Source organism: Malania oleifera, chromosome 13, assembly GCF_029873635.1.
Source record: "Malania oleifera isolate guangnan ecotype guangnan chromosome 13, ASM2987363v1, whole genome shotgun sequence".
NCBI lineage: Eukaryota > Viridiplantae > Streptophyta > Magnoliopsida > Santalales > Ximeniaceae > Malania > Malania oleifera.
In genome coordinates this window covers 84,093,566-84,162,301 of record NC_080429.1, presented here as the reverse complement: position 1 = coordinate 84,162,301, position 68,736 = coordinate 84,093,566, and the positions used below count along the sequence as shown (strand labels likewise).

At 37.5% G+C, this 68,736-nt stretch overlaps 1 protein-coding gene across 1 annotated transcript; it reads left to right on the top strand.

The window, feature by feature from the left end:
* The first annotated feature begins 9,374 nt into the window (after nucleotides 1-9,374).
* LOC131146078 (uncharacterized protein At4g14342-like) lies at nucleotides 9,375-42,399 on the top strand. The gene is made up of 4 exons (XM_058095370.1): nucleotides 9,375-9,819; nucleotides 10,231-10,316; nucleotides 10,403-10,526; nucleotides 42,151-42,399. The coding sequence occupies exons 1-4, from the start codon at nucleotides 9,814-9,816 to the stop codon at nucleotides 42,196-42,198; spliced, it is 264 nt and encodes an 87-aa protein (XP_057951353.1). The 5' UTR covers nucleotides 9,375-9,813; the 3' UTR covers nucleotides 42,199-42,399.
* Nucleotides 42,400-68,736: the final 26,337 nt, after the last annotated feature.

Below are 68,736 nucleotides of genomic sequence, written 5' to 3'. Positions count from 1 at the left end.
GCCTCAAATCTTCGATCCGGTGACTGGAGGGGAGCCAAAATCGAAGAAAGAAGGGAGAGAGTGACGTAGGGAGAGAGAGGAGGGAGAGAGAGAGAGAGAAGCCGGAAATTATGATAAAAATTCGAGCTTTTCCTACTTATAGGGTCAGATTCGTCGACGAGACACGTCACCTCGTTGATAAGTCCTTCATTAAATTTGTCAACGAAACCCTGTATTCGTCAACGAAATTCAGAGCTGCCAAAAACCTCGCTCGGTATTTTCTCGTCGACGAAGCCTTGTATTCGTCGACAAAATCCTTTAGATCTTCGTCGACGAAATCCTTTAGACCTTCGTCGACAAAACCCTATGTTCATCGATGAAGCTCGGCAACATCCTTGAAATTATTATATTCTCCAAAATGCAATGTCGAAGCTTATGGCCTCCTTCTGCTTCTGTTTCAATTTCTCTCCCTCATTATTATTAAAATGCTATTATTCTTCGGGTCACTACATTCTCCCCTCCTTATAAAATTTCGTCCTCGAAATTTACTATCTGTATTCCCTTCTATCATTCCATAAGGCAAAATGGTCTACTTATTTTATTACCTGCCCTCACTTATGGTGGAGGAATACCGTGGTACATGGGTAGTTTTGGGAGATTACAACCATAAAAGAAAATTTCTCCCAAAACAAAATACTACCTACCCTACACTCTACATTACAATTACATTGGACTCAACAAAATAAAATTACTATCTAAGCATATACATTAATACTATATTTTATCAAATATATAGGGATATTTTCGTCTGATTTTATCTTCAAGCTCCCATGAGGCTTCTTCTATAGCCTGATTTCTCCATAAAACTTTCACTAGTGGTATCCTTTTGCTGTGTAATTCTTGTTCCTTCCTATATAAAATCTGTATTGAAGCTTCTTCGTATGCTAAAGCCTTACTGACTTCCAATTCTGCATGACTAATGATATGGGAAGGATCTGGGACGTATTTCCTTAACATAGAAACATGAAATACGTCATGAACTCGAAATAGAGATGGCGATAAAGGTAGCCGGTAGGCTACTGAACCAATCTTCTCAAGTATCTCAAAGGGGCCAATAAACTTAGGGCTCAACTTACCCTTCTTCCCAAATCTCAATATCCCCTTCAATGGAGTTATCTTTAGAAAAACATGATCACCCACTTCTCAAGTATCGCCTGGGTTTGGAAATGTGGGTTCGCAACGAGGACGTTACGTTCTATAAGTGGGGGAGAATGTGATACCCCATGGATGAAAAGACTTAAAAAGATTAGATGTTACTATCCATATCAACAAGGTACACCTTTCTTTTTGGGAGTTTTGCCATAAGAACTCCACGGTTAAGCGTCCTTGGAGCAATATTGGGATGGGTGACCTCTTGGGAAGTTTTCTTAGGAAGTGTGTGAGTGAGGACAAAATACACTGAAAAGGACACGTGTTGGTTAGTGGGCCCAATCATTAGTCCGATAAGGTCCGCCCCCTATTGTCTGGTCCAGGTGGAGGAGGAGAGACGTAGTGCTCCCTGGCAGACCCAGGTTGGGGCGTTACAACATCAGGAGAATTAGTTTCACGTTTTGACTTTTACAAAGTCGCTGACCCAGAGTTTCAAATTGTCGGCTCTGATACCACTTGTTAGGACCGGAGGAGCTTATGGGTGGGATTGATACACATGGGTGAGCACTAATTTGACCCAAAAGCTTAAGCCTATTGGGTCTTAGGCTACACCATGTATATAAGCACCCATCGTCCACTCAATTTTTCCAATATGGGACAAACTTCATAAGTGGAATTCTCAACAAAAAATAATCTCCAAACACATTCCCTTCTGCTTGCTCAAGTCATGTAGCTCGTTATATCATTTTTTTCATGTGTTTACTTAACCTTTTTTCTCGTGAAGGTCGCATTATCTATTTTTTTACTTGATTTTATTTGTTTAACTTATTACATACTTTCTCCTTGATAAAAGAGAAGATTGCTAATGGATTGTAGAACTATATTGGGGACTTCGTGAATTTCACTCAAGTTGCATTTACAAAGGGCATGTCTATTTATCATAATTACCTTTTAGCCCATAACTGCTAAATAAGTATCATTTAAATAGAAAATCTGAGAGGATTACTTTGAAAGTTGACTTGATGAAGGCTTCCAATTCTGTTTATTGAGAGGAAACATTATCTAATAGTTAGCTATTAATGACAAAAGAATAAAAAAGAAAATGCCAATCGAGAATCATATAAGCAAACTCAAAAAGCTCCAATTGTCCAAAAATGGCACAAAGTATTAAAATGAAACTTCAAAAAATTTATTAAGACATTATTGATATTATGAAATTGTCACAATAAGACTATCAAAAAAAAGTTTTGTGATTTTAGAATTAATATAATTTACAAATTGTTTCTTGTTTGGCTATAACTATATTCACAATTATGTATCTTCATGTTTGCGGGGCAATATTACAATGTACAGGGTTTGAAATTTACATTCGAATCATGAAAAAAGAAAAAGAAAAAAAAGAACGAGCAGATAATGAGAAATGTAGTCCAAATTTAATGAACCTCAAAATTTATGAGGAATTGTTTAAGAAAAGGAAATGAAATGAAAAATATGAAAGAAATTTATTTTTATTATATTTTTTCTCGAGATCAAAAAAGACATTCTCATGCTAGAAGGCTCACCACTTCTGCAAGTTTAGGGGGAGAGTCATCACGCTGTTTGCAATCTTACCCCTATTTTTATGTAAATAGGTTATTTCTTTGGACCCAAACTTGTGACCAATCAATTACCGAAGAGCAACCTTACCCTTGATACAAAGGACACACTTTTTTCTCTAGATCAAAATACTATTAAAAAATCATTTTTGTTCTAATATGATTTTAAAAAATTGAAATGTCACATGTTAATAATGTGTAAAATTATTTTTTTTTTCTCATTGTTTTGTTACACATTTTATATTCTTTCTCATATTCCTTAATAACTAAGCATAAAAAGAAAGGTGAATTTCTTTATATTTTTCTTTTATTTTCTTAGTACTTTTCAAGTTCCAAACGACCCTTAATGAACTAAAAAATAAAGATTAAAAAATATATATATATTATTTTATTTTAGTTTAAGTAAACTAAAAAAAATACTTTTAGAATAATTAAATTGACATTGGCAATCTCAAAAGACAAATGAGCAAACTTGGAAAATTCTTAGAATCAAAACTCTAGACTATCCTCTTATATCTCATAAAATTAGTTACGAATCTTATATTTGTCTTCTTCTTTTTTTAAATAATTGGCATTACAATAGTCCTTTTTTTCTCTCTCTCTCTCTCTCTCTCTCTCTCTCTTATTATGGAGTTCAAATTCCTCATGATCATGGTATTCTAAAGTATAATACTTAGGATAAATCATTCATGGTGTGAATTGGAAATGACTAATAAGAAAATCCAACTTTGTTAGTGACTTAATTAACCATGTAAATTTCTAGCCTAATTAATTCCATGCTTCTTGATACTGTGAGATGGACTCCATCAAAATCAGGTCGCCTCTTCATTGCTTTTGCTTATGAGTAATACAGAGAGAAATTGTATAAAGATAATTAGAATCATAATGCCTCGTTTAAAAATGCTATCGTTAGGCATTCCTTCTTTTCTTGGTTGGCCATGCCCAAGCCTACTCTTGACAAATTGAAAGCTTGGGGGAAATTAAAGAATGATACTTGTTGTTAACTTAGGTGTATTCCCAAGAGAGGGATGAATTGGAGATTAAAAATTTCTTCCTAAGTTCAACTAATTCAGCAGGCAGTATTTCACAAACCTAGGGTCTTTCTATGTATTCACAATTTCAATCAAATATTTAAACAATAAATATAAACATACAGGTGTAGAAAGTAAATTGCGGAAGATAAAATCAACACCAGATATGTTATCGGGGTTCGGCTAACTGTGTCTACGTCCCCGCCTCTAGCTCGCAAGTCCAAGGATTCCACTATGCTCACTTAACGGGTGGAGCAGCACTGGTTACAAACAGGTCAATTAACGGGGCTGACCTCAACCTACACCTTACCAGGATAGTGCACAGAACTTTCCTAACCAGGTCTAAGTCAATCCAGGACTATTCAACAGGGTTAGTTTCCCTTTTCAGGCTCACACCTAAAATACAACAAATATATGAAAATTTACGTACACGGAAATACTTCTTACACAAGCGAATATGTACCACTAAGCACAGTATAATCAATCAATCAATGCACAACAATAATATAAGAACAGTAAGCTCGATGATGTGTATCTTTGTGTATGCAACACTCAACAAGATGTGATAACAAGTATGCTCAAGAGTGTTCAAATCAAGTTATATCTTTAAAACAAGATATACCAAAACTCAATAACAAATCAAAGTTTCAAAGATGCTAATCAAATATTTAAACTAATTCAAAATATTTTCCTTCAATGAAATAAACACAAGAGTAGTTTGAAAATACTATAGTTTGGAAAAATATTTGCACAACAGAATCAAAATTATAGAAATCTTGCAATGACAATGCAAAGATCCTTAAGCTTGTTAGTTTTTCCCAACACAAGACTTACAATATTTAAACCTGTGGGATAAACTTAACTAAACTCCCCAAAATCAATATCAATAATCAACCAAGGCAAAGGGAGTATTAGTAATATCTAATAAGCACTAGCACAATCAATAAGCTCTCACAATGTTAAGATGTATCAAGGGAATGAAGATATGAGAGTATTTGGGTAAAATAAGATTTTGAAATAGAGAGGATTTTCGCTAATGTTTTTCTTAATCTTTTTGCTAATCCACTCAAATGAGGTCCTATATATAGACAAAGGCCAAAATATAACCGTTTATGACATGTAGGGTACTATTAAGAATGTTTTAAAACACATTAGAAAAATTAACCTTGTTTAAAGCATTTTAACCTCGGTAAATAATTTGCAACTTGAGAGGTTTCAAGTGGCTGAACTTTAGTTTGGTCGCCCGAATAAACTAAGCTCAAAAATCCATTTTAATGGTTCGGGTGCCTGAGTTCAAGCTTGGTTGGCTGAATAAAAGTTAGAATCTTTCTGTCTGCAGTTCAGGTGCCCGGGTATAAGTTCGATTACCTGAATACAAATCTTCAGTCACTTGAGGCCTATTTTGAACTAAAACGTTCGGGCGCCCAGGTTGGTGAAAAGTGCTCGGATAGGGGTTCGGTTGACTGAGGAAGATGTGTACAATATGGTTTGGCTTGCCAAACAAAAGTCAACAAGTTGACCTGTCCATGGTTCGGTCACCCGAGGCGTTTTGAACGCCACAGGTTCGATCGCCTGTTCTCTCACAAATTTGGCGTTTATGTTCATTTTTACTTCAATTAATATTCCTGATATGTTAAGTGATTTTGGGGACATCTTATGTGCTAGTGCTGGGACCTAAGATCTTTTTAAGGTCTTTTGAGGATACCAAAAAAATCCGGCGTCGGTTGACTGATCTCTAAGGTCTTTCTATGGTCTGTGTATGATCATTTGCTGAGCTTTTCCTACATGCATGACATGCAAAAATTATTACAGACCCATTTAATTAAACTAAAATTATTACAGACCCAATGATAAAAAATACAATAATAAATATGTTGGGTCTTCACTTCTCTTTAGGTTGCCACATGCCATTATATGAACTTGTCAATAAGAACCTGCACACAAACTTGGCAATCATTAAATACAAAAAGTATTTGTCATAATTAAAACCAGGATATAACCAATAAGGTCAACATTTGTAGATTACGCAAAAATAGGTCAGAGTCTATAAATCATGTTTTATTTGACTGCTACATTACATAAGATATGCTTCTTAAAAGTAGCTTTAATTTGAATATTGCTGGCATGGTGCTACTAGATAAGATTTGAATTTTATTAGATTGAAGAAACTTGGAAGTGCAAGAAAAGAGATTGTAAAGCAGGTTTGGTCTACTTCAATTCACCATGTTTGAAAGCTTAGAATTTCCTCTGTATATGCTAGAAATTCTTTTGATCAAAATTCCATCTTTACTCAAATTGAAAGTAAGGTCAAATTTGCTTTGCTTAAGTAGTTTTTCGATTGCATTTTGTCTATGTTGTAATTTAAAAATTTGTACTTTGTTTTCCTATTTGGTTTTAATAGTAATTAATTCTTACAAAAAAAAAGGTGCAAAATAGCTATGTTTGTTTGTTTGTCCATCTCTCTATCTATCTCTCCCCCACTGTGTGTGCCTGTGTGTGTGTGCGCACACTAAAATATGATGAGAAGCGTGAGCAAATGTTTGGTTGATTTTATTGTGAAAGCAATTTTGTCTCTAATTGGAGGTTGTTTTTGGAGGATGTCACCTTAAAAAAGAATTTCAAAATTTAGGAAGAAGGGTAAGGTACAACCTTGTTATGTTGGACCATTTAATTTGTCAAACAAGTCAGAGAAGTAACATATAAGTTGATGTTTCCATCTAAGTTACCCTACGTTTATGATGTTTTCCATGTCTCGATGCTTCTAAAGTATGAATTAGATCCAAGTCATGTACTTGAATGATCAAATATTCCTTTCAGAGCGGACATTAGTTATAAAGAAAATCCCATTCAAACTTTTAAACTGAATGAGAAGGTCTTAAGAAAAAAAAGGTTATCCCTTTGGTTAAGGTATTATTGTAATACCATGGCATAGAAAAAGCAACTTGGGAATTAGAAATCAGCATGACTAAAAGATATCCTCATTTATTTGCAACCTAAGGTCGGATGAAATTTCGAGGATGAAATTTCTTAAGTGGGAGAGAATGTGGTAACCATACCCTTTAGGCCTAAATAAATTTACATGGTTGTTACTTTGTTTTTGTATTGAACAAGTTCATCCTAACCACGCTGTGCATCAATTAAGTTATATTAATTGATATTGAAAATTTCATTCAAATTTATTAGTAGCAAGAGGAGCTTAGGTGAAACGAAAAAGAAAGCCCACCTCAAATATAGACAACATAAGGGTTGGGTAGAAACAAAAAAGAAAAACAAAGTAGGGGTATGTTGAAACCAAGTGTGACCTTTGAAAAACTATAGACAAATAAAAGCTACCTAGCAACATTGTAGACCAACAACAAACACCTAGTAGCATTGCAAACCAACACAAAACGACAACATTGTAGACTAAAAGTACACCTAGCACACACTTGACAACATTTCAATAGTTATTGTCTATTATGTTTCCAACATAAGTGCTACCAAAATTACAATGTACACCTTACCAATTGTTGTAAACCTTAGTTCTAAGGAGAGAGAGAGAGAGATAGAAAGACAAAGGAGGAGGAAAAATATTTGTAAAAATTCAAGTCATATCAGGAAAATTTAGGGAAAAAACTAGAGAAAACATAGAAAATTTAGAGGAACCTCAAAATAATTTGTAGAAGTTGATGTTTAAGGTAGGTGTTCTTAGTTCCATTTATTCGTTTGGGGATTTTGAGTAAAAATGGAGTTTGATAAGGAAAAAGTTAGAAACTTCCACGAAATTGAATCCTAACAAGGTAAGGTTTGTGCTAGTTATTCTCTAAATTACTTGATAAGACAGCTCATATGTTCTTTTGGGTTTCAAAAGTTGCATAGTTTTAGTTGGAAATTTACATGTGATGGATGTGGCTCTTGTAGGAAAGATATTTTGTTTACTATAGCATAGCTTGTATGTGCATATATTGAATTGTTATTATATGAAAATAGTTGGCCTTGTATGTGTTGTTTGTGATTGTGACATTGGGAAATTTGACCAAGTAAGGATTCTGTCTCCCTTAGGTGAAGGAACCTAAACCTCCAAAGGGTATTTTAGCTTTAAGCAATGGTTGGCGAAGTTGGAAATTAACACTTGTTAGAGTTAAAAAATTTACACCTATTTAGGATTGCGCTACTATGCTGAAATGATGTTGATGTGCATGTTATTTGAATGTCTTGTGATGGTAAATCTAGATGAAGAGAATTCGTAGAATAAAGAGTGTGTTTATGCACTAGATGATTATACATGCATATAAAATCATATATGTGTTGAGCTCGTGCATGGTTGCTTGCCCTGTATTTTTTTATTATTATTATTTTTAACAATTTTAGATTCAATTGGACCCATAGAAAGTTTCACATTTTGATGTGTACTATAGGTTTGCTAGAAGACACAAAGCCTATGTTTAACGGTGAACATATTTAGTATAAGGAGTGTGAAAAATACTATATTTAGTACAAGTTAATGTAAAGAGCTTTTTAATGAAAGTGAAACATTTATTTTTTTGGGTTGCATAATGAAACGTATATATGTATCTTGTGTTTTGATGAATACTCTTTCTTAGTTGGCTAGTTCTTTGCTTTTCAAATGATGGTTTTGCCAATATATATCATAAATTTGATGCCTTCATTAGGCTTTGAATAGAGTCATGATCAGTCATGTGTCAAAAATAGGGATGTGATAAAGTGGCATCATATCAGTCGATTTTCATTAGGAGTATTATTTGAAACATAAATGCATCTTTATGAACAAGTTTCTATTCTTTTAACACTTCACTGTCTTACGTTAGGGTTTTAAAAATATAAAAGTTTTATTATTTACTTGCAATCATGTATACACCTGGCAATGTATGGAAAAAAGGGCAAATATATAATACGGGTGCATATATAAGGAAACCAATTTATGAAAATACATTAATTGGTATGATTATACAAAGAAACTTCAATTGTATATTTGGTATGCAAAAATGGAATGGAATGAAAAGGAATGAAATAAAACTTTTCACTTGATATCATCATATCCCCTATTCAAATTTTCATTCCATTTCGCAAACTAAGATGCTGTAAGGTAACATTCTCCTTTTACTCTTTGTCTAACAAACCCTAAGAACCTTTTGCCTTTCATTGTCAGAGGTTATGGAAGAACTAAATTATTCAAATAGTTTGGTGGCTTGACTCAATAAAGACTTGTTAGTTTTTCATTTGCAAATGAATAAGTTTGACCAAATATATTTATGGTTAATCTGAACTTGAGATTTGTTAAAAAAATTAAAAAATAAGCTTGAGTATGGTAAAGTTGTAAAGTGTTAACTCAAAATACTCCTATTTTTTTGTGGAATTGTATAAAAATTAAGATTGAATCAACCAATCGAATTAGGTTTGATAAGAATTGGCCACTCGAATAATACTAGGAAATAGGATTTGAGTATAATCAGAATCAACCTAGTTGATCCACCGTACATTAAAATCTACTCCAAGTGATATAGAAATCGAATTTGAGCAGAACCAAGATCAACTTGGCCGGAACCAATCAACTCGACCTAGCTTGTGTGAACTTGATGAACCAACTAAGTTAACATTGCTACCACAATAGAGATGATTTGAACTCAAGTCCCATCATTTCCTGAGACTTGGCATCACTACACCAAATATTTTTTCCTTTTAGTACTTCTAATATTGCACACGCACATACACACACTCCGATATATACTGTCCATTTGCCGAAAACCCACATTTGATTGGATCAACCCAATAATTCCATTGGATTAGCCACTTGTCTAGGTTTTAAAACTATGTTTTTATGTATAAAGGATTCTATGGGGAACAAAATTAAACTGAGGAAAATTTAATTCTCATTGTTAGTAAATGCGGCGGATTATTTTATCCGAACCAACGTTAAAATGTGAATTAGCAGTGAAGGGTGAATTTTTTCTTTCGATTTTCCACCAAATCTGTCGCAGATTCAATCAACCGATCCGTTTCGGCCCAGTCTACTCTTTGTGCTTTCTTTGCGATTTCGTGTTTCTTAGAAGACAAACAGCATGCAGGTAATATATAGCTTAGAGAAGAAGATTGAACTCCCTTTGCTTATTCTACAGAGTTCCCCAACTTTCTATTTTTCTCTATGTTCAATCCAAACTGCCAATCATCTGTTTGGTTGCTGAGAAAAAAGAAACAAAAAATTGACGCGATACTCCGTGAAACTGCTGTTTGGAGGTTTTTTCCTTCCACTCATTTACTAAAACGAACAGGGCAAATACACAAATTCACACACACACACACACAGAGTTTTGGTGGATTGGTTGTGCTTGATTTAAGGAAAATTTGGAATCTTGAATTTATTTGAACTGTAATTAAATTTTGTTTGGGTGCTTGTAGTTAAATCGTAAGAGTTCAATTACCTCTAGGTTGTGAGCGTGTAATGCTGAATTTTGATAGCTGTTTCTATATTTGTGCAGGCCAGCGACAGGTTTAATATAAATTCTCAGCTTGAGCATCTCCAGGCTAAATATGTTGGAACTGGCCATGCGGACTTGAACAGATTGCAAGTTCTTTTCATCTTTAGGCATCTTTGTTGATAAATTGTTTGTTGCGCTGTTATTCTTATGTATTGTTTTTTTGGGTGTACAGCGAGTGGGCAGTTAACATCCAACGCGACAGCTGTGCATCATATGTTGGGCACTACCCCATACTAGCATATTTTGCTATTGCGGAAAATGAATCAATTGGAAGAGAACGGTACAATTTTATGCAGGTTTGTTTCTGTTTAGATAATCATCATGGACAACATTTGCCTTCATTGAATTATCTGATTATTAGTTTTTTGATAAACAAAAGATTAGAGTGAGAGAGAGGAGAATTGAGCTATCTGAAAGTACTTTATACCTTCTCTGGATCACTAGTATGCTAGATTTGGTAAGCTAGAGCAGTTTGACAGTGTTTGGGCTTTGTTTTCTTCTTTTTAGGCATGGCTAGGTTTCATTTGGTCATCGAGGTGCAAAAAGATGGTTAATAATCTTAATTTGGTGAGGGGTCATCTCCATTTTTCATCTCCTTCACAAGTCAACCTGTAAACTATTAAGGCTTTCCAAAAAGTCTAGCATTAACCAACCTCATAATATTGCATGCCTAAAAATTTGGGATATCTACCTTTAAAGAACATTAGCACACCATGTGATGGAGAACCACCAATGGAGGATTTTAGATGTTCATATTGTATCAAGTTTTTTTATTTTAGTTTGAGAAAGTCTTGTTATTTTAGAAGTTTAGTCAATTTAGGTTTCTTTTGTGTATTTAAGTTCTCTAGGGTTATTTTGTAATTTCTCATTTTATTGGAGTCTTTATGTAAATATGTGTTCTAGTTAGTAGTGGGTATAAGTGCTGAACATGTAAGTTATTGTACAGTTATTGTTTTGAATCAGTTGCAGTTTCCCTTTCTGTCTCTCTCTCTCTTCCGCAGGTTATGCTGTTCTTCTTCGTCTTATTCTCTCTCATCTCTATTCTGCTCTGTTCTTCCCACTGCTGCTGCTGCTGCTGCTTCTCTTCTTCTCCTTCCTCTCTCCTTCTTATCTTATTCTTCTTCTAATTCTCACAATTCTATCTATCTCTACACACACACACACATATATATATATATATATATATATATATTCTAACATCCGTCCTGCATCAAATTGGTATTAGAGCCTAATTCAATTCAGTTCCACACTTCCCTGTTGCTGTTTTTCCATCAGATTTGAAACTCCTACAACAATCTGCATCAAGGTTCATCCAAAAACTCAAAACACATCCACCATACGACTGCATTCTCTAACAGGCTCCATTGCTGCAATAACAAGTCAGAAATCACAGGAAAATCTCAGAAAACAGAAGAATTCATCAGCTTGCAACTTTTCCAGGAAATTATAGTGGTGCCACTGGGTTTTGAAACCCTAATTTCCATCAACCAAGCCACAACACCTCCCTTACCACCAAAATCAGACACCCCCAAAACCTCTTCCCCTTTCCCTTCCCCTGCAATATCATCTCCATCCGACAAGGGAGTAGCCCCCACGCACCACGTGAAAACTTTCCAGCTGACTCCCCCCTAAATCCCCCATTTCCTGAAATTTTCTTCCTGCACAGCCACCCTCACTGGAATACCCACCCTCTGATCTGGTTCCACCTAGAAGCTCATCACTGGAGGAGCCCTGAAGGCGGCTCACGTGCCACACGCACATGGGGAAGTTTCCAAACTTTACCTGTTTTGCTTAGATTCGTGAGAAATTGCTTCCAGCTTTGAGAATTTCTGTGAATATTGAAGTATCAAGCTTGGTTTGCATTCCTAAGGTGGAACACAGCCTACTCTTGGGCTGAGCAAATTCCAGAGTTTTGACATTCTGCCAACATCCAAATTGAGGCCTAGTTGCCGTGTTTTGAGATTGTACTGCGACAAATTATTTTCCTCCATGAGATTTTTGATATTGATTTGAAGAAATTAATCTTGGATTGCTTAGTACATATTTTTGGAGGGTAAAATCAGTGTGCTATCATATTTCTTGAAGCATCAGTGAGAAGTTGAAGTGAGATATTTGAAATCTCGAAACTACAAAGTCAGATCAAGGAGATTTTGGTAACATTATATGGACTTACGCTACTTGGACTTCATAGAAATTGATTTAATGTTGCTTATCTATTTGGTACTTGTTCAAGTTTGCTTAAGTCCATTTTTACTTTTTGGTTGAAAAAAAAAAAAAAGAAAAAAAAATGAGTAAATTCCATATATGTGGTTCCTACATAGTTGGGAATTCTCAACAATTACTGGACCAACGAAATTTTGGGTTTTTTTCCTAAGATTTTGATGTACAGCGTGACATTTTATTCCGGACATGATATCTTGCAAGCAAGTGCTTATTTTGATATGAAAAGCTACAAATTGGACTGCCAGTGTTCCATCCGCGCTTTGGAGCACTTTGGAGCATTGATTTGTCACTGCCAGCAATAAAAATCAGATTCCATTGTTGCATTTTGTGAGTATTCTGTGTCAACTTTTTAAATTTTTGCATGATACTCAAGATTAAAGGTGAATTGAAGATAGTTCTTGAGAAATTGACAGGCAGGTTTGTGGTTTTTTATGAGTAGATTGAGAATTGTTGGCAAATTGTGTTTTAGGGCTTTTGGTTGTACGTAGTTGCACTATGTGCATGTGTGTGTGTAAACCAGCAGCATAGTGGACGATGTTGAGTAGTCTGCAATGGTAGAGTTGTTGTCTGGTAGGGTACAAAACATGGAGAAAACCTTGGAGATTATTTCTAATGCTTTGAATAGGCTAAAAACCAAGCTTGCAGCCCGAGTAAAAGGCCCATGATATTCCTATATATTAAAGTGGTATAGCTGGTGTTGCTTATCATCCTTTTGAGTTGCATGAAGACCAAAATGACAATTTCAATAAAGAAATTAAACTAGTAATTAAAGATTCTAATGGTGATGGCTCTCTTGATGACTTTGATGATTGGTGTTCTCTTTGGAGTACTATTTTTGATGGTATGACATGAATGAGGCTCTGAAGTTGTGTTTGGTTGAATCAAAATTGAAGGGAACTGCTTGGATTTGGTGGATTAAATAACAGGAGATCTTCAAAAGGAGGAGATTTAGTGAGTTTAGAACATGCGTTGTGATGAAGCGAACGATGTAGGAGCAACTCTTTGATTTGAAGCAAGAAGAAAAGACAGGCAAATGACACTAGTAGGTTCTACCGTTTGGTTGCTTGGGCCGATGTAAATTGGAAAGAGGATGTGATGATGGCTTTGCATAGGAAGGGTCAAAGAAGTTATTGCCTCCCAGCTTTCTGCATGTTGTCTTATTACAGTTGTGGATGCAGCACACATTGTCACTTAGATCAAGGAGGATACACAGTGCAATTCTCCTTGATTACATTGACTCTGGGAAGCATGGATAGGGGTGAAGGTATCAGTGTTGGACATGTATCCAACACAGACATGCCTCGGATATTGCTGGATATGTGTCGGACACGTATCATCAGCCTTTTTTATTTTTTATTTTTATTTTCGGATATGGTAGGATACATCTGGTACGTGGGCGAATATGCTGGCGACATGTTTGGCTTGCGTTTTTAGGGCCCTTAACGCCCCGCCCCCCCCCCCCCCCCCCCAAAAAAAAAGGCAAAAAGGAGAGAACATGAACACAAACAATCAATCGGCCCTAGCTTTCTCTGGCAATGAACAACTTCCTCCCAGCCTTGGAACCTCCTTCCCTAGCCTTCGTCATTGACTTGCTGGACATTGTACAGCCTTGGAACCTCCCTCCAAGCCTCCATCACTACACACCTCTACTTAATCACAACCTTCAAAATTTGAGCAACTTTTTGCAAGACAGCGACTTTGCCGAAGGGAAACTTGAAGTTGATTGATGAATAATGCCTCTGTGCTTGCCTTGAAGCCTCCTTACTCTTCAGTCTTCTTGCAAGTTGCAATGCGAGTCCCTCCCCCTTCCCCATCTCCATGCCTATTTAAAATGCCTCATTGATGATTGAGGGTTGTTGAAGCCGTAATTCCCTACTCCCTCTCTTTTTGGATTTCTTTTTGTTGGATGTTATTGTTGGTCAATTTCTTGTGAGTTGTGTAGCTGCGTGGTGCACTGATGAGTGATGATTGATGTTGATTTGAGACTTTGAATGACTGAATGTTTGATGGTTAAATTGGTGGATGTTGATTGATGAACAAAAAAAGGAATTGGAAAATGGTTCTGAATTCTGTGGCTTCTACCTCTATACTTTGCCTAGTGTCTATTTTGATTATTTGATGGTTAAAAAAAAAAATGTCAAATTGCAACTTACATAGGTTTTGTTTTCATTTCTTTAATTGGTGCCTTGGTGGATGATGATATTCATCATAATATTATATTAGTTATGACTTATGAGTTTTGTGACTTAACCTCTCCACGGTCCCTTTGTTCTTTGAGGGAATAGAATGAGCTGCATTCTTCCCCTTTGGTTGGGAAAAAAAGACAACCAATACCAACACCCATTTAATATTGCCCATTACAAATTAAATTTCCAGCAATGAAAAAATCACTTAGGAACTTGCATAGAAGTTTGTTTTCATTACTTTAATTTCTTATTTGATTGTGATTTTAGTGTGCTAATTAGTGAATGTTTTGTGATAGTAATGGATTCAGAGAGTACTTCATCATCTACTTGTATTACTAGTAAATTTGTTACTGGTGCATTAGATGATAATGCCCCTCTTTGGGCTTTGGTTACTAAATTGAGGAAATTGGGCAAGGGAGGTGGAAACTCCAATTTTCAATGCAACTATTGCCAACAATCTTAAAAGGACTCATATTTTGGAGTAAAAACTCATTTATTGAAATTTCAAGGGTAGGAATAAAGGCATGTCCTCAGGTGTCTGTGGACTATCTTGCTGAGATGCAGAGATTGGAAAGTGAAGTAGAAAATAGGAAAAAGCCTAAGCAAGTGTCATTGCCTTGTCCAGCCCCAGCACTGCTTCCTAGCCAATCTAATTCCTCAGATTCATCTTTATTTTAGAGGAAAAAAGGGCTTAGAAATTCTCAATTAGAGAAGGCATTTCAAATGGAGGTGAGGATCATTTGAAATGCTTGATTGCAAGGATGTTTTATTCTGGTGGTCTACCCTTCTACTTCGCTAGAAATTCATATTATGTGGAAGCATTCAGCTATGCCGCCGACGTTAGTATTGTTGCTTTTGTTCCTTCGGGATATAATGCTTTGAGAACAACTATTTTACAAAAAAGAGAAGGCACACATTGAGAGGAAGTTGCAATCAATTAGGGGGACTAGAGAAGAAAAAGGGCTGTGCATTGTGTCTGATGGGTGGATTGATTCTCAAAAAGGCAATTGATTAATTTTATGGCTATAACAAGAAGGGATCCAGTTTTCTTGAAGACCATTTGGATCTGAAGAAAACAATGACAAACATTACATTGCCTAGTTGATGTTGGATGTTGTTAGAGATGTTGGGTCAGAAAATGTGGTCCAAATTATTACTGATAATGTAGTTGTGGTGAAGGCTGTGGGGTCAATTGTAGAGTCTAATTATTCACATATTTTTTGGATTCCATATGTGATGTATACACTTAATCTCACTTTGAAAAATACATGTGCAACAAAAAATACCAGGAAAAATGAAATTGCTTATTGGGAGTTTAGTTGGATCACTGATGTGGAGGAGGATGCTTCATCCATTTCCACTTTCATCACAATCACTCCATGACATTAGCAATTTTTAATGAGTATGTGGCAATCAAATTGCTTGCGATAGCTGATACCACGTTTGCTTTGGTAGTAATTATGCTCAAAATGATGAAGTTGATAAGGAAAAGCTCCCAAGCAATGGTCATTAGCAATGAGTGTGGTTCTTATAGAGAAGATGGTATTGGGAAAGCTATGCATGTGAAGGAAAACATTTTAAATGACGTTTGGTGGGAAAAATGTTGATTATATTTTATCTTTCACTAATCCTATCTATGATATGCTTCGAGCAGCTGGTATTGATAAACTTGTTATGCACTTGGTAGTTCATGTTCGATGTTCTTTTTTTCTTCAACCTTGTGGGAAGAGAGTAAAGGTCGTAGTACCAAACAGTTTTTCATGTTGCCATCATCATCTAACCCACTAGGGATTTTTGTTTCAACTTCAATTACTTAGATGCTATCATCATCATCATGTTTTTTTTTTTTGGCAATAGCCATGATTTGGTTAGGACATTGTGCAGCTCGATGCCCAAAACGTTGACATTTGTAGCACTTGATTGATGGCTGGACCTTAGAAGTTGTTTCTGAATGCTTAGGAGTCGTCCAAAGGGTAGCCTACCAACTGTCACGGTTTGACTATTTTCACACCTTTGTGAAGGGCCGTGCGGCGCTAACTAAAGCACTCTTGCTTAACTAGCTAGCCTATCGTTTACCAACATTCATCCACGAAACACTTTCATTAGCATTCATTCAAATAGCAGTGGAAACAGTAATCAATTCATGAAAGCCGTGGCAAGCAAGCAGTAAACATTGAAGCAAACGTAATTCATTAACAATACCTCCGTTGACATTGTGTGTTTAGTGAGGGAGGCAAGTAGGCTAAACACGTTGACAATTGCTAGTGAGTTTTAGTTGACTTTTCTTGAGCTAGTACTCTTCTCAAACCAAAGAGTCAATGCTAGGAAGCACTAGTACTGATAGGGATACATATATGACATGATATGGATACGGAGAAATGTCAATTTTGTAAAAACAAGGGATGCGGTCAGGATACTTTAATTAATATAAATATATATTTAGGCATGCTTTTCCTTTTAAGTAGAAAATATTGAAGTAATAGGCATCATTCATGCTCAATTATGAATTGCATAATCATGATTCATTTACAACTCATATTAAAGAACTGAAAGAAACATTCATCATTGATCAACTATCAAAAGTGGTCTAAGCCTCGAACGCTTCCAAGCAAAGTATTAAAATATTTGTCCAACGACAAATTTAATTAACAAAATTAGAGTCATAAGACTTCCATCAACTATGCATAGTCACTTTCACCATCACCATCTCTGAAAAACATGGCCTCCATGTCTAGTTCATCAAGGGAAATACTCGCAATCTCAAGCACCTCAGCACCTCCAATTGGCTTATCTCAAGTATCTCCTCTAATATCCCCCAACTTGTTTGGCCCTTTCTTGTATTTTTTCAGTTTTTCTTGATAAAAACTGAAGATTAATATGCACATTTATGAAATCTTCAGCATGTTTTGCCGCCATCTTGTTCCTTTTCATGAGTGGATAAATGAATAGGTACTCCAATTCCTCTCATAACAAGAGGATGAGCAAGGTTGTCCTAGAAGCTTGAAGGCTATTGATTGAAGCATGCGTGTTGATGCACCATGGACATACCAATATACCACCAATAGTTCCATAGTGTATTTATCTTGCATGGATTCAAGGCTACAAAACACATTCATAAAACCTGAAAATGTGGCAAATACAATATTTTTTTTCTTCCTACTTTTGGGGATAGGAAAAAATCTTTGAATACATTTGTTCATTTCCTCAGAAATTTCACTATCTACATGTGGAGCAACACAATTTGTACCCTTTGTAAGCCATTGTTGGCTATAAAACTTGTTTACATGGGTTTGTTAGGAGAGAGAGTAATAAGCATAACATTATGGAACTTGGAAAAAAGAAAAAAAAATTATATCAGATTCAAAGAATGAACCAAGCATTGAGTGGTGTACAATTTTTTGTCCATCGAGCAACTAATATGTTATACACCACCTCATAAAAGGATGATCAATCCCCTGCTACCAAGCCTTGATGCTGATATACTACCTTCGACACTTTTTCTATCATGGTGTCCCACATTTCATATGCCAATTGCTCAAAATATATCATAGATAGGGTTGATGAAAGATAAAATGTAATCAAATTTAACCCACCAAACATCATTTAAAGTGATTTCCTTCACACACATAGCGTCCAAATATTGTCTTCTCTATAAGAATCCTACTCATCACTAATGACCATAGCTTGGAGGTTTCTCCTTATCAGCTTCATCCTTTTGAGCATAACTACTACCAAAGCAAACTTGGTATTAGTTATTACAAAAAAATTGAGTGGCACATGCTCATTAAGAATTGCTAATCTCATGAAGTGATTTGTGATGGAAGTATGAATGAATGATGTATCCTTTGCCACATTAGTGATCCAACTACACTCCCGATAAACAACTTCCTTTTGCTTGGTAATTTTTGCTGTACATGTATTTTTTAGAGCAAAATTAAGTTTATGCATCACACATGGAGTCTGAAAAATATGTGGATAATTAAACTTCACAATTGATCCTACAACCTTAATCACAGGTGCATTATTAGTAATAATTTGGACCACATCTGACCCAACATCTCTAACATTCAACATCAACTAGGCAATGTAATGCTTGTCCTTGTATTCTTAGTTCCATCAATAACCTTCAAGAAAACCGGATCCCCTCTTGTTATATAAAATTAATCAACAACCTTTTTTGTGGATCACCACCCATCATACACAATGCCCGCTCATTTTCCTTTCCAACTCCCCCCTAATTGATTGCAACTTCCTTTTAATGTGTGCCTTCGCTTTTTGTAAAAGAGTTGTTCTCAAAGCATTATATCCTAGAGGAACAAAACCAACAATACTATTATTGGCGGCATAACTGAATGCTTCCACATAATATGAATTTCTAGGAAAGTGGAAGGATAGACCACCGGAATAAACATCCTTGCAATCAAGCACTTCAAATGATCCCTTGTCTCCATTTGAAGTGCCTTCTCCAATGGAGAATTTCTTGGTGCTTCTTTACTCTTAAACAAGGGCGAGTTCGAGTAATTAGATTGGCTAGGAAATGGTGGGGGAGTTGGACAAGGCAATGGCACTTCCTTAGGTTTTTTACTTTTTTTGCTTCACTTTCCAATCTCTACATCTTAGCAAGATACTCCATAGACACCTTAGGACATGTCTGTATTCCTACCCCTGAACCTTTCAATAGATGAATTTTTACTCTAGAATATGAGTTCTTGTAAGATTGTTGGCTAGTTGCACTGAAAATTAGAGTTTCCACCTCCCTAGCCCAATTTCCCTAATTTAGTAACATAAGCCCAAAGAGGGGTGTTATCATCCAATGCACTAGTTGCAAATTTACTGATGATAAAAGTAGACGATGAAGAACTCTCTGAAGCCATTATGATCATAAAATATTCACTAATTTAGTACGCTATAATCACAATCAAATAAGAAATTAAAGAAATGAAAACGAACTCCTATGTAAATTCCTAAATCATAAGTAATAACGTATTATGGTGAATATCATCATCCCCTGAAAGAAATGAAAACAGACTCCTATGTAGGTTGCAATTTTGACATTTTGTATTTAAGTTTAATCATCAAATTATCAAAATAGGCAGAGTAGAGTGGCAGAAGCTGCAAAAGTTAGAACCATGTTCCAATTTTGCTCATTACACATCACCCACCAATTTAGCCATCAAACATTTAGTCATTCAAAGTCCCAAATTGATGTCAGCGCACCACGTAACTACACATGTCACAAGCAATTGACCAACAATAACATCCAAGCAGAAATAAAGAAAGAGAGGGAGTAGGGACTCATGACTTCAAGCCTTCAATCCTCGATGAGATATTGAAAAGTAAGGTGTACTCCCAAGAGAAGGGGGGGGGGGGTGAATTGGGTTTTTAAAACTTTCTTTTTAAATTCTTGTTTTACAAGTTCTTTTAGTTTAGTATTAACCCCTTTTTCAATTTAATTTGCAATCACAACAATCAGCTTCACAAGTACAATTAATTTGTAACAACCAACACTCAAACCAATCAATGAAGTAAACTTGATATTGCAATATGAAATAGAAAATCCAACCAATATATTAATAAGTTTTGGTATTAATCAATCAACGTACTCCCTTGTGGTTTCCGCAATATATTGATCAATCAACATACTCCCTTATGGTTTCCGCAATTCCCAAAGGCAAATTAATATCTAGCAAATTAAGTACACAACCATGCAGTTTATAAGTGCTGAAATTTAAAAAGAATAGGGAAGAGAGTGACACCGAGTTTTTACAAGGTTCAGATATACCCGCCTACGTCCTTGCCTTAGGCAACACACCTAAGGATTCCATTATACTACTCCCTTAAGGGCGGAGCCAACCTTTACAACACTTCTTCAATAGGATAGAGCTCTCCTCTCCTAGCGATACCCCACACTCGGTACAATGATTCAACAACCTGAACATTTAAAAAGAAATAAGAAATAAGAACAAATTCTTGTGTACAAAGACACTCTTAAAATAAAGCTGATTAGTACAAGTTAGAGCACTAATATACTTCAAATCAAATATCAATTAAAAATAAATTTGAAGCTCAAGAAGTTAATCACCGGAGGTTCTTTCTTAGATTTGAGAAACTCAGTAAATACTCAAAGAACTGTAGGCTTTGTTCAGCAAAATCTTAGTAGAAAACTTCAGCAAGAGTTTGAGCAAGAGAGAGCTTTTGAAGAGATTACAATATCAATGCTTGAATGCTGATTGTATTGCTTGGTATATAAAAATCCTTGGGTTTAGGGAGTATTTATAGAGTTTAGAAAGTAATTTCGTGTTTCCCACGTCACTTGGAGTGTTTTCCAAGTTTTTACAACATTTAGAATTCAAAAACTTAATTTTGGAAATTTCCCGTAACTGTTTAAAATTTGAAATTTCCATAGGTCAGTCGATTGGGCCTATTCTGTTTCAGCAAAAAAATTGGAATAAGTCGACTGGGCTTTTTGGGCCAGTCAGCTGAGCTGTCAATTTTCCACAATTTTTTATTTTCTAAACTTTGATCATTTAATTTTTGAAAAACTCAAATGTAACTTGAAAATCATTTTCCGGGGTTTTCAAAAATTGGTCTCTAAGTCTATAATGAAACCTAAAGAGCTTCATATATCCATATGGATATTGAATGAAGTACTTACATTAGACTTCTTAAACTTAAACACTCTAAGTACTAAGTCTTCATGCTTTTCCATTTCTTTTGAGTCCATCTTGACTTCATGTTTCAAGCTTCATTAGATTTGTCTATCTTTGAAACCAAGCTTCAATATTCATTTGAGCTTTCATCCAAGCTTCAATATCCATTAAGCTTTCATTTGATTGTCTTTGAAATATAAGCTTTCTCTTTTAATAAGGCTTGTGAGCATTTTGTGTACTTGATCTTGAACTTATATGCTTGTTTCCTGAAACATTATCACTTTCACCAACACATGTTAAATTCCCTTGATTTGTTATCATCAAAATAAGATTCGTAAGCCTTGTTAGGCCAACATATATTTTAAATGGGTAAGGAGATGTGGAACAGGAAGGGAAGGAGGAGAGAGGGACTAACATTGCAACTTGCAAGAAGAATGTAGAGTGAAGAGGCTTCAAGGTTGGCACTGTTTGTCATTAGACTTCAAGTTTCCCTTTGCCAAACTCGCCGTATCGCCCAAAGAAGTTATTCAAACTTTAAAGGGTGTGATGAAGCCAAGATGTCCAGCAATGGAGGCTGGGAGGGAGGTTCGAAGGCTGTACGGTGTTCGGTGAATGAAGGCTGGGGAAGGAGGTTGAAGGCTGGGAGGGTGGTTTTCATCATGAGAGAGAGCTAGGGTTCAGTTGTTCAATCGTTTGTGTTCGTGTTCTCTCCTCTGCCTCTTTTTTTTTTTGGTTAAGGGCACTAAAATGCAGCATTTCATGCCATACATTTCCCATACGTATCCCTCCCGCATGTATCCAAATGTGTCCTGCCATATACAAATGTATCCCAAAAAAATAAAAATAAAAAAATGGCTGCCAATATGTCTTAGACATGTATCCAGCTGTATTCAATGTGTCGGATACATGTCTGGCACTGACACCTTCACCCTTTTGGAGTATCCGTGTTTCCTAGTCCTTCAATTAAGTGACTTATGTGCGATGGTATGCTAAGGGTTGTTTTGCAAAAAATGTTTCTTGTTTAGTTAATTAGTGCAGTTTTGTGCATTTCCCACACGCAAGGATGACTCAAGTTGATTGCCTATAACTTTTTTGCAGGACTGCATTTGGTTGATTAGAGGACCCAACCATTTAAGACAATTCTTTGCGGGAGGTATCCCCATGACAGGGATAAATTATGAGCTTCTCTTTTTTAATGAAGGAATATTGACCCAAATGATAAAATTTTTGGTAAGTGGACAATATTATTGAATTAATAGAAATAGGGAAAAAAAATAGCTGCAAGTTTTCCTTTAGGGACAAGCAAAAACCCCTTTACTTTTAGCCCTGAACTTGGATAGAACCTTGAAGGACTCTAAAGTCTTTACAATAGTAATTTGCCTTGAAGAATTGATAGTGCCAGAATTGATAGGGGTGTAATTGGTTCAGTTTGGTTTTGTTTTGACACTGAGGAGTTGGTAAGGACCAAACTGAACTAATCAATTTTTGAAGTTGAGAACAAATGCTGAACCCAAAATTAATGGGTTTTTTGAAAAACAGACTGTTGGTTTACTGCTTTGGATCTGATGTATCAATTTTTAGAATTTTTAAGAATTTGGGAAAAGATTCACTACTTGGCCTCTTCATGGTGTGTTGGGTTTGGGTGTTATAAGGGTGTTAGCTGTACGGAAGTTCAGCGTGGAGGATCTTTTGAATTGATTTTTCCTCCTCTTTCTTTGTAGTTTTTATTTTTATTTTTTTCCTTCTGGTTTGTTCCAGAATTTTGATGGGAGTTGTCTTATTCTCTCCTTTGTACATTCTTCTCTTACGAATGAAATCTCTTCTTTTGCTATCAAAAGAAAAAAAAAAAAACCTGATAGTAGAAAAGCCCAAGCACCCAATATGATTGGGAACCCAAGTCCATCGTTAGAGTAGCATAACTAGTGCTAGTTTTTTTTTTTAGTGTAGGGTGGTTTTCGTTTTTTTGTTCAAGGATATTTTTGTCCTCAGGGATACGTATTTAGGAGTATGATTGGCTTGGAATTCCTGCCCTCTTTTGGATGACCTTATTCCCTCCTCTTTGCTCCTTTAGGATTTCTTTTCTCCTAGACCTGGTTGTAATGATACTTAGCTGACCAGATTACTCAGGTTTATAGCATGGTATCAGAGCAACCAAAACATTCAAATCCCAGAATTTTGGCTGCTAATTGGGTCCTCTCTCCAAGAAGTGATCTGTGCTGGAGAATCCATCACTTCTATGAATGAAATGTATTCTAGAATCCATAGGATCACCAAAGAAGGACCTATATCCTCCTTTCAAGCGTTTATTCAGCTGTGGTTGATGCTATCTCTTGCTGTGGGAAAGGCAGTACTGATGGTGGAGGATGGGGTTCTGGTTGAGGTTGATGAAGGTATTGTTGATTCTATAAGAGATGCTGGTCATGGTGGTACTCCTATCTGCAGTTATTTGCAGGAAGGAAAATCAACTGTTGTGTTGCTGGATTTCATGGAAAGCCTACTTCTGCCAACAAATCCTTTTCTGGTGGCAATCTTAAAATGGATTCTTCTAGCACCCTTAGCCCTTCTAATTTTGGGTGCATTGGGAGGGTTGAGTAAATCATCCACTGTGTTGAGATAGGAGTATAACAATTTGGTCCATATGGTCCAAGAACCTCAAACTCAGCCATCCACTGTGTTAAGTGCAGCTGTTGGCCATTCAGGGTGGGTCTTTTTTGCCTCTTTGTCCTCTCATCCTTGGATTATTACGTCATCCTTCATAGCAGGTGGACCTTATTTATTTCTGTCATTTTAGTACTGAATACTCTAAAATTTCACTTGCTGATGGCTCAATTACTTGCATGTCTGGTTCTGGAGATATTCTTTCTTTTCCACCTATTCCTAATTTGTATTGCATGCCCCCAAATTTCATTCCAAATTTTAATTTATGAGCCATTTGACAGTCTTTTAACTGTCCAGTAAACTTATCCTTCTGTTTGTCTTATCCAAAACCTCTTGATGAAGAAGAAGATTGGAGGAGGGATTAGGAAGGATGGCCTTTGTTGTTTTTAATGGGGGTGTTGGCAGTTTGAGTTTCTCTTAAATGGTTTCTTCATCTCTTCGCATTGTGTTTCTTTGGATCATGACTGCTCATCTTTAGACATCCATTTTTGTTGAAGCTGTACAAGTCTTTCTATTATTTTTGTTTGTTTCTCCTTTATAGTGTCAAGCATGTTAATTAGGGAAACACAGCAGTCCGCTATTCCAGTCTCCATATTCTCTTGGGAGTGAGTCTCACATTGAGTTTATTTTTTCTTGTTCATTCAGATATTTGTGGTCTGTGTAAGGTCATGAATTGATCTGGTTTCCAGTATTTCATTTTTTTATGGACTATTTCTCTCGGATGTCTTGGTTTTCTTTGTTAAAAGATAGGTTTTTTGATGTAAAAAAATCAATTTAGCATTGCATTAAAGTATTTCGCCTGATTATGCACTTGAATTTATTCAAAATCAGATTCATATATTTTGCAAAGACAAAGGAATTATTCACCAAACAACATGCATTTGTACTGAATAGTGTGGGATGATTGAGAGGGAGAATGGGCATTTATTTGACATGGCAGTCCTCATTGCTTTTAATACGCATGTTCCTAAAACCCTCTGGACCAATGCTGCCCTTGTAGCCTATCTTTTAAGGATGCCATCTAGTGTCCTTCGAGGGAAAGTTTCCTTCTTCATTGTGCACCCTAATGCTCCTATATTTCTTGTACACCTTGCATTTTTAGGTGCATCTGTTTTGTGCATGTTTAACATGTCAGTCTAGACAAGTTATCTCCTCATGTTTTCAGTGTTTCTTGGATATTCTAGAACTCAAAAAGGCTCTAGATGTTATGATCGTCAAACTTGTAAGCATGATGTTAGTACTGATGTGATTTTTATTTTTGGGGTGGAAACACCTTGTTTTTCTAGTGGAGTCACTGTGCAAATGTTCTGGGGACACTGTTGAAGGTAGACATGCATTGAAAAAATTGACTTCTCTGCTGCCCTTGAATCTCCTCTTCAATATTCCACTGTGTCAGATTTCTATTATGGAGATCCACCTCAATTAGATTTGGATCTGCCATTGTTCATTGAAAAGGAATCAGAAATTGTACTCAAAAGTCCTTGGTCACTTATTCTATTGCAAATTTTGTGTATGTGCTTCGTCTTCCATATATTGAGCATTCTTTTGCTTTGCCTTGTCTCTTTCGTCATTCTTCTCATCTTAATGTTTTTAATATCTCGAGTGGATGAATGCTGTGGATGTAGAAATGGAAGCCTTGATTTCTCAATGGACATGAGAAATGGTGGTGGATCTTGGTCCTGGTAAGGATTGGGTTATATGTCGTTGGGTTTATACCATTAATTATCAGCTGATAGGTCCATTGAAAGATTAAAGCTTGGTTGGTGGCCAAAGAGGACACCCGGTTTTAAGGTTTGGATTACTTTTAGACTTTTTCTTTTGATAGCTCAGATGAGTTGCATTCGACTTTTGATTTCCTTAGCTTTTAATTTTGATTGGCATCTATACTAGTTAGATGCTAAAAATGCTATGAGGATTTGGAGGAAGTGGGGCGCATGGAATCACCTTGAGGGTATGTTGCTCAAGGGGAGAGTGGGAAGGTTTTTAAGTCACATAAGGCCATTTATGGGCTTAAGCAATCTTAGGCATGTTATTTTAAATTTAGCATCATAATTTCTACCCCTTTTGGCTTATACAATGTTGTTTTGATAACTTTGTGTTTGTTAGGAGGAAGTGGACGAGCATTTTGATTCCTGTTGTTTATGTTGATACCCATTGTCATAGACAATGACTCTCAAGGCATGGTGGAGGTGAAGTGTTGGCTTCAAAAGCTGTTCTAAATCAAGGATTTGGGCATCCTTTGTTATTTCCTCGACATTTAGGCTGTTCAGGGTAGCAAAGGACTCCGAATGTGAGTCGTGAGGTTATCCAAAAATGATGGATGGTTTTAGAAACATTTATTGATACAGGAAGTCGGCTGGAATATTATTTAATTGATTGGACCAGACCAGACATATCCTTTTCTGTTGGGGTGGTTGATAAATTTATGGAAAATCCCAAGCATACACATTGGGATCCTGTGTATAGGATCCTTCACTTAAAAGCTCTTTTGGTCAAGAGTTGGTGTACAAATTTAATAGAAGATTTGACATTGTGGTTTATTCTAATGCTGAGTTTAAGAGCTTTGATCACTAAGGCCATGTTTAGACTTGCTTTCAAAGAGGAGGGGTGAAATGTATACGCCCCTAACTCAAGGCATTGTGTTAGAGTGGCATAAGTTTTTTCCAAAAAGGGTTTTATTTGTTCTCTGGTATGGTATTTGTCCTCATGAATGTGTATGTAGGAGTATTGAGAATCTTGACCTCTCTTTGCCAACTCTTTCCCTCCTGCTTTTTTCTCTCCTCACAGACCTGGTTGTATTGATAGTTAGCTAACTGATCAGCTTAGTTTTACTTATGAAACTCATGAGCATGAGCATGTGAAAGAAGGGGAAGGACCCCTCCCTTTGAGGACAAGTTGGGGAGAGCCCTCCTTGTATAAAGTCCCGCTCCCGACTCCCTCCCTTCTTTTGTCAAACTTCTTTATTTCCTTCTTCTTAGATTAATGAAAATTTTAACCATAAACTTAAAATAGAAATAAAAGACATCAAACACAACAATAATAAAAATATAAAATAAATTATGAAGAGTTAATTGGTGCAAGTAATTGAGAACCATTTTGGGATTCTAGATCTGATATGCCATAGAGTTGAGTTAATGTGTGTTTGGAGTCATTTTTGCTCCTTGAGCGAAGGCTTGCGTTGAGTTGGTTCTGATTGAAGTCCGTATGGTTTCTTTTTGCGAAGGAAAAAACGAAAAAGAAAAAAGAACGGAAGAAGAAGAAAAAGAATTCTTGAGTTTCTGCAATGATAATTTCAGTCAAAATAGATAGGATACTTATCTCCTTTGAGTGGGCTCCTGTCTTTGGTTGCAAGCTCTTAGAATATTGGAGAAATCTGGGAACAGAGAATCTCATTGCTTATTGCGAGCAAATGAAGTTAAATGGATTCAACAACTTTGATTTTTGGACACAAAAGTCCATTTATCCTTGGGTAAAAATGTCAAGAAATCCAGGAGGATCTTTGATCATACGCTTTGTGTCAAAGTTTAGATGTATGATTGCAATCGAGATGCTTTTGTATTCAGGGGGTAGATTTTCATCGAGGATTCCAAAGGGTAAGGAGGCTGGGTTGGTGCATCTTCTGCAAATTGCTGAAAGACAATGAACGTAAAATACAACAAAATATGCAGAACTTGGGATTTTCCTTGTAGAAAATTGTGGATGAATAGGTATGGTGAAGCGTGAGGGAGAGAGAGTCATGTGTATAATGGGCTTCCAAGTAAGCCTAGTCATGCAGAGATGGTGAAGAATGGAGCTTTTGATGATTGGAAATGGGGTAATTTCGGCGGCACTAGTCAGGAAATTTAGCAAGGTAAGTTGCCAAGTTTGGCAAGCATGAAATTGGGGGGGAGTGATTCTTGGGCAATATCTAGGTCAAAATCTGCTTCAAATTTAAACAAAATCCTCCCAAGGCCAATGGATTGAGATATGGGCCAAAGCTAATTGAATTTGGAAGCAGCTCACATTTTGGGCCTGGAGGTCCAACACTGCAGCTTGCATTTCGAATAGGCTCCAGGGAGGAAAAATAAGCTGGTTTAGTTTGGGTGGAAGAAAAACCCAATACAGCATAGAACCCATAATTGTTTGAGGGGCTTCTTTCGACTGAAGGGGGCTTGGGTCTACAGCCTTTGGGGAAGACTAGCATAGCCCTAGATAAGTTGTCAGAGGTGCAGGAGAAATTGAGTAAGGAGGATGATTTAGCAAAGATGGTTCCTTGCAATGTTTTGAGCACTCTGGAACCTAAGTTGGAATCACATAGAGCCTTTCAAGATAAAAAGGGAAAATTTTTGCTATTCCTTTGTTTTTCATCATACCAGAGGCGGCAGAATTAAGGTTGTAGATGAATCTACGAAGAGTGCAAAGAGTGAAGATCTTACAAAGAAGGCTGGGTACAGAATATTTTGGAAGTTACACTGTATCCAAGTAGGATATGGCAGGGAGTTCGAGTGAAGAAGACAGAATCTAATAAGCGAAGCTGCAGCCATTGGGTGGAACCAAAAACTCAGAAGATGGATCCTATTTCAGACATCAATACTGAAGTGGAAGATTGGTATGAAGAAGAAAAACAATCTGTTAGTGGAACAGATTCAGGAATATGAGGATATGTGCCTGTTCGCTTCTTAGTTTTAGGATGTGGAAAATTTTACTGTTGTTGAGTAACTTAAAAATTGTTTGGATGAGAATTGAATTGAAACTTTAACGCAAGAGGCACTTCTTGAGGATAGATTAATTTGTTAAGATTTTTTTCAAGTTTTCTGTAGGTTCAAGAAATCTTTTCGACGAGGGAGGAGCTTTGGTTGGTGAAAATTTCCTGGATAATTCATTTTGTGTTGCCATTCTACTCATTCTTTGACTGATCCTAAATCAAGGGCAGCAACTGATACTTGTAATGAGTTTATTAATTCTGTCCTGCCTATGCCTCTGGTTGACCTTAATGCAACGAATTACGTTTCTTGCCAAAGAGAATTAGGTTCTGTAGGAGGGACTTTAACCCTTGATCCATTGCGAGGTGAGAGGGACAGCCAGGACCCATAGGAGCTTCTAGATTGGATTGGTTGCTCTATCATTAATCCCTTAGGCCAGTTTTTTAAGCTGCTGTTTCTCCGAGAACCTTTGAAAGGAAACAAGAGAGAGTTAAGAAAGAATATAAAAAATTGGTCTCTAATATAAACAAAGTAAAAAGATGGGGGGGGGGGGGAGGTGGAGGGAGGATAAGAGGGTTAGGCACAATAAGGTGGTAGAATGAAAATATCTTAAGCTGAAACATTAGGGTTTTGGATTGCCTTGGTAAATGTCGTCATATTAAAAATATTACAGTTGAGATTGTTGAGACATTGTTATCTTTCAATAGTCTAAATCGGAGGTGGTGGATGGTTTTCTTGTTAGGAGCATCTAGGATTCTAGATCCAAAATTGGGTTTGGTTAGTGTCTACTAGTTCTTCGGGGCGTAATGATGATAATTTAGGATACTAGATTTGGCTAGCGTATTGGATGTTTTCATTGGTTCCTTTTCTATGTTTGTTTGTTTAGATGTCATAGGTAAGGGCTAGTGGTGGTTTACCTCGGTTTATGGATTGAATAACCTAGATGAGGGTTATTTTGTGGGATGAATTGGATTGGTTTATGGCATGTGTTCCCCCCCATTGGTGTTTGAGTGCTGATTTTAATGTCATTAGATCTATTAATGAGAAATTGAGAGGATCTAGAATTACCTTAAGCATGAGGGGCTTTGATACTTTTATTGGAGAGTGTGATTTGAGGGATATTCCAATCTCTAATGTTCAATTTACATGGTTTGCTAATAGTAGTTGGTGAATTCAAGTCATGTTGGGATTTGCTCTGTGCAATTCGCAAGTCCAAGTCAGGTTGGGATGGATCTCTGAAACTAGAAGTTGAAGGGAGAAGAGGCGGTTGCATGGTGGTAGTGATGTCTCTACCTACTTTGTGTTGTTCATAAACCCTTAACTGTTTCTTTGGGTCGATAACTAATGGATTCCAAAGAGGAGTAGGAGTTCCCTTTAGAGGGATAAGGGTAGGGACCAGAGGATCAATGCTTCAAGGGGGAGCTAGAAATCATTGTTCGACTCGAAATATATTCTTCTATGGAGGGCCCATCACAAAAGAAAAGGGATCTTTCTTAAGAGAAAAGGAACATTTGCATTAACATATTTCCTCTTGAGTGTGGGGATCATAACATCTATATCTTGTCTAAGTTCTTGAGTAGCCAACAAAGTCACGTTTAACAACATGAGAGAACTTGTCTTGATCCGTATGTGGAACATGAACAAAACATATGCAACCAACGACATAAGGCACAATAGAGAACGTGGATGTTTTTGGGTACATAATAGAGGGCATCCTCCCTAAGCAGAAGATAGGCTGTAAGAAGAACATTTGTCCAAAGTATTTTAAGAGCATGTTAAGTAAAAGTCTATTTTTCTATTTAGCTACTGCATTTTGCGAAGGGGTATGTATAGGTGATGTTTGATGAATGATTCCTTTGGCCAAGCAAAAAGACTAAGGTTACATTTAGTTTGTAGAATGCCTATTCTTAGGAATAGATTAGTTTTAGTAGGTTAGTTATAATTATTTATATAAGAAATTATGTTGTTACTATAAAGCAAATAACATTTTATGAGTCCATATAAAAAGGAATAGACAAGGAATAACTATTCCCACATTTCATTGTGGGTATGTCTATTCCTTTTTTATTATATGTTGAATGAAATAATTAGGAATATAGAAAGAATAATTATTCCCTTGATTCCCAAATTTTAAACTATATTCCATCTTATTCCAATAAATAACTATTCCACTGAACCAAACAAGCCGTAAAGCTTATTTTGAACAAGTTCAAGTGTATTATGAGATTGAGAAGTTTGAATACTAATGCCAACTAGGTTTTTATTTCCTCGCAAATCGAGTAAATATATTAAGAAATTTAGGCTAATCTTTTAATAGATAGATCCAGGTCATACATGAAAAATTATCCACAAAGGACACAAAATTTTCATGACCATTTCTATATTGACCCTGAAAATCTAAATGCATAAGAAAAACAATGATTTACTATGAGACTCTAATCTAGATGGAAAACATGTCCTAAATTGCTTTCCTAATTGACATGCATAACATTCATAATGATAAATAGACTTGAACATAGGATAAAGTTGTTGCAATTTTGGAAGCGATGGATGACCCAAACGAGCATGCCAATGTCCCAAAGAAACACCATGAGTAGAAATTAAAGAAGCTGTATAACAAGAGCTAGATCTACCACCTCGACCATTAAAACTGTAGAGCATCCTTCCGAAGCCCTCCACAAATCCTCTTCTTTGTCTAGAGATCCTCAATAACACAATAAGAAGGAAAGGTCACACAATGGTTATAAGATTAGTTAATTAACTAACTAATAATATGATCAATGGAAATTTAGGCACGTATGACACAAAAGGAAAAGGAATAGAAGGAAACGGAAGAATATTGTAGAGATCAGTGTAATCGAACCATGAGCAAGAGTAACCTTGGAGTGTAAAGTTGTGGGTTTCATGCGCTATAAAGTTGTGGGTTCTCGTGATAGTTGGTATCAGGGCACAATAGTCAGTAAGCATGAGTGGTAATTTGATAACCTTCAAGTCTAGTAAGATGGAGCGCATTGAAACACTCGAGGCAAGAGTTGATGAGTTAAAAACCCTGGAGACAAGATTCCTTGAGCTTTAGGAGTTTGTTGTGAACTTGTCGAAAGAGAAGGGTGTGCCAACAAAGCTTGAGGCTGCCTGAGAACCATTAGAGGGATTCTTTATAGTGCATATGAATTTGAGGAAATGATTATGGAATTAGAGAAACTTATTCTGCATGAAAAATCCTTGGAGAATGGGCCAAGAGAGCTTGAGGCCTTCCAAGGAACCTTGAATGGTTGGAAGTCTTTGAAGATAGGTTGAAACAGATAGAGGGCGTGTCGCCATCATTATTATCCCAAAAAGGACAGCCAATAGAGCTTGAGGCCTCCTTTCAAGAGCTTAATAAGAATATTTATGTGCTTGAAGATCATGTGAAGGAGTCCATTAGTTCCTTCAAAGGGGACTTGAAGGAAATGGGAAAGTGTTGGAACATGATGGGTCAATTTCAAAACTGTTGTTTATGGTGTTACTCTTATACTTGGGGTTTTATAAACAAAGGAAGGAAGAAAAACATAAGGGTGCTGCACAGCAGGGACTCGTCGATGAGTGCCCTGTCCTTGTCGACGAGTAGATACCGAGAGGCCCAAAAGTTCAAAGTTTCTGAGATACTGAGAGCAGAAAAATGGGGTCGTCGACGAGTGACCGTACTACTCGATGAGTGTATCTGGCTCGACAAGTGCCCTGTTCTCGTCAACGAGTGCATATGTGCTGCGGGAAAATATTTGAATTTTGAATTTGAACGTTAGGGTGGTTGGGAATTCGGATGGAAACTTCCGAGGGAGTCTTATTTATGTTCTTCTAGGTGTGTATTGATAGATGAGAGAGATCATTGTGAAGTGTATTGTGTACTTTGACATTTCTTAGTGAAATTATTGTGCCGATTGCATTTGTGGATGTAGGCTTTGCCGAACCACATTAATTCTCGTGTTGATTCTTGTTATTTCTCATCAACTTTGTTTCATTTGCTTCTTGTTGTTTTACTTATTCCGCTATGCATCCTTTATCCGATCATTATTACAAAAAATTGGTATTAGAGCAATTGTTGTCATGGCATCGAGATAATCTTTTGCAAGAATTGACATTGTCAAATTCGATGAAACCGGAAATTTCGGTCTATGGCAAAGGAGAGTTAAGGATATACTTGTGCAACAAGGAATGGGAAAGGCTTTACTTGGCATTCAACCGGATGGAATGGATGAGGCAACATGGGGAGAATTGCAAGCAAAGGACGCTTCTACAATACGCTTGTGTTTGGCCGATGAAGTGTTCTATCGTGTGATGGAGGAGGATTCTCCAGCGGCTGCTATATGGCGAAAGTTAGAAAGCCGGTACATGTCCAAATCTCTCAATAATAAACTTTTTCTTAAGTAACGTCTTTATTGACTTAAGATGGTTGAAGGATCAAACTTAGATCAACATATAAATGCTTTTAATCAAATCATAAGTGATTTGATGAGTGTTGATGTTAAGTTTGATGAAGATGATAAGAATTTGATGTTGCTAAACTCCTTGCCATTGAATCATACCTATGAAAATCTAGTTACCACCTTTACGTGGGGAAAAGAGACTCTTGATCTAGAAGAGGTAACAAGTGCCTTACTGAATTTTCATCAAAGACTGAAAATATGTGATGAAGGAGAAGGACTTGTGGTAAAAGGAAACAATGAGCGTGGCAAAGGAAAGTTTAAAAGTGGGTCAAGTCAGAAATCCCGTACTCAAACCAAGAAGAAAAAGGAAATCTGGTGTTATAAATGCAGTAAAAAGGGGCATGTTAAACTGGAGTGTCCGGATTGGAAGAAAGGGAAAAGCATGAGGGGATTTCGAAATCAGCGAATGTGGTTCAAGAAGGAGGTTCAATTTGTAGTGATGGTGATGTTCTCTCAATTTCATTAGGGTCGGATAACCTTACAGACTCTTGGATACTTGACTCGGCATGTTCTTACCATATGACTCCAAACAAGGAGTGGTTCAGCACTTATAGGTTAGTGAACTCAAGTTCAGTTTTTATAGGTAATGATATTTCTTATAAGATCATTGGCATAAGAAATGTTAAGATAAAACTGTTTGATGGTGCTGTTAGAACCTTGAGCAATGTAAGATATATACCGGAGTGAAGGAAGAGTTTGATATCACTAGGCACCTTGGATTGTAATGGTTACAATTACAAGTCCGAAGGCGGAGTTATGAAAGTATGGAAAGGAAATCTGATGGTGATGAAAGGACAAAAGTTAGATGGGAATATCTACACATTGCAGGGAACTACTGTTGTAGGTGGAGTTGCAGCCATAGTTGTTGAATCTGATGAGATCGTCTTGTGGCATATGCGTCTTGGGCATATGGGGGAACATGGTATGAAAGAACTACACAAGAAGAAACTCTTGAAAGGTTTGAAATCATGTCAGCTGAACTTTTGCAGGATTTGTGTTCTTGGAAAACAAAACAGGGCAAAATTCAAGTCAGCTGTACACAAGACGAAAGGTATTATTGATTATGTGCATTCCGATGTTTGGGGCCCGGTTAGAGTTGCATCCAAGGGTGGACATGTGTATTATGTGAGTTTTATTGACGATTACTCACGGAAAGTCTAGTTATACTTCATGCGGCACAAGTCTGATATGTTTGCCAGGTTCAAATTGTGGAAAGCTGAAGAGGAAAATCAGACGGGGAGGAGAATCAAATGTTTAAGGTCGGACAATGGGATCGAGTACCCTGATTCTTGGTTTATGGAATTTTGTAAGCAGAAGGGCATTAAGAGACAGTTTACCGTTCGCCGGACATCTCAGCAAAACGGTGTGGCTGAAAAGATGAACCGGACTCTCACTGAAAGAGCCTGGTGTCTCAAGCTTAATGCAGGGCTATCGAAGAACTTCTGGGCCGAAACAGTTAGTATGACTTGTTTTTTGATAAACCGATCACCAAAGGCGTCACTAGAGGGTAAAGTGGCAGAAGAGGTATGGACGGGAAGCGCAGTAGACTACTCCGGATTGAAAGTATTTGAGTGTCCAGCTTATGTTCACGTGTCTAGTGAGGAGAGGTCTAAGTTGAAGTCTCGTCGTTGCATCTTTTTGGGATATCATAAGGGTGTGAAGGGGTACAAGCTGTGGGGCTCGGTGGCAAACAAGGTGGTGATTAGTAGGGGATGTAGTCTTTGATGAAAAGGCTATGGTTAAGCGTACTCAAAATTGTGATGAACAGAAATAGGAGCTAGAAAGCTGGGGTAGTGATGAACATGCTGTGCAGGTGGAGTTGGAAGTTCAAGGCAATGACAATGATCATGGTCCTTTACTTTCAGGGAGCTCTAGTTTGGGAAACCAGCAAGTCGACGATATTCCTATACGGAGATCTAGACGCACTATCAAACCTCCGCCAAGGTATGAATTTGAAGAGTTAGTGTCTTATGCTTTTCTTACCAGTTGTAACGATCCAACTACATTTCAAGAGACAGTGCACGGCTAGGAAAGAGGTAGGTGGATGGATGCAATGATTGAGGAGATGAAATCACTACATAAAAATCAAATTTGGGATTTGGTGGAGCTTTCAGATGGGAAGAGACCGATAGGTTGTAAATGGGTATATAGGAAGGAGACAATTTCAGAAAAGGAAGGAGAGAAATTCAAAGCGTGGTTGGTGGCAAAAGGGTACTCATAGAAGAAGGGCATAGATTATGATGAGATTTTTTCACCTGTGGTCTGACATACTTCTAATGGATTGTGTTGGGATTGGTAGCTCATTTCGATCTTCATTTGGAATCAATGGATGTGAAGCCGGCGTTTCTTCACGGTGACTTGGAGGAACAGATTTATATGGTATAGCTAGAGGGATACAGTAAACTAGGAAAAGAAAACTTAGTTTGCAAGTTGAAATCTCTCTACGGGTTGAAACAGTCTCCAAGGTAATGGTATAAAAGATTTGATTCCTACATGATCAAGATCGGTTACAAAAGGTGTGAGTATGACTGTTGCGTATATGTGAACAAACTTGATAATGGTTCTCTTATTTTCTTGCTATTGTACGTCGATGACATGTTGATAGCTGCAAAAGATTTAACTGAGGTAAATCAATTAAAGGAATTGTTGCATAAGGAGTTTAACATGAAAGATCTTGGTTCAGCCAATAAAATACTTGAGATGGAGATTCGTCTGGACAGAACCGCAGGGAGGTTATGGTTATCTCAAGGCGGTTATGTACAGAAGGTGTTAGAGAGGTTTAGCATGACTGATGCAAAACCGGTGTGTATACCTCTAGCGAGTCATTTTAAGTTGTCTACTGCAAATTGCCCAAATACGGATGAGGATATCCGGGACATGTCAAAGTTCTCCTATGCTAGCGCTGTGGGGAGTTTAATGTATGCCATGGTGTGTACGAGGCCAGACTTGGCATATGCTGTGAGCATGGTAAGTAAGTTTCTCTCTAATCTAGGAAGATAGCATTGGGAAGCCGTCAAATGGATATTCAGATACTTACGGGGTACATCGGATTATGGCATCATGTTCAGCAAGCAACAGGGTTGTCCTTCAGTTATGGGGTTTGTTGATGATGACTATGCAGGAGATATGAATGATAGGAGGTCTACAACGGGTTATGTTTTTACCCTTGTAGGAGGACCTATATGTTGGAGATCCATGGTTCAATCTTTGGTAGCATTGTCCATGACTGAAGCTGAGTATATGGTAGTTGCTGAAGCTGCAAAGCAAGCCTTATGGCTTACCGGTTTAGTCAAAGAACTGGGCTTAAAGTAAGACGGGGTTGTGCTGCGTTGTGATAGTCAGAGTGCTATTTACTTAGCGAAGAATCAAGTGTACCATGTTAGAACCAAACATATTGATGTGAGGTTCCACAGGGTTCGGAAATTGATTACTTCGGTTGAACTTGTATTGGAGAAGGTTCACATGTCTGAAAATGCAGCGGATATTTTGACAAAATTGATGACTAGTGAAAAGTTCAAGCATTGTTTGAACTTACTCCATGTCTCCAATTGATAGAAGGGAAACAAACCCAACCGAGCATTTCAAGTTCAAGGTGGAGCAGTTAGATATGTTTTTCGAGTTCTCCTAAGGGGCGTATAATCGCCAAGGTGGATTTTGTTGTTTATGGTGTGACTCTTATACTTGGGGTTTCATAAACAAAGGAAGGAAGAAAAACATAAGTGTGCTGCATAGCAGGGACTCGTTGACGAGTCCCCTGTCCTCGTCGACGAGTAGATACCGAGAGGCCCAAAAGTTCAGAGTTTTAGAGATACCGAGAGCAGAAAAATGGGGTTGTCGACGAGTGGGCGTACTAGTTGACAAGTGTACTTCTCTGGCTCGTCGACGAGTGCTCTGTTCTTGTCAACGAGTGCATCTGGGCTGTGAGAAAATATTTGAATTTTGAATTTGAATGTTGGGGTGGTTGGGAATTCGGAGGGAAACTTCCGAGGGAGTCTCATTTATGTTCTTTTGGGTGTGTATTGATAGAAGAGAGAGATCATTGTGAAATGTATTGTGTACTTTGACATTTCTTAGTGAAATTATTGTGCCGATTGCTTCCGTGGATGTAGGCTTTGCCGAACCACGTTAATTCTCGTGTTGATTTTTGTTGTTTCTTATTTACTGGTTGTGTTTCATTTGCTTGTTGTTGTTTTACTTATTTCGTAGTGCATCCTTTATCCGATCATTATTACAACAAAAACCAATTGCAAGAGTTCAATGCCAAGTTGAGTGTGGTGGCTTAAATGTCAAGGAGATCCATAGTAGATGCTTGTGAAAGGAACCAGGTAAGAGCCTTGGGCCCAAAAATCTTATGGTGGGGCTTGTGATTCCAAGGAATTGGAAAACTTCATTTTTGACTGGGAACATTATTTCAAGTGTTCTTGAGTTGAATTGGAGGAGGACAAAGTTGCACTTGCCACAAAATTCTGTGTGGACGGTGCAAAGCTATGGTGGAGGACCAAATGTGAAGATATACTGAACAGTCGTTGCACCATCAACACTTGGGAAGAATTGAAACAAGCCCTAAAGACACAATTCTACCTAGAAAATGCTGAGTATATGGCTCGTTGTCGGGTGTATGATCTACAACAGACAAGCTTGATCCAGGAAGATATTAGAGAATTTCGAGCCTTTATGCTTGATATCAAATACATGGTTGAGTTTGATAGATTGTTTCACTTTTTATGGGGAGTCAAGATGTGACCTAAAAATGAGCTGCCAAGACATGGAGTCTATGACCTTCCTTCTAATCTCGCTGCCACGGAACGTCTAGATGACTACTCTGAAAGCCATTCGAAGAGGGAAAACCCTTCTTCCTCCAATGAGTAGAGACCCAACAAGACAAATAGGCTTCCTAATGGAGGAAGTGATAAAGGGATTGATAACTTTGGAAGAGACAGGAGAGCCTTCTTATCTAGGGACTCGAGGGGCATATATATAGTAATTGGGGAGAATCGACCGCTTGTTTCCTATTTTATTTACAACGGACTTCATAGGGTAGAAAAATGCCTTGAACGGGAGGCCTTAGATGCTTTGAAGCCCCTGAATCATGGAACAAAAACCACAACAGAGGACATAGGGTAAAAACAGGATATGGTGGGGGCCTTAAGATTTTTAGGAGCCCTTGAACATAGGTGAGTGTCAGCAAATCACAAGACACGGGGCTAATGTATGTTGATCTAGTATTGAAGAGAAAGAATATTAAGGCAATGATTGATACAGATACCACTCACATCATTGTTGACACTGTAGCTCGACGAATGAAATTGAAATTGACAAGGGATTTAGGAAAATTGAAGGCAGTGAATTCTGAAGTGTTGGCTATAGTAGGTGTTGCTTCGAAGGTAGTGTGCCAGATGGGTCCTTGTTCAAGAAGGTAGACTTCACTTGGCATTCCTCGATGATTTGAATGTAGTGTTGGGATTGATTTTCGTATGATGACTCAAGTAGTTTCGTTACCCGCTACAAGCTATTTCCTGATGATATGGGATACACCCTGCACAATGCTAGTAGCCTATAGCATTATAAAAGAAAAGAAGTTGCTCTCAACCCTTCATTTTAAGAAAGGGTTGAAAATAAGAGAGCCCTAATTTTGTTTTTGGTGTTACTAGTAGACCCCATAGTGAAAAATTTGTTGCGTTTAGCTAGAATCAAGGAAGTTATTGAAGAATTCAAAGATGTGATATCCAACTAGCTTCCCAAGGTACTACCGCCTTGGCGGCAAGTAGACCATGAGATTGAACTCTAGCTTGGGGCAAAACCACATGCTTGAGCCCTTTTATCACATGGCACCACCTGATCTAGAAAAACTTTGAAAATAATTAAATGAGTTATTGGAAGTAGAGTTTATTCATGGTTTTAAATCGTGGTACCTGGTAGCGTAACGTAATGGTAACAAGTGTAACGGGAAGCGGGAATAGCGGATGTTACATAATGGGTAACGATTATAACGATTGTGAATTTTTTTCTAGCACACACAACCTTGTGCATATTAGTGTACTTGCATATTTTAACCTTTTAACCCTTCTTAGAAAGAGTTTTAGTGTATTTTGGATACTTTAGTTCAACTAAGTTGTTTGGTAAGGGTAAGAAGTTTACATTTGTTTTAAACCACCATTAACAGAAAAATTACGTGTACGTGCGTATTTATACTTCTCATTGTTCTTATGTGTGATAAATACGTATGTGTGTTAAATTAATTAATAAAAAAAATACATTATAAACTCCATTAATCTATAAGATACATAAGACATACGAATAATACAAATATAAAATAACTACAAAAGAAAGAAGGTTGAAGTTGAAAAATATAGAACAAAAATATCAAATATTACAAATATTATCAAAAGAAAATATTTTTCTAAAAAGTTAGTATTTTCAAATTGTTAATTAATGCATCTATTGTGAGTTTTTTTTTTTTTTTTTTTTAAAAAGTAGTAAATTTTGTATCATTATCGTCCTCATAATAATCTTTTCCCCCTTTTGCCACATAGTGTATTGAGAATGATTTATGAAGAGAAAAGAGGGGGGGGGGGGGGGGGGGAATAATTTTTTGGTGTAATAGTCCTGTAGCGGTTACGTAATGGTTGTAGCGGCCGGCCTTTACGGTCGCGGTCCATAATAGCTGCTACAGCTTGTAATTTTTCTTCCCATTGATTTCGTGGTGTGTAACGGTATTGGTCCAAAAAAACCGTTATGTAATGGTTGCGGCTGTTATTTAGAACCATGGATTTATTCGACTCTTTAAGGTGCCCTTTGGAGCCCTAGTGTATTTCTTGAAGAAATAGGATGGGAGCCTCTGTTTGTGTGTGGACTATCAAGCCTTGAATAAGGTGATGGTTTGGAGTGAGTACCCTATCCCCTTAATTGCAGATATCTTCGACTAGTCGTGCTTTGCCAAATATTTTACCAACCTAGATTTGAGATTAGGATACCATCAAGTGCGCATTGCTAAAGAAGATGAACCAAAAACCACTTGTATAACTCAGTATAGAGCGTTTGAATTTCTTGTTATGCCTTTTGGACTAATGAATGCACATTTTGTACTTTGATCCACCACAACTTCGCATTATCTATGAGGAATATCGTGGCAAGTGCCACTTGTCTTCCTCCAATTCAACTCGAGAACACTTGAAATAATGTTCAAAGTCAAAATGAAGTCCAATTCCTTGGCATCATGAACCCCACCATAAGATTTTGGGTCTAGTATTTTTACTCGGTTCCCTTCACAAGCATCTATTATGGATCTCCTAGACATTTGGGCCACCACATTCAACTTAGCAGTGAATTGCAATTGGTTTTGAAATTGATCCATTGTGTTTTGAAACATTTCCATTTCCTTTAGCTTTTCCCTTAGAAGGAACTAATGGACTCCTTCACATGATCTACAAGCACATAAAAATTATCATTCAGCTCCTGAAAGGAGGCCTCAAGCTCTAGTGGCCCTCCTTTTTGGGATGGTAATTATGGCAATGCACTCTTTTATTTGGATTGTGATACTTGAAGGGATCAACACCAGCTGTTTGGAATAAATTATTTGGTATATTTGGTGAAAACTAGGGCTTGCCCCTCCACATTGAGGGTTTTCTGTGCTACTATGTTTAGGGGTTTTGGCAAGGGAAAGGAAGGGAAAGCTTCGTGGCAATGTGCTTTCAAGGCTATTTGGTGTATTTGGTTTGGGAAGAATGCTGGAATTTTCTAAGGTGTGGCTACTGTTAGCGATTTTCTTTGGAGGAGTGGTTTATCTTGCGTTGCTTGGGTGTTGGCAAATGTCTTTTTTTTGGTCATGTTTCTTTGGAAGACTTGCAGCGGGATTGGTTGGCTCTGCTTCATTGAATTGTTTTTGGGTTTATGCTGTGATCTTTGTAACTAGTTTCTATTGATGTAAAGGAAGGATTTCTTATTCTCTTTGTCTTTTCTTTTTATTTTTTTTTTCCTATTTCTGATGTACATTCTTCTCTCTTCTAACACAATTCTTTGTGAATCGAAAAATAAGAAAATGGTATGACGGTTTCTCTTGGAGGTGAACTCCCTTTGTGCAAGGTGAATAGAAGTAGAATTGGCTTGCAAGAGAATGGAAGGGGTGCTAATATGAGAATCAGAAATACTCGCGCAGATATATTCTTTGTTCTCTTCTTTCACTCGGTATAAATTGGGTGACATCTCCTGCATTCATTTTTAGGAGGATACATGGGTTGGAGATTTGTATTTCTTTTCTATTTTAAGGACTACTAGCCAAATAAATCCCTTTATCTTAGAGGGAACCAGTGCCTTCCAAACATAACGATGAAGAGGAAAGACCCTAAAATAATGAATCAATTGATAAAAAAAATTTACTAGAGAATGAACCCACACCATCCGAAATCAACACCCAAATATCGCTCCTACTAGAGGAGTGAAACAGCCAGCAAAGAATGCATAGATGGAAGTTCCTCAAGCTCTTGATCGTGTAGGTTCCTAAAAAAATGGAAAGCACTTGAAACAGTATCATAAACAGTTAACATAATGATGTTTCAACCATCAAGGCTGTTGTTTTGGTTGAATTAGTTCAACTCCAGTTGCAATGGCTAGACAAACCCTCTTTTTGATCTTTACATCTCCTTTTAGGGTTTCCAACTTGCAGTGACTTCTTCAATTTGAAGTGGTTTATTTGGTAATTTCCGTGAGCCTGTCTAAGCCATCTTAACGTGCTTCTATATTCTCGCCCTATCCTAGTGATTTTCGTAGCTTAATTTAATTGATAATTCTTGATGAGCTGCTGTTCAAATGATGGTTAATTATGATGCTGATGGACCTGTATTGTATGATGCCCTAGCAATCTCCATCACAATCTTATGATATGATAATCCTGTACTCTTTTAATTTATGATGCTGATGGACTTGTATTGTATGATGCCCTTGTAATCTCTATCAGTCTTCTGAAGATTTTCCACTGCTCTTTAATTTTGAAAATAATCTCTATCACAACCTTATGAAGACTCTAATACTATTTTCTTTTTGTTCTCCAATTCTTGTGCAGAAAATGCTTTTGCCTTGCGGCCTCCCCCCAGAAAGAGAAGATGACTGAACTGTCTACAGGCTCTAGATAATTCCAGTGTCTAGATCCTTGTTAGTAGTCCCTATGTGTTTTAAAAATTTGGAACAGGATTTGAATCTCTCAAATGTTTCTGGGAGCAACAATGATACATGAGCTGAAGCAAAAATTGGGTGTTTTGAGAACAATGCATTTTACGTGGTGGAATTTAAAAAGTTAATTTCCTTTGCCATATATCATAGAGTTGTGGCAGAGCTTTGTGCCTCAGCAAATATGCCAATTCCCAGTTTGTGGTCCATGACGGAATCCTAAACCTGGAACTGATAAGGTTGAGGTCAGCTTGTAGCAGACACTAATTGGCACAGCATTTAAACACTTGAGCCATCTTTTTAAACCAAGTCAATGCCTAGGGCGTGCTAGTAGTTATGATATTTGTCTTGTCCAATGTTTGAATTATCATCTATAGTGGATGGACCCACCATATTAGAATATCTTTAGGGTTGATTGGGAATTTGGAAAATCATAGGAATAGAAAAGGAAAATATGAAGAAATTAAATTTTTTATGTTTGGTTATAAAAGAAAAGTAAAAATAAAATAAAAAATATACTAAATCAATGGGGAAAAAATATTTTACACATCAATAATATTTGGATTTTAAAATTTTTTTGTACCATATTAGAATATTTTTTTAATTTTTAATAATATTTACAATAGACGAAAAATATAATGAAAAATAAATTTTTTTCTTATTTTTTTTTTCCAATATTTTAATAGACTCTTAGTTTCTATTTGGATCTAAGACATAATTTGAGAAAAGGAAAGAAGAATAAGAAGAAAATACTTTTTTCATTATATTTTCTCCATATTGAATAAAAAAAGTTATTCTAATATAATAAAAAATTAAGAAAAATCAAATGCTAGTGTTGTATAAAACTAAAATTTTGTACATTAATTTGCTACTTATTTTCTTTTATTTCTAATTTTTTTTTTATAATCAAACATGAAAGAATTACTTTTTTCAAAGGTTTTTTTTTTTTTTTTAAACATTTTTCAAGTTTCGAGTGAGACCTTAATGAAAATAAACACATAAACAAGCTAAATAAGAAGGGGTAAGGTTGCGGGTGGGGGTGGGACCAATTAGGGTTTATATCATATAAAATATAAACAAGCTAAAAAGAAGGGGTAAAGGTTGGGGGGTGGAGGTGAGACTAATTAGGTTTTTATCATATAAAATAGACTATGGACCTTTCTCTCTTGGTCGATTACTATGTTCATATAATGTAAAACAAATTATGGACCTTTCTCTCTTGGTCAAAAAAGCGTTGTACATGTTTGTTCTATCAAATAAAGGTTAAACATTGAAGAGCTTTTAACCTTAGTGTAGTCGAATCACCAAAAATAAATGGACTCCTCAGGTTTGCTTATTTCTTAGTTCTAAATTGAATAAAATTGAACTATATTTGAAATTATTTTATTTTCCTTTTTAATTTTAACAACTTTTAGTGACGGATAAATCACTTTCACTTGTCCTTTTGGTACTTATGCTTTTCGTAGAATGCCATTTGGATTGTGTAATGCACCTGCTACTTTTCAACATTACATGATGAGCATTTTTAGTGACATGGTTGAAAATTGCATGGAAGTTTTTATGGATGACTTGACTGTTTTTGGATCTTCTTTTGATGCATGCTTATTGAATTTAGAGAGAGTGTTGACTTATTGTAAGGAGAAGGAATTGGTTTTGAATTGGGAAAAATGCCACTTTATGGTATCTTCAGGTATTGTCTTAGGGTATATTATTTCTTTTATGGGGATAGAGGTTGATCAATCTAAGATTGAATTAATTTCTAAGTTGCATACACCTAGGACAGTAAAGGATGTGAGATCCTTTCTTGGTCATGTGGGTTTTTATAGGAGGTTCATACAACATTTTTCCACCATATCTGGACCACTAGTGACCTTCTAACTAAAGTTGCCCCATTTAAGTGGACACAAGCTTGTCATGAGGCCTTTAAAACGCTAATTGGTAAGCTTACCTCAGCACCCATAATTCAGCCACCTAATTGAACTTTACCATTTGAGATCATGTGTGATGCTAATGATTTTGCCATAGGTGCTGTTCTTGGACAACGAAGGGAGGGACAACCTTTTGTTATTTACTATGCTAGTAGAACTCTAAATAGTGCTTAGATGAATTACTCCACTACTGAAAAAGAGTTGCTAGTTGTAGTGTTTGTTTTGGGTAAGTTTCGTGCTTATTTGATTGGTTCTCCTATTATTATTTTCACAGATCATGCAGCCCTTAAGTACCTTCTTACAAAGAAGGATGCTAAGGTGCGACTAATATGGTCAATTTTACTTTTGTAGGAATTTGACATCACCATCAAAGATAAAAAGGGAGTGGAGAATGTAGTGGCTGGCCATCTCTCGAGGCTCACATTTGAGGACATCTCTAACCACCTGCCAATCAGGGATGATTTTCCCGATGAGAATTTATTTTCCATTACTTCTCTACCATGGTTTGCTCATATTGTTAATTATTTGGTTGTAGGTGAGATGTAATGACTCGAACCCAAGTGGGTTCCTACATATAAATTTTTCAGCGGACGCACATAAATCTAAATTATTTTATTACCAGAACACTAATTAGCTTTATTACAAATATAAGTCTCAACTATTAAAATGAAAATTTCTAAAATTCTAAAATATACAAACATATTCTAAATTGTATTATGCTAAATTATTATTTTACTCTACTCTTTCTACTCCCGCCCATGCACTTGTTACACCAGATTTCTGGTATATTCTTCAAAATTATCTGAAATGTAAAATAATGATTGGGGTGAGACGACGCTCAGTAAGTAAATAAGATTATTATTAGTGTGTGGTCAAAATGAGCTTTCATAATATTATACTTTAGTAAAATAATATTTAAGACTATAATTTCAAAACTGCTTTTAAAATAAATGTGAATTTAAAAATTTCTACCTAAAAATTTTACCATTAACTACAACAGTAAAATTTTATAACCATATACTGTAATTGTTAAATTAAACTTTTAACTTTAAAACTGTAACTATAATATTTAATTATATATATATATATATAGACTTTTCCTTACACGTTTACCTTAGATCATCATTTAGGCACAAAAATAGCCATGTTCACATAAACATATACTTTTCTTTCAAATCATCAATAGTTCTATACACGTAATTAAATATGTATATACATATATTGTAAAAACCATCCTTAAGTCTGTTAGCCGTAAGTCATGTTTTTGTTAGCCGTAAGTCATGTTTCTGTTAGCCGTAAGTCATGTTTATCCCCATGACTAGGTTGTGCGGTTCGAAGACTAGATTTAGCTAGCTGGCTGGCCAAACTAAATCAATGTACATAATTATTAAGTGAGATTTTTCCTATTAAACTTTGGTCCGACCCAGGTGTACACTCAGGAGAAATCTACTACCATATAAAACCACTCTATAAACAGTATGGGTGCACTCTGATCAATTTAAAATTTAAGCTGTGGTACCTAGCATTCGTAATTTTTTGCATCGTCTGAGCCATAAGAAGTTTTGAAAACATCTTATTATACAATTAAAATAATATTATGAAAATCTCATTTTTTACTCATATTTTCGTGAAATACGCAACGTAAAAAAATAAACTCAAGTCATCTTTGCTCATATTTTCGTGAAATATGTAACGTAGAAATAAACTCATGCCATACAATTTTCATGTTAAAAATATTTTATAAAATAGAAATTAGTGCTGTAAAATACCTGAGGGATTTAGAACATTTCTTAACTCAAAAATAAATGCAAGTTTATTAAAGATAAAATTGGTATAATTAAATATGCATAAAAATAAACTTGGGAGAATTTTATGAAAATAACTAACATAATTAGAATTTACTTACAAATAAATTTGGGTATAAATTTTAAATAAAAATCTAACATAATCAAATTTGCTTACCTCTTACTTAACCTTATGAAATGAATATCTCTAAAAAATGAGATCGGAAAGAGTGGGTGAGTGAGAATTTTAATTATAACAAAAATTCTCCTTCCACCACTAATTCTTTCACTCACTAATTCATCTCTTCGTTTAAAAATTTTTGTGAAAAATGAAGGTTGAGAGCTTCCTATTTATAGGAAAATTTTGGGAAAAAAAATGAAATTTGTAAAAGTGTGGGGAGATAAGTGAAATTATATATATTTTTTTTAAAATAAAGGAATGGGCATGGTGTAACGCCCCGGACCCACCACATGGGACCCAGAGTGTTATGAGATCAGCATGCATCTCTGATACCATTCACGCAGCGGAAATCACAAAATAACCTCAACAAAATATACCAGAGTTCTATATTTACACATGTAGTTCCACAATAATTACCACCACATTTCTCATATTACAAAAACCTGATTAAAATATATAAAACATAAAGCTTACAATATAGCTATTCTAGTACCACTCACAAACTATCCCGCCTTGGAGCTATCTAAGTTCGATCACTTGGATAACCTGAAAAGATTTAATTTAATGACAGGGTGAGACACCTCTTAGTAAGGAAGAAATAATTTATAATAGTGTGTGGTTGAAATGTTTAATATATAATTAAAATATCCATATAACGACATTCACAATCCATTAGCAGCCAAAGTAACCCATTCATAAGCACACCATGTTCAACATCTTTGTCATCCAATCACATGCCCATATACATAAATATTTTACTGATAATTCCCGAGAATAGGGAAGTCTACCTGCTCATACAAGTAGATTCCCTCTACTTTAGTGCTAACACCAGGGTACTCACCTTCCTCAGTAAGCCATCGGGTTACGTATCCAAGTAAAGTCACCAAGAATAGGGAAGGTCACTCGTCCATACAAGTGGCTTCCCTCTACTCTGGTATCCACAAATAATTACCAGAGTACTCGCCTTTCTCAGCAAGCCCTTGGGTGGAGTATTCTACTTTACCAAATACTTAATTAGAGTTACACATAATCATTGCCAAACATTTCACAAAGTTCCACACAGGATAATTCAAATAGTTGTCAATCATACCCATATAAGGTCTACGTCCACACAATATGTAATCGTCCACACAGGACTCTAACACACACATCATACACGTCCACACAGGACTGTCAATTACAACATACCTATCCACATAGGACTAACCAATCACACATATTACACAATCCACACAGGACAAACCAATCACACAACATATATGTCCACATGGGACAACCTAATCACACAACTTATATGTTGACACAGGACTGATCCACATAGGACAACCTAATCAAACAACATATATGTCCACACAGGGTTGGTCCACACAAGACAACCCAATCACACAGCTGATATGTCCACACAGGACTGGTCCACACATGACAACCCAAACCACACAGGTTACAAAACAACACTCCGTTCATAGTAAATAGGTAAACAACCTCCTAATACCATTGCCAATGTTTACCTCCTAATATATACGCCCATATAACGACCTCCTTATACCACTGTCAACATTATATGACAGATATGTCAGGTACAATATAACAACCTCCTCATACCACTGCCAACGTTATATTGTAATTTACCTGAACCATAACACAAATCAATAACCAACCTGACCAATCAATCACATCCACACAATTACCACAGTGCACACAATCATCTAGTATTTTCAACCAAACAAAGTTCACAACCCAATCCAGTATATTCAACTAGGCAAGAATTATAGCCAAACAATATTCGCAGTCTCAATGATTCACCATTCCACAATGCTCATAATCATTTAATTAACAAGAATGGTTTCAACCACACGATTTTTCTCAATATAATATATATATCTGAATATATAATATATATATATATATATATATATATATAATATATATATCTGAATATATAATATATATATATAACATGTGATGGGCTTGGGATGGAAGGTATGTGATGGGGATGGGGGTACATGTAGGGAAAATGGGAGTGCTTGCCGACACTCCCATTTAATTAATTTAATTAATTAATTAATTAATTATTTTGAAATCATTATTATTATCATTGTTATTATTTTAAGTAGTGTTTTAGTATATATTTTTTTTATGAAAAAAATTAAGTTCGAATTTCAAAAAATCATGTGGGCCCCACACAACTTTGAGACTCAAGTGGGCCCTACGTAGCTCAAATAGTCCTCACACGGTTTAATGGGCCATACATAGCTTCTGGACTCATGTAGACCCCACACGGCTTCAGGATTCATGTGGGTCCCACACGATTTTGTGGGCTCCGCATAGGATACCTATATTATTATTATTATTATTATTATTATTATTATTATTATTATTATTATTATTATATCATATATTTCTACAAATTATGTCAGTCAAAATATTATTTTATATATACGTACTTATTTATGTATACAAATAGTGTCTACCATGTTTATCCTATGAAATTCCATTTTGACTAGGCCGACCTTCAGGGAGCAACTGAGCCGCAATGGTCTCTGAGCACTCGCTAAGATAAGATCTTTCTTAGACATCAAATATGGAATCAAGGATCCTACACAAAAGCACCTTTGTATTGATATTAACTTAATGACCATTATTATTATTATTATTATGCTTTAATCGTATATATATTTTTGGGGACATTATATCCTTCCCTCCTTATAAAAATTTCATCCTCGAAATTTGTTAATTTAAAATGAGTACTGTATTTGTGCTCTTAGTTTAAAAGATTTGGCTAAGTCTTATTATAGGAAAAATTTGGCATAATATTTGGTTGGGAGACTGAAATGAGAATCGTTGGACTAATAGGGGTTGAAGTGGAAGAACTCAGAAAATATGGAAAAGGATTGAACGAAATTATATATATATATATATATATATATCATAAATTACAATAAAATAAAAATGAACTAAAATCCGGCCTTTAGAGCCTTAGCTCAATGTCAACATTTATTGAAGTGCTAGCGGTGTCATTGCTATCTGCCTATGTTCTTTCTTGGCGGCATTGACCTTTTGCAATGTCGCTGGTTTGGGTCGAAAAAAGGAAGAGAACACTCATTTTTTCAGCAAGGGAGGAAGAGCTGCCTTCTTCCCCTTGTGGCCTTTGGTGCGGATGCTCATAATGAGCCATTAGTGGCCCGTACATGAGTCTCAACGTGTATTGGATCTCTTGGCAATGGTGGAGTAGACTAGCATTATCAGAAACCCTTAGTGTGGTAACTGCGATGTTGCCATTGTAAGAGGCAAGGCCCATTGGTGTGATGTTAGTTGTAAGCTTCATAGATGGAATATTGTCAATAGGGATGAGGGTACAAGTCGTTGAGAAAATGGCAAGGGCACTTCTCGGGGTGGTAGTGGTGGAGGAGGTAAGATGGATAATTGGTGGGACGGTAAATGAAATGGTGGTCTCTTCGACTGATCCCTGCCTATGCCTATAGTTCTCAAACAAAAAGCGTACATTTTTCAGTTCAATTGGACCATGTCATCGGAGTCGTGCTGTAAGCAAAATAGTTCACTCCACAGAAAGGAGTTCCCCTTGATTACTGCGGAAGGCCTCCTCTAAAATCTTCAACTGTTCCTTGCTAGGTTTCCACCTTTGGATTGGAGATCTAGTGCTGCTCTCAGCAACTTGGGGAGTTGGGTGATTTGGCAACATTTTTAGTTAAATGAAATGAGTAGTGAGACAACCCAGAGAAAAGTTGGGAAGAGGTAATCTCTGCAAACCGAAATGTGGTTGTTCAAGATGGTAGAAAGCTATGATACTTAGAGTTCGAGGAGGGCAGACCCTTTTTATAGGGAAATGACCATGTGTCGTGTAAATTGAGAAAGAGCGATGTATGCCACGAGAATCGAGAGAGAGCGACATGTGTCATGGATATCGAGTGCTTTACGTGTTTTGCGAAAATCAAGGGAGAGTGACGTGTGCTGTGAGAATAAAGGGAGAGTGATGTGTGCCGCGAGTGACGAGTTTTGAAAAAATTGAGGGAGAGCAATGCGTGTCTTAGAAATCGAGAGAGAGCTATGCGTGCCGTGAGTGGCGCATATTGCAAAAATCTACGGAGAGCGATGTGTGTCGTGAAAATGGAGAGAGAGCGACGCGTGCAATGAGTGACGCACTTTGCACAAATTGAGGGGGAGCGACGTGTGTCACAAAAATTTAGAGAGAGCGATGTGTATTGCGAGTGATGCATTTTGAAAAAATCGAGGGCGAGCAATATGTGTCGTGAAAATCGAGAGAGAGTGGCGTGTCTTGCAGAAATTGAGCGAGCGATGCGTATTGCAAAATTTGTGGACTCAATGTTTTGTTTATGTTTCTACATATTTATTAATTATTTAACCATAATTAATCCCATCCTTAGGTTACCACTTTGGTGGGTGGCCTAGTCGTAAGGAACCGACCATGTATCCATGTGATCGCGGGTTTGAGTCCCCACTATGCCCAACCTAGGGTTTTCATTTTCGAAAAATATAGGGTTTTTGATTGTTGGGGTATTGATTTTATGGGTTTCTTCCTTCTTTTGGATATCAATATATTATTGTGGCAGTAGATTATGTGTCAAAATGGGTAGAGGCAACAGCTTGCAGGAGCAATGACAATAGGGCGGTAATTAAATTTCTCAAAGAGAATGTGTTATCACGTTTTGGTACTCCACGTGCTATCATTAGTGACCGGGGTACACATTTTTGCAATCGTTATTTTGAGGCTTTGATGAAAAAATATGGGATGGTACATAAGATCTCTACTGCCTACCACCCCCAGACAAATGAAAAGGTAGAACTTGCAAACATTTAGAAAAAACGGTCAACATGGATCTCAAAGATTGGTCTTTGAGATTAGTTGATGTGCTTTGGGCCTATCATACAAATTTCAAAACTCCCTTAGGTATGTCACCTTATAGGCTTGTTTTTGGAAAGCCTCGCCACTTACCTGTGTAGTGCGAGCATCGAGCTTATTGGGCTATCAAGCATTTCAATTTTGACATGAGAGAAGCAAGTAAACTTAGAAAGTTTCAGTTGACCGAGTTAAAGGAATTGAGAAATGATGCTTATGAGAACTCTAGAATCTATAAGGCTAAAATGAAAGCATTTTATGATAAAAATATTTTGAGAAAAAAGTTTAAGCCTAATGTTCGAGTGTTCTTATATGATTCTAGACTCCATAAGCACCCAGGAAAACTTCGGTCTAGGTGGATCGACCCTTTTGTAGTGAAGAATGTTTTTGCAAGTGGGGCGGTAGAAATAGAGGATCCAAAGGATGGTCGGATCTTTAAAGTAAATGGTCAATGCCTTAAAGTATTAGTTGATAGGCAAGTTAGGGAAGTGGAAGAAATTTCACTTGAGGATTCAGTCTATCAACCTTGATCACACCACGTAGGTATGTTTTTCTTTTTTTTGTTTTGTTTTGTTGGTTTTTTGTTTTGTTTAGTTAACTTTGCAGGAGTGTACCACATTTTTGGATCTATACTCAATAATTTAGGTGATATCTTTCCCCTTTTGCTTTTATGACTACATTTCTTTTTGTTCATAGACATTGAGGACAATGTTCGGTTTAGGTTGGGGGGGGGGGGGGTGTAGATTAATGCATATCTGTTTACATGAATTTGTCTTGGGTATTTGAGCATGATTATAGAGTATTCAATTGAGTCAATTGTGCTATCTTAGTTATTTATTTAGGCACTTCAAATTCTTTTAAGTGCACGTAAGCTATTGTGGTTTGATGGATGTCAAATGCATACAATCAGAGAACAATCAAACTTAAGTTGAGACCTAAAACACCTGTGAGCAGTTGAGCCATTCTCAGTCCTTAGAGAGGATTTATCATATTTAGTGTTATTATTTTTTTTTCTATGACATTATTTTGTTACATGATCTCATTATTTTTCTTATTTGGTTATCTTTTGGGAATGTCATTACATGGTTTGTGGTATGCTTGCTTGATTATACTTAGGAAGTGATAAAGGTCAATGAAGGATAAAGTTTGAGCCTTTTAACACGGTTATATGGATATTTTAATTATATATTAAACACTTCAGCCACACACTAATATAAATTATTTCTTCTTTACCGAGAGGTGTCTCACCTTGTCATTGATTAAATCTTTTTCAGGTTATTCAAGTGATCGAGCTTAGATAGCTCCAGGGCGGGGTAGTTTGTGAGTGGTACCAGAACAGCAATATTGTTTAATTTTTATGTTTTATATATTTTAATAAGGTTTTTGTAATATGAGGAATGTGGTGGTAATTATTATGGAACTGCATGTGTAAATATAGAACTCTGGTATATTTTGTTGAGGTTATTTTGTGATTTTCGCTACGCGAATGCTATTAGAGACACGTGTTGGTCTCATAACATTCTGGGCCCCATGTGGCAGGTCCGAGGCATTACATGTGATGGGCTTGGGATGGAAGGTATGTGATGGGGATGGGGGTACATGTGGGGAAAATGGGAGTGCTTGCCGACACTCCCATTTAATTAATTTTTAATTAATTTACTTAATTAATTAAATTTTAATTAATTTACTTAATTAATTAAAATTTTTTTGAAATTATTATTATTATTTTTAAGCAATGTTTTAGTATATATATATATATATATATATATATATATATATTTTTTATGAAAAAAAAATTAAGTTCAAATTTCAAAAACTCATGTGGGCCCCACACAACTTCGAGACTCAAGTGGGCCCTACGTAACTCCAATAGTCCTCACACGGTTTTATGAGCCACGTAACTTCTGGACTCATGTAAACCCCACATGGCTTCGGGACTTATGTGGGTCCCACACGATTTTGTGGGCTCCGCATAAGATACCTATATTATTATTATTATTATTATTATTATTATTATTATTATTATATAATTTTACAAATTATGTCAGTCAAAATATTATTTTATGTATATGTACTTATTTATGTATACAAATAGTGTCTATCATGTTTATTCTATGGAATTTCATTTTGACCAGGCCGACCTTCAGGGAGCGATTGAGCCGCAATGGTCTCTGAGCACTCGCTAAGACAAGGTCTTTCTTAGGCATCAAACATGGAATCAAGGATCCTACACAAAAGCACCTTTGTATTGATATTAACTTAATGACCATTATTATTATTATTATTATTATTATTATTATTATTATGCTTTAATCGTATATATATTTTTGGGGTCATTACATCCTTCCCTCCTTATAAAAATTTCATCATCGAAATTTGTTAATTTAAAATGAGTACTATATTTGTGCTCTTGGTTTGAAACCGTTGAAGTTTTGGGTCCTTCTAAACCAATTTTCCTTCTTTTCCTTTCTTTTCCTTTATTTCTCTCTTTTTTAATTTATTTTATTTTATTTTTCGGGTTCGGGTTTCTACAGATTATGACATACATTATGAAGGATATCCTACTGTTTTAGAAGGATTCACTAATGCCAGTTGGATCACTGATTGTAATGATCATGAGACGACCCAAATTTTATATACCGGAAGACCTCAAATTCATTTATACTAGGGTACTAAAAACTTTTATATTACATGTCACATCCCGAACCTAAAAATGGGTCCCATGTGTGAATTGAGTAACCTAACCTATCTCTATATCAATTAAAACATACATGGTACTATACCGAGTAAGGGTCCGACCTCGTGGGGTACACGTACACCCTATACACATTCACATACATATCCATACACATCAAGTACGCAACGAAAATATTATTTCTAATGCATACATCATACCATATCAGAGTTTATACCTGACTAGAGTCTACACTCCAAAATACAGTACATACCTCGGGTTTCTACAAAACCCAACAATGACAACCCGGTTACAAAATCTGTACTTACATAAGTACTCTACGTAGCTAACCGACACCCACGCTCCCGAACGCTAGGATGCTAGTTTCGGCTACTTGAAGGACCTGAAAAACATTTGTATATTTGGGGTGAGACACCTATTAGTAAAGAAGAAAGCAGGTTATATCAGTGTGTGACATACAAGTGTTATTTTGACGTAAAACATAACACAATATAGTTCTAGTATTTTTCACAATCTAGTTCCAGTACATATGATACCAAACATATAGTCAGTGTTGTCACACTCAAGCATTCGATACCCTACAATAACCAAATCCTTACAACGATATCATGCTAACATGGTGTCCACTCACACCCATCAGTGATGAGTCCAAAACAAACCGTCAATATTTCACACCCTCGGATATAAAGTCGGACACTCTCGCCTATGGTATTTAGCCAAGACATGGCGTTTGCCCATTGTAATTAGCCGATATGTGGCAAAATTTCACAAAACTTGGTACAATTTTGGAACTCATGTTCCTATACCCATCAGTGTACGGTAATTAGCCGCCCCTAACGATTTTACAAAACCTAAAACATTTTACATACAATAGTTTATTCCACACTTATTTGAGTATACAAAAAATCATATCGTTTTCAATTTGAGAACACAATTTAATATAAATACAGGTACGGTCATCTCATTACTACAGTTTTATACAACATATGATTTTCCAACAGAAATAGAGATGATACCCAAAACCTCCAATTTTTCCAAAAACTGTAACCCGAAAATCCTGCATTTTCACTTGATAAATTTTCCTAAATAAGTAACAAAAATTTACATACAATTGTAAACTACATGTTTACCGATTCCGATTTTAAAAATAATTGATATAAACAGAATCTCCTTACCTTTTTCCGAATACCAAAACACAAACTCTATGGCTCCAAAACTACGAACCAAGTCTCCAAAACCTAAACAATGAAGAACAATACTTTCTTACAATACTATTCTCTATAGATCTATCGAAAAGAAAATGAAATTGGACCCTTACCTCAGTTTTGGGTCAAAACCCAAAAATCCTCGAAATGAATTTTCGATCCGTTATAAACGTAGAGATTCTCCTCCTGATCCACGTGGTAATGTCGGATTGTTGATTCCGACAATTGATGGCCTAAAATCCTAGAGAGAGAGAGAGAGAGAGAGAGAGAGAGAGAGAGAGAGAGAGAAGAGAGAGAAAGAGAGAGAGGTTTTTGGTTCCTTCTCAACTAAGCAAGCTAAAAGATATTTATAACTTGGTTGATCTGGCTAGACTCGTCGATGAGATGACATTCTCGTCAACTAGCCGCAGAAGGAAGTTCGTCGATGCCAAGGTGGCCTCGTCGATGAGCTATTGAATCTTGTCATTGAGCTAAACAAGAGACTTCATCAACGAGCAAAGAAGCCTCGTTGACGAGCCCTATAGATTTTTTTACCTTTTTACCCTTTCTCATTTATTCAATTTACATATCTCAGGTCGGGTTCTTACAACCTCCCCTCTTTACAAAAATTTCGTCCTCAAAATTTGTGATATGTCATTTACCAATTCAACTACATACCCAATGCATACCTGACTCTAGAAAGAACCGACCACATAATAGTCCCGTTCCAAATACATACATACCCTTATGGCGGAGGAATACTGTGGTTACATACATACCATCTCAGAAGCTCACAATATTACCAAACTCTCCCAGATACTAACCACAAAACGTTACTACAATGGCAGATATTACATACATACATACATACCCATACCGATCCTACTACCAAGCTACTACTCAGAACAACTATGGATATTTTCAACGTATTTCCGTCTCTAACTCCCAAGAAGCTTCCTTAACCACATGATTCCACCACAGTACCTTCACTAACGGTATCTCCTTGGTATGCAACTTCTGAACTTTACGGTCCAGAATTTGAACGGGTATCTCCTCATATGCCAAAGCATCCCCAATCTCTAAGGATTCGTAACTACTCACATGTGATAGATTTGACATGTACCTCCTCAACATGGATATGTGAAACACATCATGGATCCTTGAGAGCTCTAGGGGTAGCGCAGTCCTATAGGCCATCGGACCCGCTCGTTCCAGTACCTCGAATGGTCCGATATACCTCGGGCTCAGCTTGCCCTTTTTCCTGAACCTCATCACCTTTTTCATCGGAGCGATTCTCAGAAATATCTTACCCCCAACCTCGAATTCCAACTCACGATAGTGAACATCTGGATAACTCTTCTACCGACTTTGAGCTGATTTAATGCAATCCCTGACCAATCTGACCTTCTTAGAAGCCTGCTATACGAGTTTGGCCCCCAATATCTGCCGTTCACTGACCTCATCCCAATACAGAGGAGACCGACACCTCCTACCATACAATTCCTCGAACGGTGCCATCCCGATACTAGACTGGAAACTATTGTTATAGGCAAACTCCACCAATGGTAGAAACTAAATCCAACTACCACCGAAGTCTAATACACAAGCCTGTAACATATCCTCCAAGATTTGTATCGTCCTCTCTAGCTGTCTATTATTCTGGGGTTAGAACATTGTACTGAATGTAAGTTTCATCCCCAGTGCTTCCTGTAAGCTCTTCCAAAATCGAGAAGTGAATCTTGGGTCTTGATCTGAAACAATGGACACTGGTACCCTGTGCATTTTGACTATCTCTTGCACGTACAAATCTGTCAACCTACTCAAAGAGTAGTTAACCTTCATCAGTACAAAGTGAGCATATTTGGTCAACCTATCCACGATTACCCAGATGACATTCTGCCCATGTAGTGCTGGTGGTAACCCAGTGACAAAGTCCATGGAGACGTGTTCCTATTTCCACTTTGGGATGCTCAATGGCTGTAATAGCCCTACCAGCCTCTGATGTTCAGCCTTTACCTGCTAACACGTTAGACATTGCTCCGCAAATCGAGAAATCTCCCTTTTCATGTCACTCCACCAGAAAGATTCGCACAAATCCTGATACATTTTCATACTACCCAGATGTAGCATATACAAAGGACAATGCACCTCCTCTAGGATCGTCCTCTTTATCCCCTTATCGTTTGGAACACACAGCCTGGTCCCAAACCTCAGCATATCTCCCTCGGAGATGTTAAAATCTGTAGCCAACCCTTGCTGCACTTTCTCCACGGTCTCAACTAACTCCACATCGCTAGCCTGCGTGGCTTTAATCCTTTCAAATAATGTCAGTTGGATTATCAAGCTAGCAATGAAAGCCTGATGATTACCATCCACCAATTCCATGCCAAGACTCTCCAGATCCTATTTGATATGATGCTGACCTACTACTGCAGATACTGACGCGTACTTTGACTTCCGATTCAATGCATCAACTACCACATTAACTTTCCCCGGATGATAGCTAATGGTGCAATCATAGTCCTTGATCAGTTTCAGCCACCTCCTCTTCCTCATGTTCAACTCCTTCTGTGTGAAAAAGTATCTGAGGCTCTTGTGGTCCGTGAGGATCTCAAATTGTTTACCATATAAGTAGTGTCTCCAGATCTTCAACGCATATACTACTGCCGCCAACTCCAGATCATACGGAGGGTAATTCTTCTCGTACTCCTTGAGTTGCCAAGAAGCATAAGCAATCACTTTCCCTTGTTGCATCAGAACACATCCCAAAATCTTCAGCGATGCGTTGCTGTAAATTATAAAACCACCATCCCCAAATGGGATGGTTAAAACCGGAGCAGTGACCAGTTGGTGTTTTAACTATTGGAAACTCTGCTCGCATTCGTCAATCCAATCAAATCTCACACTCTTCCTCTTTAACCGTGTCAGAGGGTCAGATAATTTAGAGAATCCCTCCACAAATTGCCGGTAATACCCTACCAGCCCTAGGAAACTTCGAACATCCTGCACGCTCTTCGGTTTCACCCAGTCAACCACTGCTTCTATCTTACCAAGATCAATTGAGATACCACCCTTCGACATGACATGGCCTAGAAACGCGACTTGATTCAACCAGAACTTGCATTTCTTCAGCTTAGCATACAACTTCTTTTCTTGTAAAACCTGAAGTACCAACCTCAGATGATTCTCATGCTCTTCTGAAATCCTAGAGTATACCAGAATCTCATCGATAAACACCACCATGAACTGGTCCAGATATTCATAGAAAACCTTGTTCGTTAGATCCAAAAATACCATCGGGACGTTAGTCAGCCCAAAAGGCATGAACAGAAACTCGTAGTGACCGTATATGGTTCGAAAAGCAGTCTTTGCAACATCCATAGTCCTAACTTTCACCTGATAATACCCTGACCGTAGATTGATTTTTGAAAAGACCTGCGTTCCCTACACTGGTCAAATAGATCATTTTTATGAGGCAATGGGTATCGATTATTAACTGTTACCTTGTTGATCTCACGGTAATCAATGTACATCCGCATCGACCCGTCCTTCTTCTTTACGAACAACAATGGAGCTGTTCAGGGTGAAACACTAGGTCTGATAAAGCCCTTGTCCAGTAGTTCCTACAACTGCTCCTTCAACTCTTTAAGTTCAGATGGAGCCATCCGGTATGGAGCTTTAGAAATTGGTGCCTTACCTGGCAGCAGATCAATAGCAAATTCCACCTCCCGATCAGGTAGTAAATCAAGTAAGTCTTATGGGAATACATCTGGAAATTTATTAACCACTCGGATATCTTCAAGTTTCAGATCATCCCTAGGTGGTTCCTTTTTGCAAGCTAGGTACCCCTGACAAACCTCCAAGAGTAACCTTCTTGCCTGTATAGCCGAAAGAATCTGTGGAGTCAAACGCACACACGATCCCACGAACTCATACTCCTACTTCCCAGGAGGTCCGAATACTACCACCTTCTTATGACAATCAATCACCACATAACTAGGGAATAGTCAATCCATCCCCAATATGACGTCAAATTCACACATATCGTACACTACTAGGTTCCTCGGTAGTAGCCTTCCTTGAATAACCACTGGACAGTTTCCCAACATCTTATTATATATTGTTACACTCCCAATCGGTGTAGCCACAAACAACCACTCATTCATCACTTGGGTTTCAATCCCACACAGTTGCACAAAACTTGTAGATATAAAAGAATGGGTTGCTCCCGAATCAAATAAAACAATAGCTCTATTCAAAAGTAATAATATGGTACCTGTCACCACATTCCCAGCGTGTTCCGTATCTGTTGGAGTAAGAGAGTACACCCTCGCTGGAGCCGTGTTTTCCTGATAGTTTCCCGAAGCATTTGATTACTTCCATGGTGCTAGCTCTATGTAGGCATATCACTCCTCTGTGCCTGATAGTTTTGGGATATGTGGCCCGATTTGCCACAGTTGTAGCAGTTACCCCAAAATGGCTGGCATTCACCATCGTGCCATTTATGACACTCAGTGTATGGTGTGGAGGATGGATCCCATTAAGAACTCTGCCGCTCGGTATTCTGGCGATAACCCAAACTATAATTATTCTTCTTCTTCCATTGTCCTTGTCGAGGACTAGTCTGAGCGGCCTCTTCTTATGTTCTTGTACCCCCTCATCCCTTTGGAGGCCAGCGTTAACTATGGTGGCTTTATCCACCAAAACAGAAAATTCTCGAATCTGCAGCATACCCACAAGCCAGTGGATGTCCTTCCTCAGACCCATCTCGAACCTCTGAGTCTTCTCATACTCATTTAAGATCAAATATGATGCGAAACAAGATAGCTCAATATATCTAGCAACATATCTCTACACCATCAGGGTTCCCTGAGTCAGGCTCAAGAACTCATCAGCCTTCGCATCACGAGTGGAAGCCGGGAAGTATCTCTCAAAAAATAACTACTTGAAGCGGCTCCAAGTTATATCAGATGGACCAGATCTCTGCTTCTCAAGCAGACTCATAGCCATTTGCCATTTTTTCGCTTCTCATACCAGCTGAAAGGTAAAATAGAAAACCTTTTGTTGGTCAATGTAGTGCAGAATTTCCAATATCTTCTCGGTCTTCTGCACCCAGTTCTCTGCCACTATCGGATCGGGTCCTCCCGTAAACTTTGGAGGGTGTATGCGGGTGAACCTCTCTATGTCACAACTTGTAGTAGTAGGAGAGTGCTCACGTCTCCTAACACTTCACCCGATCTCCCGCATAACTTGCCTCGTCAAACCCCGAGGCACAGAAGGAGACTCGTCACTTGCAGTCCCCTCGGAACCACTATCTAAGTTGTTATCCTTGGGCTCCATTCTGAAAATAGGATAGGAATCGGTTAGAATTCCTATATCATACACAACTAACACAATCATTGAAAGCTAATCATGTTAACTACAACTCTCACGAGTCCAGGTCTGTCCTACCACATCGACACGAAACCATCAATGGTTTGCCGTGGTTTTACTGAAATCGTCATTCTAGGAAAAACATATAACACCGCCAATGAGTCCCCATCTAGCAAAAAAAAAACCCTCGACCTACTCTACCCATTTCCTACATCCTATACTCTAGTATGTACACCTAGCTACGCCTAACCAAGTCTACAAGACCTAACAACCTGGTTAGCTCTGATACCAAGCTGTCATGCCTCGAACCTGCAAATAGGCCCCAAGTGTGAATTTAGTAACCTAACCTATCTCTGTATCAGTTAAAACATACATGATACTATACCGAGTGAGGGTCCGACCCTGTGGGGTATACGTACACCCTACACACATTCACGTACATATCTATACACATCAAGTACGCAACAGAAATATTCTTTCTAATACATACATTGTACCATACCAGAGTTTATACCTGACTAGAGTCTACGCTCCAAAATATAGTACATACCCCAGATGTCTACAAAACCCAACAATGACAATCCGGTTACAAAATTTGTACTTACATAAGTACTTTACGTAGCTAATTAACACCCATGCTCTCAAACGCTAGGATGCTAGTTTCGGCTACTCGAAGGACTTGAAAAACATTTGTATATTCGGGGTGAGACACCTCTTAGTAAGAAAGAAAACATGTTATATCAGTGTGTGTCATACAAGTGTTATTTCGACGTAAAACATAACACAATATAGTTCCAGTATTTTCACAATCCAGTTCCAGTACATACGATACCAAACATACGGTCAGTGTTGTTACACTCAAGCACCCGATACCCTGCAATAACTGAAGCCTCACAGTGATATCATGCTAATATGGTGTCCACTCACACCCATTGGTGACCAGCCAGAACAAACAGGCAATATTTCACACCCTCGGATATAGAGCCGGACACTTTCGCCCACAATATTTAGCCAAGACATGGCGTTTGCCCACGGTAATTAGCTGAGACATGGCAAAATTTCACAAAACTTGGAACAATTTTGGAACTTATGTTCCTATACCCATCAGCGTACAGTAATTAGCCGCCTTTAGCTATTTTACAAAACCTGAAACATTTTACATACAACAGTTTATTCCACACTTATTTGAGTATACAATAAATCATATCGTTTTCAATTCGAGAACACAGTTTAATATAAATACAGGTATGGTCATCTCATTACTACAGTTTTATATAACATATGATTTTCCAACAGAAATAGAGATACCCGAAACCCCCAATTTTCCCAAAAACTGTAACCCAAAAATTATGCATTTTCATTAGATAGATTTTCCCAAATATATAACCAAAACATATATACAATCGTAAACTACATGTTTACCGATTCTGATTTTAAAAATAACTGATATATAAAGAATCCCCTTACCTTTTCCCGAATACTAAAATACGAACTCTACGACTCCAAAACTATGAACCGAGTCCCCAAAACCTAAACAACGAAGAACAATATTTCCTTACAATACTATTCTCTACAGATATACTGAAATGAAAACGAAATCGGACCCTTACCTCAGTTTTGGGTCAAAACCCAAAAATCCTCGAAACAAATTTTCGATCCGCTATAAACGTAGAGATTCTCCTTCTGATCCACGTGGTAACGTCGGATCGTTGATTCCAAAAACTGACGGCTTGAAATCCTAGAGAGAGAGAGAGAGAGAGAGAAAGGTTTTTGGTTTCTTCTCAACTTAGCAAGCTAAAAGATATTTATAACTTGGTTAACCCAGCTAGACCCGTTGACGAGACGGTATCCTCATCCATGAGCTGCAGAAGAAAGTTTGTTGATGCCAAAGTGGCCTCGTCGAATATCAAATATTATCATCTTTGAAATCTAAAACTTTAAAAATACAACTAATCTAAGATTTATTCTAAATAACTCTTACTATCCCACCCACGCTTCCGTTACGCTACTCTGATTTCGGCTAGGCTCCTCAGGGTATCTGAAATGTATGAAAATAATTGGGTGAGACACCTCTCAATAAGTATGGACTAGATTATTATCAGTGTGTGGCTAAAATGAGCTTTAGTGTAAAAATAATTTAATAATAATAACTTTGTTTGAATAATTGTAAATCAGTTGTATAAAATTAGACTTACTTTATATAAATATGTATAAAAGACTCCCTTTGGCTTATACCTGTCATGTTTAACCCCCATGACCGGGTTGTGTGGTTCGAAGATTGGACTAAGCTGGTTGACCGACCAACCAACCAAACAAAGTCAAATATCATATGTCTGTAAGATCGATTTGCCTACCATATCCTAGTCTGAAAATAGGTGGTGTAACGCCCTGGCCCATTATACGGCCCCAGAGTGCTACTACACCTGTATAATACACTTGTTTGATAAACATACATATACAACCCGCCTTGAATAGGGACATACGGTGAAACTTTGCAAATAGGCAGTCAATACGTGCATATAAACATAAGCTAACTATTTGGCGGTTTAGTTTTCCAAAAAGACTGATGTAATCAAATCCCCTTACCTATTTCCCTGAACTCCAAAATATGAACTATACGGTTCCAAAACAGTGAACTGAGTTCTCATAACCCATAAACCGAAGAACAGTACTTTAACACAATCCCATTTACAACAGATCTACCGAACCAAAAATGAACTTAGATCCTTACCTCGATTTCGAGATAAAACCCAAAAATCCTCGAAACGAAGATCGAATATGCTATAATCGTAGAGGTTTTCCCTCTGATCCACGTGGTAACATCGGATCATGGATTCAGGTGATGAATAGCGAAGGATCGAAGAGAGAGAGAGAGAGAGAGAGAGAGAGAGAGAGAGAGAGAGAGAGAGAGAGAGAGAGAGCTTTCGTGGTTTCTTAACCATTAAGCAACTAAAAATAATATTTATAAATCCCTTGAGCTGGTCAAACTCGTTGACGAATGGTACCTTCGTCGACAAGCCATAGAAGGCTCTTCATTGACGAACCTCTTCCTTCGTCGACGAACCCTTGTATGATATTTTTTCCTTATCAGTCGAGATCTCTTCGTCGTTGAGGCTTTGAATTTTAGCGATGAGCATTATAGGGCATTCGTCGACGAAAACCTTGGTTTCGTTGACGAAGCCTGCCAAAATTACCTTTTTATTATTTTTTTGATTTATTTCCTTATTTATGGGTTTAGGTCTCTACATTCTCCTCTCCTTATAAAAATTTCATCCTCGAAATTTGTTAACCGTTTCTAAGCATAACCTTACCTTATAACTTAGTTCTACAGAAAAGTTGGCAGGCATCCACATAACGGCTTCGACCCAAGTTTATTACATACCCTCACATATGGTAGAGGAATACTGTGGTTACAATGTGATGCTTCAGGAGATTACAATACACATATAGAACTCTCTCGAAACCATATCTAAAATGACTAAAACCACCTATTCTTCTATACATACATACAATCTTACTTACCTGTCTAACTCTAAATATCTCTAAATAACTGAGGATACTTCTGGCATATCTCTGACTCTAATTCCCATGAAACTTCCTTCACTGTGTGATTACGCCATAATACCTTCACTAATGGTATCTCCTTAGTTCGTAACTACTGCACCTTCTGATCTATTATCTGCACCGGAACCTCTTCATATGCTAATGCATCACTAATCTCCAGAGGTTTGTAACTCAACATGTGCAAAGGGTTTGGCACGTACTTCCTCAGCATCGACACGTGAAACACGTCGTAAACTTTGGATAGTGTTGGAGGTAATGCCACTCGATAAGCAATCGGACCTACCCTTTCCAGGATCTCGAATAGTCCAATGTACCGAGGGCTCAGTTTCCCTTTATTCCCAAACATCATTACTCCTTTCATCGGAGCAACCTTCAGGAATATCATATGTCCTGCCTCGAACTCTAGCTCTCATCGGCGAGTATCTACATAACTCTTCTACCGACTTTGAGCTGCCCTAATTCTCTCTTTAATCCACTCGACCTTTGGAGAGGCCTGCTGAATCAATTCCGATCCTAGTATCTGTCGCTCGCCTACTTGATCCCAATACAACGGAGACTGACACCGATGACCATACAATGCCTCATATGGTGCCATCTCTATACTAGTTTGGTAGCTGTTATTATACGCAAATTCCACAAGCGGTAGATATCGTATCCAACTGTCCCCAAAATCCAGTACACATGCCCGTAACATATCCTCTAACATCTGAATAGTCCTCTCAGACTGTCCATCCGTCTGCGGGTGAAATGATGTACTGAATGTAAGCTGCGATCCCAAGGCATCCTGTAGACTCTTCTAGAATTAAGAAGTAAAACATGGGTCTCGATCTGAAACGATAGAAACTGGGATACCATGGAGTCATATAATCTCTTGCACATATAGCTCTGCCAGCTTATTCAGAGAATAACTGACTCTGATTGGAATGAAATGTGTAGTCTTTGTCAGCTAATCTACCACAACCCATATAGCATTCTGCCTATGCACTGCTGTAGGTAACCTCGATACGAAATCCATAGAGATATGCTCCCATTTCCACTTGGGAATGTCAAGTGGTTGAAGGGGTCCTGCTGGCCTCTGATGCTTTTCCTTGACCTGCTAACATGTCAGATGCTGTTATACAAAATGGGCAATCTCTCATTTCATGCTCGACCACCAAAAAGATTCCCTAAGGTTTTGGAACAACTTCGTACTTCCAGGATGTACGATGTAGAGCGAACGATGTGCCTCCTCCAGAATAACTCGTTTAATCTCGGCGGCATTCGGTACACAAACCCTATAGTAGAATCTCAATACCCCATCATCAGGGATATTGAAATCCAGCTTTGAACCACTATGTACCCCTTCCATAACCTCTACCAGCTCTTTGTCTGTCATATGAGCTGTTCTGACCCTTTCCTGTAAGGTCAGCTGTACCACCAAGCTAGCAAGAAGAGCCTGGTGATTTCTTTCCACAACCTCTAAGCCCAACCTTTCCAGGTCCATACAAATCTGATGCTGAACTCCCACTGGTGAGATTGACGCATCAACAGACTTCCGAATTAAAGCATCAGCTACCACATTTTCTTTTCCTAGGTGATAACTAATCGTACAGTAGTAGTTTTTTTATCAACTCAAGCCATCTACGCTGCCTCATATTCAGATCTTTCTGGGTGAAAATGTACTTAAGACTTTTATGGTCGGTAAAAATCTCGCACCTTTCACCACATAGGTAGTGCCTCCCGATTTTCAGTGCAAACACTACCGATGCTAATTCCATATCATGTGTTGGGTAGTTCTTATCGTATTCCTTGAGTTGACAAGAAGCATAAGCAATCACCCTCCCCTGCTGCATTAGAACACACCCAAGACCTTTCTTGGAGGCTTCACTGAAGATAAAAAATCCATCATCCCTAGGTGGAATGGTCAGAACTGGAGCAGAAACCAACCGCTATTTCAGCTCCTAGAAACTCAGCTCGCACTCATCTGTCCAGTCATAATTCATGTTCTTCCTCGTGAGTTGCATCAATGGACCTGCTAAACTGGAGAACCCTTCTACAAATCGTCGGTAGTATCCTGCAAGACCTAAAAAACTTCTAACCTCCTGAACATTCTTTGGCCTCACCCAGTCCACTACCACTTCTATTTTACTTAGATCCACTGATACCCCTTCTTTGGACACTACATGCCCTAGAAACGCAATTTGTTCTTGCTAGAACTCGCATTTCTTTAGTTTAGCATATAACCTCTTTTCCCTAAGCATCTGCAGTACCAATCGCAAATAAACTTCATGTTCTGTAGCACTCCTAGAATACACTAGGATGTCATCTATAAATACCACGATGAACTGGTTTAAGTATTCATGAAAGACCCTATTCATCAGATCCATAAATGCCGCAGGTGCATTCATCAAACCGAAAGGCATAACCATAAATTCGTAATGGCTATATAGGGTTCGAAATGCTATCTTCGGTGCGTCCTCCACTTTCACCTTCATCTGGTGATGCCCAGATCATAGATCGATCTTAGAGAAAATCTGTGTGCCCTTTAGCTAGTCAAATAGATCATCTATCCTGGGTAGCGAGTATCTATTTTTTATTGTCACCTTGTCAAGCTCTCTGTAGTCAATGCACATCCCATCCTTCTTCTTTACAAATAGCACCGGTGCTCCCCAAGGCGAAACACTTGGTCGAATGTACCACTTATCTAGTAGCTCTTGAAGCCCCTCATTCAACTCTCTTAATTTTACTGGAGCCATACGATATAGAGCTTTTGATATTGGCACTGTAACTGGAACCAACTCTATAACAAACTCCACCTCTTGATCTGGAGGTAATCTCGGAAAGTCCTTTGGAAACACATCTGGGAACTAGCACAATACAGGAATCCCCTCTAGTTTACGTTCCTCTTCTTGCGTGTCTTTCACAAATGCCAGGTACCCTTGGCATCTCTCCAAAAGTAACCTCCTAGTCTGCATAGCTCCATGGTGCTGAATGCACACACGACCCTAAGAACTTGAATTCTTGCTCCCCTGGAGGTCTAAACACCACCTCTCTTCTGTGGCAATCGATACTGGCATAATTAGTAAATAATTAGTCCATCCCTAAGATGATATCGAAGCCATGCATGTTAAATACAATAAGACTGACTGGTAGAACCCTCTCCTAAATTTCTACTGGAAAATCACAGAGTACTTTACTACATATGACTATAGACCTAGATGGCGTAGCCACCCCCAGCTTATAATCTAACTATTGAACCTCTAATCCACACAATTTAATGAATCCCCGGGAGATAAAGGAATGCATTGCCCCTGGATCGAATAATATAATAGCTTTATGAGAAAGCATGTAATTGATACCTGTGACTACATCACCAACATTCTTTGCATTGCCTGGAGTCAGGGAATACGCCCTAGCATGAGCTATACCCCTTATTGACCACCACGTTGCGCCTGCGTACCTCCTCTGTATGGCTGTTGTGGGGCTCCGTTGTTCTCCTACATGCGACAATCTCTTATCCGATGTCCTTGCTTACCACACCGAAAGCAAGCCCCTATAATCTGCCTACACTCTTCGGAGGGCTTAATACCACATGTAGGACAAACATGAGTGGATAAGGTACTTTGAGATGTACTGCCGCTGCCCTTCTTTTAGGTGCCCTGCTTCGCACCAGAGTAAGACTGGGAGGTGCTGGTCTCTTTTTTAGAACCTGGGCCTTGGCATCCTCCTCTAGACTCTCCTCTTCTATAGTGGCTTTTTCTACTAGAGTAGCAAAGTCCTGCAACTGCAATATCGCCATCTATCTGTGGATCTCCTTATTCAGACCTTAGACCTCTTTGAAACTTCCAGGCCTTCATTGCCTTATCCGGTATCATAAATTAAGAAAATTAGGATAGCTCCTAGAATCTAGCGGCATACTACTGAACTATTAGCTGGCCCTGTGTCAGACTAATAAATTCCTCCATCTTCACTTTTTTGATCGTGGCCAAAAAGTATAGTTCAAAGACTAATTCCCTAAAATGGGCCCACTTCATCGCTATTGGAATCAGTCGGTGCTCCTCCATCATCTTTACTAATACCCACTATCTCTCTGCCTCCCCTGACAACTTGAACGTTGCAAAGGTTACTTTCTGCTTCTCTGTGTAGTTTAGAACATCCAGGATCTTCTCAATCTCCTAGATCCAATTCTCAACTCGAATCGGACCTGCACTTCCTATGAAAATAGAAGGCTTCAGTTTAATGAACTGGTCAATGGAGCATCCCATCTCAACTGTGGGACGGTCCTACCCTCTATTTGTTCGCACCACCTAAGCTATAAGCTACTGTGCAAAATCTTGTAATACACTCGTGGAGTCACTGCCAGCCTTATGGCCAGCTCCCTCACTATTATTGCCTCCCACATTGGCAGTATTATCCCTGGACTCTATCCTGAAGAAATTTTTTTTTTTTAAGAAAATCGATTAGAAGCTTAATAACCTAAGCATCAACTAATACTACAATACTATAGACTCAGTTCCCTAAATCCACATTTCTAATACTGATGTACTTAGAGAACTCAACATTCTCATTCTAACTCAAGTTTCGCCCTTCCACTCGGAAACAAAATCGTCGATGGATTACCGTGATTCTCTAAACCTTTTGATTGATCTAGAAAGACACAGAAGTCTGTCAATGGATTTCTGTCTTTAGGTATACAAAGTAAAACTCAAATGTCTTATCCACATCCTAAACTCTAGTAAAGTATAATCTACAGAACCTAGCAACCTAAGTTCCGAGCATTTCCATAACCAGACAGTGTGAACCATATCACACTTCCTGCTGGTTAAGGCTCTGATACCAACTGTAACGCCCCGAACCATTATACGGCCCCAGAGTGCTACTACACCAGTATAATACAACTGTCTCAGATAAACATACA

What these genes read in the sequence shown, in the direction of transcription:
- LOC131146078 (XM_058095370.1), top strand. An exon ending in CATGCGGACTTGAACAGATT is followed by an intron (nt 10,317 to 10,402) that starts GCAAGTTCTTTT and finishes TTGGGTGTACAG; the next exon opens with CGAGTGGGCAGTTAACATCC. An exon ending in AACGGTACAATTTTATGCAG is followed by an intron (nt 10,527 to 42,150) that starts GTTTGTTTCTGT and finishes ATTCTTGTGCAG; the next exon opens with AAAATGCTTTTGCCTTGCGG.